Raw genomic sequence first — 72,089 nt, forward strand, 5'->3', positions numbered from 1 at the left:
ACGCGCCTGCGCGCTTTTGACTTCCGCATTTGGCTGTATTTCCAGACCATGATTCTATCGCGGTTTGCGATTCAGTCACCCTGGCGTATTGGTTCCGCTCACTCTGCCGGCGATTTTTCGTCTGGTCTACCTGGAAAGAGTTTATTGGCTCCACTTAGCGGTCGTCGTGCTACCCTGGCACGCTCACGTACTCCCGTTGGGATAACTTCAGTGTTGGACATACCGGTTGGACTTTGACCCATAATAGTCGGTAAGGGCCCCCTTTTAATTTATTATTACTTTTTATTACTCTAACGCCAATTAATAATTGAGCTAAGGCCCGCGATTAATGTCCGCTATCTTCTGGTTTGTAGATTTGGGCACAACTCTCATAAATTGTAGGCTGTCCATATGAACAGGACCCTTGACTGCACGACTGTAACGGACCTAGCATTTCGGCTAACTTGGTACGTTTGTTCATTTTAGTCTAAATTACCTCCCCCTCTGACCCGTGGTTACCTTGAATCCTAACCAGTTTCAATTTCCTCTCAGTTCCCGAACGTAGTTCTGGCATTCCAAAGCATTTCGTGATACCGTCTTACGTAGAAGTCTCTGACGATCGCCCGGGCATCAGCGCTTTGTGCGTTTTCATTAGACCAGCACTCAGGTGAATTTATACATCTGCTCACGGCACTGTGATGTACCTTTAGTCATACTTTTCCTCCCTTTGTGATAATACACCTTTCCCCCTCGTCCCCTTCCTTCGTTTCCCTCCCAATTCATCCCCTTTTCTCCCTCCCCCTCCTTCCTTTCCCCCTCTCCCCCTCCACTCCAAATCTACACGTTCTTTCTCCCAATTTCCCTCACCCCACACACCCCTTTTCCCCCCGCCCTACCCTACTTTCACTGCCCGCACCATTGACTGCTGTCTTTATTAAACCATTTTTTGCTCCTTGTTTTCCTTAGTTTAAAAGATGATCCACCCACTCTTTATTCTCTTTACCTCTCTGCAGCACTCTTTAAATTGTAGCCATTGTCCTGATGATGACCTTAAGTGCATAAGGTCGAAACGCCGTCGACATCCCAGTGTAACCCACGGCCTCCTAAGGATTTATACCTTATTGCAAATTATTTATTGTGTTTTTGTAATTTGTTCATGATTAATGTTGTCCTTTCACCTTGCACCGCCCACACTGTATATATCACTTGTGTCACTGCACTTATCACTTACACCGAGCACGGTCAGTACACAACTGGTGTATGTTTGGCTACCAGAATTTGATTTAATTGTATTATAGTGCTGTTACAATTCTTTTGCATAATAATAATAACTAAAAAACTTTTTCATACTTTGGTCTCTTGGTTTCCCTCCTTTATGACTTATGCATCTTTGTTTAAAACTGTCCCTATAATTACTGGTTGAGACATTGTTACTTCAGAAGGGACCAGCATGAAAAGTCCAACACGCACAGTCCTTGAAAGGATAGAGCCCTCCCCAATGCCAAATTAAGGGAAGAATGCTCACCATGAGCTGTCCCTTGGAGATTTTAAAATGGCCAGACTCATAGTCCCACGGCCAGTCACAGCATTCATGCTTGACAGAAGGGAATCCTTTTAGTTGCTGGATTCCAGAAGACAGGGAGGGGAGCAAGCCAACCAGCCCATGAAGAACACTGGAGGGCATAAAAGCAGGTGGGTAGGCAGGCCAGCACATGAGGCATATTGCAAGGCAGCAGTCCCTCTAGCTGCCAAACAGGCAGCAGACCAACACAACAGCAAGCAGTCCAAATGGTGGTCCCTTCTGGTTGCACAACAGTCATCTGGTAATGTGGAGTCTGTAGAGACAGCAGTACCTGGTTATAATTCCACGCAGTGTCTAAAATCATAAGGTCAGAGCCCCTTTACATGTACTCAAACTTGTCTTTGTTCAATGGGTGAGCTCTGAAGGATGCTTTTCAAGTGCACAACAATCCCTTTAAACCCAGTCGCGGCTCAAAATGTCAGCAGGTTGTAAATCAGCCCTTTGTGTGAGGGCAGGACACAACCTATACAACTGTGAAGTGTGATTGACATCTTGCTCTCCCAGCCCAGGTAGACCATCAGTATGCAGATGAATGCAGATGTAATCCCTGTCACACCCAGCCCTTCCTGTGTAGTGGCTGTCTGGAAAGTATGCACCAAGTATAGATGTCACCCAGCCCTAGCCTTGGATTGGGGTAAGGTTGCAAAGCACAAAGAGTCGTAAGCACAGACAAATGCCCACTTTCTAAACGTGGCATTTCGAAAAAAGTAATGTAAACCCAACTACTCCTGTAAGCAGGATTTTTCACTACCATTCGAAACATACCAAACACGGCAACGCTACTCGTTTCAGATCAGGAATGACCACTTACAAATATATAAGGGAATTCCCAATGCTAGCCTATAAGAGGATTAGGCCTCTCAGCAGTGAGAAACAAAATAGGCTATTTGTCACTACCAGGACATGCCACAAACAAAGGCACATATCCTGCTTTTACTTACACAGAACCCTGCCCATAGGGCTACCTAGGGCCTACCTTAGGGGTGAACTATGTGTAATAAAAGGGGAGTTTAAGTCCTGGCAAGTACTTTTAAATACGAAGTAAAAGTGGCAGTAAACTGCGCAATCAGGCCCTGCAGTGGCAGGCCTGAGAAAGGTTTGAAAGACTAAGTCTGTGGGTGGCACAAGCAGTGCCCACTAGTAGCATTTCATTTGCAGGCCTTGGGTATATGGTATACCACTGTACACGGAATATGCCAAACAGGTGTAAACCAATCATTCCATGTTTAGAGGAGAGAGCACATGCACTTTAGCACTGATTAGCAGTGGTAAAGTGCCCAGAATCCTAAATCTAACAAAAAGAAGATAAAAAGAAATAGGTGGAGGAAAGCAAAACGTTTAAGGGCAACCCTTCAGAAAGGGCCAGGTCAAACACTTAGGGTGGCCTTAACCCAAACGTTATGCCTACTTACCTCCTTTTGTTGCAGATTCTTTTTGCTCACCTTAGGACTCTGAGCACTTTACCACTGCTCACTGGCGCTAAAGTACATGTGCTTCTCCCCTAAACATGGTTACATTTGGTATATCCACAATTGTGGTATTTCATGCATCTGTAAGTCTCTAGTAGAGTGCACTATCTGTACCCAGGGCCTGTGAATTAAATGCTACTAGTGGGCCTGCAGCACTTATTGTGCAACCCACACAGGTAGCAGTTTAAACATCTCACTCAGGCCTTCCAGTGCAGAGCCTGTGTGCGGTTTACTGCCATTTTGACATGGCATTTATAACCCTTTGCCAAAGTTTAAACTCCCCTTTAATTACACGTCACCCCTAAGGTAGGCCCCAGTAATTCAAAGGTAGGGCATGTAGTTTCAAGTTTTGCATGTCCTGGCAGTGAACAATTCCTAAATTCATATTTCACTACTGTGAGACCTACTCTTCTCATAGGTTAACATTGGGAATTCCTTATTACTCTTAAGCTGTCATTTGAGAAAGAGTAGCTATGTCATGTTTTATATCATTGGATTGGTAATTATAAATCCTCTTTACTGGTAAAGCTGGATTTGATGTTACTATTTTAGAGGTACCACTTTTAGAAAGTTGTTATTTCTCAGCTCTTAAAGCTTGGTGTGTCTGCAGCCTGTCTCCAAAACACCTCTGAGATGGGTGACACCTTGAATTTGTGCATTCCCTCTAGACAGCCACACAAAAAAGAAGGTTAGGTGTATCTGAGTACCCATCTCCATCCTGATGGCTCATCCTGGGCATTGTGGGAGGGAGGAGCAGACACCTCTATAGGCAGTGTCCTGTCCCCACACAAAGGGTTGATTACCTACCGTACTGAATCTGTAGCCAGAGCTGGAAAGAAAGGACCTCTGCGCACTTCAAAGACCCTTTTTTGAAGTCACCACACTTCAGAGGCACAATTGGGTATATGTACTGGGTCTCTGACTCTACCATATCAGACACTTCTGGACCTTTAAAGTACCTCTGTTAGAAGAACTGCTGCGCTGCTACAAGGACTGTCACTTTGCTGGACTACTGCTATTGAAGAATTGCTTTTCTGCTGTGCTGCCCTGCTGCATATAGCTCTCTGATCCTGCTGATGGAGAGCTGGATTCTGCCTTGAACTCAGAGTGATATCCAAGGGCTTTTTAGCTTGCCCCCTATTTCTGACACCGAGGGATATCAAAGTTTCCCCACTTGCTCCTGTCCCTGGTCCATTCAAAGTGGACCCAGGTGCTTGCTCCAGTCATCCAACACATCTCCGGTGTGCGTGTAGTAGAACCGACGCATCGTTGCTATTGTGGAAGCAGAATTGGTACATTGCACTCGGAACCAATGCATCGTCTTATAGAACCTATGTCTTGGAAACAACGATCATCGGCACTGCAGTGTGAGATGATCGACAATGAGGTAAATAACTTCCTAGGCAATTAATGAATTTTAAAGAAATGATTCTAGAGGAGTGTCAAAATAGAGCAGTCACAACAACTTTAAAAATTATACAATGAAATTTATTAATGTTTCTTAATATCACATGTATGGTCAGTATTATCAACAATAAAATGCGATGTGAGATGATCGACGCATCCCCTCGACTATTTGGAGAAACCTGGTCTATCATCTATGGAACCAACTCCTCACAAACATTGTGTGAGAAAAATTGACACATCCCTATGACTGCAGGATCAACACTGATGTATTACTTGTCTACACCCCGCATCTCGCTGTTGCGACCAGCATCACAGGACTTTGTTCAGTGGGCCTTGCGTGGATCCTGTACCTGACCTGCGCTCAATTCCGATTGGGCTGTTCTCATGACTTTGCCCTGGTGCAGCAACACCAGATAACCCCCAAAGGCACATATTACTTCTGAGTGCTATTTTTACATGTAATCTTTCAAAACTAATATCTCAACTTCCACTCATTGGATTTTTTGTGTTCCATTTTTCTAGCCTTGAGTGGAGTCTTTTTGTGGTGGTTTTATTGTGTTACTGTGTGTTGTGTTGCACAAATACTTTACACATTGTCTCTTAAGTTTAGTCTGACTGCTCTGTGCCAAGCTACGGGAGGGTGAGCATAGGGCAACATTTAATGTGCATCGTACTTACTCTGGCTAGGATTGTGGTTTCTGCTTAGAAAGGGTGCATTCCTTTGCCAACCAGAAACCTAAATTTCTAACAATTACACTTTCAAATATGGCTGTCAGAATAAATGTGTGAGAAGCTGGCCTGGTTTATGATGCCCACTAATGTAAGTGGGCACCTTGCACCAGTCCAGACAACCCTTATGGTGATTTAAGAGTTCTCAGACAACCTTAGAAAGCTATCCAAGTGGTAGCTGTGGAGAGCAGCCTTCAGGCTTAGTCATGAAGGAGTGTAAAGCAGCTTGTTATACCAGAATGCAATCTTATAGTATAGAATAAATTAAATGGAACCACACAAGGTATGTATAAAAATATGTATTTGTTACATAATACTCGTTAGTATGTTTCAGTATCTCCTACATAGAGATATATCCAAAGCACACAATAGTATATCAAATAAATCACAGTAAATAGCACTAATACACAGTGCGCCCCAGGGGGGGGGACCAAATATTATACTAAGATAGTGGTATAAGAACCACAAGTTGCGGTTGGAGTTTTAAAGATTAAGGACCTTTCCCAGTGGACCCTGAAGAAACCCTGTAGAATACAGAAAGTTGGAAAGCCACCCCACCCGTGGATACCATGGTACCCAAGTTACCTATCACCAGGGAAGCCAGGTGCATAGGTGTGAAGTGGCGTTGGAAACCGCCGTCAAACCCTATGGAGGACTTCAGGAAAGTGGCCTTGCTGGAAGAGGAGAAAGTGTCAGTAGGAATGCAAATGTGGATTCTTGAAGAGTACCTGAAAGCAGAGGAGAAAGAGTCTGTCACTTGGGGAGTGATCAGGGGCTCGGTAAACGAATGCCCACAGATTTCAAAGGCTTCAGGATCAATGTCGAAGAACTTGACTCTGCAGCTGTGGGGACCAGGCAATGCTGAGGATGATCAGAAGCTGGATACAAGCTGTCCCACAAAGGATGTCAAGTGCTGAGAGGTCGGTATCTGGCGGGAGCACCCACAAGCCTTGGCAAAAGCAACCTACGGAAGAAGTCAAGAAGTTGCTGGAAGAGGACCAGCAAGGTCCAGGAGACTCACCTGAAACAGGGGTGTCAGGGCAAGCCCAGACCAAACAGGGGAGCACAAAGTTGATGTAGATGACCCTCCACTGGACCCACAGGCTGAAGGCACTGGAGTCGCAGGTGGACCTCGTGCAGCTTTACAAAACAGCAGGCCACGAAGCACACGGTGGTATGTGGCTGAAGATCTTTGTAGGAAAAGTTGCCAGAGGTTGGGGCTACTTGGGAGCACAATGCACTTGTCACTAAGTTGCCAACAAGCATATGCACTTTCAAAAGTACGTGGTGCACAGGGGTTCAGCTAATGCAGCCCCCAGCGGGCTTCTGACCTCAAACTTGGTGAGAGGGCAGCTCAGGCCTAAGGAGATGTAGATAGCCACCACCTGTGTTGTTGATCCCTTCAGAGTCTGCAGGAGCTCGGGATCAGCAAACTGGGTAGCAGTTTTGAGGTGCCTGTGAATTCAGGGGAGTGGTTTCTTCACTCCAAGGGAGATTATCTTCAGGTGTCTTGGATGCTCCACAGGTCCTGCACGGAATATACACCACAATACATTGACATTGCAGTCATTACAACGCAAGTTGTTACAACGACTTTAACTGGATTGCGCTATACACTAAAAGAATAGCTTGATTTACTATTCCAACACCTTCCCTACTGTTACGCAGGCTGGAGTTGGAATATTAAATCATACTATTGCTAACTCCAACACCTCTAGTGCAAGTCGTAACGACTTGCGCTTTAATAACTGCGATGTAATGTACCACAATGTAACTGATCGCATTGTAACATCACATTCGTATGGTGCACAGGCACAGACGATGCAGCAGACTGAAAGGGAGACAAAGTGAGGCTCAAACGAAGTCCAGAGTGCCCAGACGGTAGAAGTGCAGTGGTTTCACTTCTGAATCTTGTTCACAACGAATCTAGGGACCTACACCCAGGTAAGCCCTTAGGTACCCTGAGGAAAGAGTTGGGAAGACTCAGGGGATCCTCCCATAGGAGGGTCTGGACAATGGGTAGGTTAATCCCATGCCCTTTGTTCAGTTTTGCACCAGAGCAGGAGCCATTGGCTCCCAGGACTGGTTTGAACTGGACTATGCACAAGGACACCAAAATGTGCCTCTCATGCAGACTTTCAGGCACTGGCAAGTGCACCTACCCAGACCCAATACACTAAATCCTGTCTGAGACCTCCCTGTGACAGGATGCCTATTGTTCTGCCTTCCCCTGCTTGAGCTTGGCTTAGAAGCAGGAGGGCAGAAATGGGTCTCTGGTCGGCAGCAACCATTTTGTGCTGCACAGAACAAGAAGTCTGATACCGGGAACACCAGGGACAAAACAGAGCTCGCTTCTGAGGGGTGGCATCATAACTCTCAGACCGGTTACTGGAGTGTGGGTATGATTCCACGATGTTTGACACCAAACACAATAGGGTTTGTTTCAGCCGTTTTAGAGTTGGTCATCACGCGGTCGCATAATGTCACTCTATATGTCGTAAATGACTGCTTCACCAACAACTCGGGAGAATGGATTCCGTTGGCTGCAGGAGTGTCCTGCTCATGCAGTGACACCCTCACACTTAGAACCAAGCACCCTGCCTTCAGGATTGTTAAGGCCTACTATAGGGGTGACTTATAGGTTTTGAGTGTATTGACCCTTAGATATAGTAAACATATATCTTAGGTAAGTGGTGCATGCACAATCTTACACAGGCTGCAATCTCAGGCCTGTAGTTCCATTTTGCATGGCCTGTCATTGGTGGCATAATACATTCTTCAGTCAATGGGAGGCCTCTGGGGGTATATCTATGCCCTGTGGACAGGAGCACCATATACTAGGGACTGACAAGGGTACCCCAGTATCCAATCTGAGTGTACCCAAGTACATAACAGTTTAGGGAGAAAGCATATAGACGGAGGTCCTGATTAGCAGGATCCCAGTCAGACTAGTAAAAAACAGTTTCACATTTAGCAACAAGCATTGACATAGTAGATCCCAAAGGCGAGACCTATTGGCTAAGTGTTTAGTTATCCAGCACAATGTTCTTGGTGCAACAACATGAAGTGTTGCATGGCTAAACACTTATAAGGTCCCAAAGGCAAGACCTATTAGCTATGCCAATGCTTCTGTTAATTACGCCGGGATTTAAAATTCCGACCCGCAGGACTCAGAGGGCGCACGGCTCACTACAAGGAGTCATCAGTTACAAAGACCAAGAGGAGTAAGAAATGCCTTCCATTCCGTGTTATGTGCTAGTCTGTACCATTCGGGCTGTGTACGCCTCAGCTCGTTGCCACCCGCCGTCTGGATAAAGTGCGCTCCTCTATCAACAGCGATCCTAAGCACTTATCCAATGGTATCACTTAAGATCGCCTCCTCTTAGGACATACATTAAGGACAGCTCGGCAGTCCCCATTAATCACACACACGCCCCACAACACAACATTCTTTGCCTATCAATTTTCCCTTGGGTTTTAAAGCTGAAGCAGAAGAGGAAGGCAGGGACGTCACTTAGCAATGCGAGAAACACATTAAAGGGCTGTCAGAGAGCGCACACTAGGCATCATGCATTACTATTCAAGCACAAAAGCAATACGTTATCCATGCAGCCGTGGCGCTGACAAGCAGGCGGAGGGGGGTATATCTGTTGCATGGGGGGGTGGGTGGGCAGGGGGGCATGCAGGCCCAGAAGCTGAAGCTGCAGAGGAGAGTGGGGAATACCTGCACTACCGAGGACTGCAAGAAACCACACCGCAGACGACACAGGTGGTGCTAGGAAAATGTTTACTAGGGGGAGGGGGCGTTATCAGGATTCTGTAGTAATCAGGAGGAAGAGGTAGGTTCATTGGAAAATCTGTACTATGGACACAGAGGTGCACGTGTGTGTTTGGTTCTGTCTTCTTGCAGTCAGAAAGTATTCTAAAACAAGCATTGGCCGCGTGTTGATGCTCTCAACCAAGGAGACCGGGAGTGCACGAGGAAGACAGCTAAACAACGTGACGCGGCTGCGCATCTGTGAAAGCGATCACGATCACGGGGACGCGCTCTGTGGTCGGGGAGGAGCGAGGCGCGCTGCATTGGAGAGGCGGAGCGCACGCGCTTGTGTGCGTAATTGCAAGCTGGTGGCCAAGCCTTTGGTAGCACTTTTAAAACCCGCTTACAAAATGTCTCGCAGAGCAGCGCATGCGTTGACTCAGCAAGACCTAAAAAGTGGAGGTAACCATAAGAAGCAGATCCTATTTTGCTACAATATGCAACTGTGACAAAGTATAAATGCAAACTTGAATACAGAATACGTCTTCATGTTTAACTGAACCTTAGTACACACATTTATAAAGCTTCACTTTCTAAGTGGTTGCATTTCATATATGCGCTTATTTCTTCACACATGTTAATCTTATTAAGGCACACAGTAAATAGAATGTCAAATATAAATGCAAATTGGTGATGGATGGAGTCTAAAATGTGCTCCTCCGCTGCCGGACTTTCTCCCTTTACTCCATGCTTCAAGTGCCAAACCTTATGGTAAGACAAACTTTAAATCATTTCACACATTAGATGTTAGCTGTGCAGTGCAGTTCAGCACACATGCAATGTGTGCAATGTTAGGAGAAATAAATGCATTTCTCCTACTTCACACCTCTTTAAGGAGGCATTCTCCTTTTTAGAAATACCAGGTCTGAAAATCGTTTTGTAGAGCTGGCACTGCATCAGAATCCATGGGTGGTAGCATTGTAAATCCTAAGGACCATCCATTGAACAGCCTCCTGTCCCAAAGATGGGCAGAGTGCTATTTCACTGCTTAAAGACCAGCTTTTCAGCATGAAAAATGTTTGGACTGGGAAGTAAATACTTCATCAAACCTTTGAGCTGCTTTGAGTGACTATGCGACAATCTTCATGACTCTGACCCTGAAGCTTTCTAACATTATTTTACTCTCATTTCCACCTTTGTATTTTATTTCCACACTTCTACAAAATGCTCACATGATCAATGCCAAGGAGAAATCTGAAAGTATAACAAGAATGCCATGCTAATTGTTATGCAAGCAACTAGATGGTAGTCAGTCAACCAAGCAACAAATCAGCAGCACACTGTGTCAAATGCTGGTATTTTTAATGGAAAGTTTAATTATTTTTCTTCAAATCAATACATTCCAGGAGTAGAAGGTTTAGTAAATGATGCTTCCTTGTGCTGAGCAATCTCCCTGAGATGTCACAATTTAAACCCAGACTTTTTTAAGACACTCTTTACATCTATGGATGTATTCACACGGTTCTATCACTGTCTTCGTTTTTTTATGTCCAACCTTGCATATTTCCTGCACATTTGCTAGGAAATTATGTTTTTCAAACAGAAAGTGGCTGCATGGTTTGCTTCCACAGAGGCCCCTCTGGCTGCCGGCGCTGCCTTCCGGGTATACAAACGGAAGGATGAATTTTCTGATTTCCAGTCACAGGCTTCCACCGTGATTCATATCATTTTCATGTAAATTCTAATCTGTAAGATAATGATGGGCCACTCGTAGCAATATCATTCCGCTTGCCTTGATCTCCCACAGTTATGCTAAGTACATGGTAATGTAATATAGAAGTAAATCACAAGCACATTATTAGAATCGGATTTTATTATACGACTGCCTGCAGTAACACTGTGTTAGAAATGGGATCTCTGGTTGGCGAAGGCTTGCGCCAAAGCCAGGCAGAGACCACCACTCTAAGTCAGGGCTGGGGAGTTACACGCCAAAGATAACCCCAGCTCACCCCCTTGGTAGCTTGGCACGAGCAGTCAGGCTTATCCCGGAGGCAATGTGTAAAGCATTTGTGCACGCACACAGCAATACCTTAGGCCCACCACAAAAACTCCACACAAGGTTATATATAAAAAATAGCCTTTGTATTATATTAAACACATTAGATGATAATCACATAATTTACACTGTGCCAACTGGCACTGGGCAGAATTTTACAGGGGATTATTTACACAAGACAGGGCCACAGGGACCACTGTCAGAGTTAGCACAAATCACCAATTACGAAACAAAATTGTTTTGTTAATAAAATTGAGCTTGCTAAAGACTCAGCCAAAGCTCTTTTCAAAACTGTTGTGGACCTGTCCTCCCCACGTCCTGTCCGAACACAGCCAAGCTTGGAACTCTGTGAAAGGATCGCATCCTTCTTTTCGAATAAAGTTGAAGTGATCTTCTCAGCCTTGAAAGGCTCTTCGACAGGGGGGAGTGACCAGGTCGAGGGTGATCAGAGAGGGAAGCATACCCCAAACGCAGTTCTTGAGAATTTCGAGACTCTGCCTCTTGATCAAGTCCGCGTTCTCTTGGAAACGGCTAGATCTGGATCACCTTACGACCCCTGCCCAGTGTCCCTTGCTAAGTCAGTAGTTGAACCTCTGAGTAAAGCCCTTACTCCAGTGTTTAACTCTATGATTGAGACCGGATGTTTTCCCAGGCTTTGGAAAAAGGAATCAATCTTACCCCTCCTTAAAAAGCCCAATTTAGCCCCAATGGAACCCTCCAACTTTCGCCCAATATCTAGGCTCCCGTTACCAGCCAATATGGTTGAAAAGGCCCTAAATACACAACTAGGGGCCTTTCTTCTCAGATCCCAGACGCTGGATGAAACACAGTATGGTTTCCGAAGTGGCCAGAGCACAGAATCGGCACTGCTGAAGACTACGGATGAGCTCAGAAGGGCTGTAGATTCGGGAGGAAGGGCAGCCTTGATATTATTAGACTTATCCGCTGCTTTTGACACGGTTCACCATCAGCGTTTATTGGATCGGCTAAAGGCATGCGGACTCCAGGGCAAGGCATGGAATCTTATAAAATCCTTCCTTGCTGAGAGATCCCAGGTGGTTTCCATGGGTGATTTCCGTTCAATACCGTTCACCTTACCTTGCGGGGTCCCCCAGGGTTCTTCCCTGAGTCCGACCCTGTTCAATGTTTATGTGTCCTCACTGGCCCCCATTATTAAGACCTTGGGTTTTGATCTAACATCCTACGCAGATGATACCCACATTGTGGTATCCTTGCAGCCAGGACAGGAGGACGGCATGTGTTAGACCTGGCACCATTGGCGTGAGTCTCCCTTCCATTTTTTCGCTGTGTCTCCTCTGTTTTTGCTGGTTATAGATGCTCTGGGCGCTGTGCCACTGCCATACAGTGCCACAGCGCAAATGCTCCCTTTGTAAAGATGACATATGAATTGGTACATCCATGACTGGCTTATTTGGTTTACCTGTTAGTCCCTAGTAGCGTGGCCTGTGTGTGCCCAGGGCTGGTAAACCGAATGCTGCTGGTGGGCCTGCAGCACTGGTTTGTGCCACCCACAGAAGCAGCTTGTAAAGTATGTCTCAGACCTGCCACTGCAGTGTCTGCGTGCAGTCCAGAACTGCCATCTTGGCTGTGAAGTGCACCCACTTCCCAGCCCCTAAACCTTCCCTTGGCATCCAGTAAGTCCCCCTTATGATAGGGCGCATTGTATGTGTAAGGTAGGACATGCCCTGATGTATGTAGCATGTCCTAGTAGTGAATTACACCCCATTTCGTTTTTCACTACTGTAAGGCTACCTGTTCTCCATAGGCCAGAATGGGAGGTCTGGGCTATTACATTCTATAGTCCTAACTGACCCACAAAACATGGTAGAAAAACGAATCTAGTATGCCTGAGCTCAGAATATTAAAATACATCTTTTAGTACAGGTTATTTTTATATTCTGTGTTTGACACTACCACTTTTAGAGTATAGGTACTTTCTTGCCTAAGCCTTCTAGTTTGCTCTGCTATGATGTGTATTGGCTGTCTGGTTTTGGAGGGACAGGGCAGGCTGAGTCAGACCTGGGTTGAATAGAGTGACCTGCCTTGGTGTGAGGGGAGGGGTAGCTCCTGCACTTGAATAGGACTGTGCCTGGCAAGGTGAATGCTGGCTCCACCTCCCACTGTGCGTCTGAGGCAGACCCCCTCTTTCTGAAAGGAAGGATGCAGCCTGATCAACAAAGTGCTCCAGGGCTGGGCAGAAGTGGTTCTGGCTGGGTTCAGAGACTTGGGACCCCTAAGAACAAAGACTTTGGGGGTATAAATATTTGTGCACAAACCCCTACAATTTGTATTGCTCCTGGATAACAAGAAGAACCTCTGTCCGTGTGGCTACAGGAATCTGCAAGAGAAGGACTGTCCTTGTGCCTTGTGTGCTGTTTCTGGGACTGGCCTGCAGCTGTTACTACTGGACTTCAAGAAGAGGAAAGGAACTTTGATTGGACTTTTATTTCTTTTGCTACAGCAACTACCCAAGGGCTAGGAGAGAGCTAGCCTCCTGCTGGAGTCTCAGGCACATCAGACTCCACCATCAGCCTCCTGTTTCCTCCCAGCGAGGATTACTATCTGCAGGTGAGGCTCCTGTGTGTTCCAGGACCTCTATTTCTACTGTTGAGAAGAGAGCGCTGAAAATCGTCGCTAACCTCCGTTAGCGAGCCGCTGCAGCTGGTGAGCGTGAGAAAAATCGCCGCTCCGCTTTCGCCGAGCGCTCGCTAACCCCGAAGATCGTCGCAGCACCTGTCTGCGGGCCTGAAAACGCCCGCTATCCGAAGATCGTCGCAGCACCTGTCTGCGGGCCTGAAAACTACCGCTATCTGAAATCATCGCAACAGGACGCCGAGCGTTCACCATTTTCCCCGCATCGAATCCGGATCGTCGCTCCCTCGCGGAGCGCCATCTTTGTCAACGCAGCAAGATCGCACACGCAACAGGCTCGGTGCATCATCCTCCCTTCGCGGCAAGGATTTGATCGCATCACCGGCTTAGCGTGAGGAAGTTTGTCGCTTTGTCCTGCCCGCAACCCAGCGCATCATCCTCCCTTGCGGTAAGGATTCAACGCATCGCTGGTTAGCGTGAGGAAATCTATCGCTACAACGCCTTAGCGACATTTTTGTTGCTTTGCTCCAGGAACCAGATACTTTGTGAGTAAAAGGGTCGCAGAGACCCCTGCCTTGAACTAAACATCATTTTTTGCATCCTGAACTATTTATCCTCGCAGCATTTCTAAAGTAATTATATTTTTATAGTATTGTGGATTTTTACTGTTATTGGTCTTGTGATTAAGTCTATATAAAAATACCTATTTTTCATAAAATACTTGAGTGGTGTCCATTTGTAGTGTTCCTCATTATATTACTGTGTATGGTCATAAATGCTTCACACACTGCCTCTGAGATAAGCCTAGCTGCTCGTGCTACGTTACCACAGGGTTGAGCAGGGGTTCTCAAAGGGTGTAGGCTGCTTACTCTGACTTAGGAAGAAGGGTCCCTACTTGGACAGTGGCCAGCCATTGCCAACTAGAGACCCCCATTTCTAACAGCATGGAACACAAATTTCATGATTGCATGATGGAAGTGAGTCACTGGATGGTGGTAAACTGCCTAAAGCTGAACTCTGATAAAACAGAGGTTATAATGTTTGGTAATGCCCCAAACTTTTGGAATACAAAATGGTGGCAAGCTAGTATGGGAAACATCCCAGTCCCAGTTCAAAAAGTTAAACATTTGGGAGTAATTGTGGATGACAAACTGAATTTGGGGGCCCAAATTAATTCAGTCTCTTCCTCTACGATGTTTGTTTTGCGGACGGTGAAAAAGATTCTGCCTTTCCTGCCTCCAGGAAGTCAGAAAACAGTGGTCTCTGCCTTGGTGATGTCTAAACTTGACTACTGCAACAGTCTTTGTTTAGAAAACGTTCCTGAATGTTTAAATAAACTGCAAAGGCTACAAAACGCAGCTGCCAGATTGTTGACCGGGATCCCGAAATTTGCAACAATTTCCAAAGAAATTCAGAAGCTACATTGGCTTCCAGTCAGGAAGAGGATAATTTTTAAAACATTGAGTATTGTTTTTAAGGCTCTTCATGGTACCGGGCCTGACTATCTGCAAAAGCACTTAAAGTGGTATATACCTACTAGAAATCTGCGTTCATTGGGTGCAAAAATGGCATTTATCCCCCAGGATAAAAAAGCTCTTGGGGAGGCCGAAGATTTGTCTTTGGGGCAGCAAAGGCGTGGAACGATCTTCCGGCCCAGCTCAGAAATCTGCCAGACTTGCTGTCCTTTAGAAGGGCATTAAAAACCTCACAACCCGACTCCTTGGTATTTTAGCTATTAGGATTTGGTAACAGCGCCAGGACACCTCAGGGTAACCGATGCGCTCTATAAATTAATTAACATAACATAACAATTGTAAATGTAGAACATATACCAACTGTAACACAAATTATAACTGTAGAGCACAACCAGTAACTACTGGTGCAATAATGACCTCAGCATTATCACAATAGAATCAGGTATAAAACCTATCCTGTATACATCACAGGGGCATAAACACATTATGCAATCTCTCACAAGTCTAACGGATTAGACCCTACCTCCTAAGTATAATTACACTAGGGGCGTACATCACACAGGGAATTATACTCTCCCTATCATAAACCTAAACAGGTAAAACAACCTCCTATGCAGAAATCATATCTAGAGGTATAAAACACAGGGTGCGCAAAACATACTACACACGGTACATTTCCTAACACCCAACGCATTAAACAATCTCCTATGCAGAAATCATATCTTGAGGTATAAAACACAGGGTGCGCAAAACATACTACACACGGTACATTTCCTAACACCCAAAGCATTAGTATATAAATCACAATAGCACCTAAATCACATTAGGGTCCAGGTTGCACCAGAACCTAAACGTAGCAGCTGCCCACTACTTGCTGGGCAGCTGGGTACAAGAACAGGGCCTAAACGCTGCAGCTGGCACTAAGTGCTGCGCAGCTGTGGAAGTTAAATATGAGGCATGGGCTCTCAATGGCCCTTGAACAATATGCCAAAACTTTGGAGCCACCTAGGCTCTAAAAACAAACATGCCCCCAAGTACTGTGGAGCCACAGGGTGCTCTGACGCTCAACTATGCCCCAAAGGGTTGCAGCAGCCCGCAACTGCGGCGCCGGTGTCAAGATCAGCCCCACACCGGGGGCACTGAAAAATGCTCATAGGCCCCTCTGGCCCTTTAAACAAATAGGCCCACAACGTTGGAGCGGACAGGGGGCTCTGGAAACAACTATGCCCCATTCGTGATAGCCACGTAGGCTCTTAGAACAATTATGCCCCGTCGTTGGAGTGGCCGCTCCCTGGCGGGACCACTCAGCACTGTTTGTCCCACACCGCCACGGTTGGCATAAACCAAGCACCAACGGAGCCCCCCAGCCCTTCTTAACTTACCAGGCTGCTCAAGGGGGACTCCGAGCCTCTTCACTTGCAGCGGGGGCCGGCACCGGTAGTGTGCCTCGCGCCCCCTCCGCCCTTCATTCCTACCGGCTGGCGCCTGCGGGGCTCTCCCTCAGCAACGGGGAGCCCCGCACGAGCAGGCGCCAGCCTCCCTCTCCTCGCCAGCTTCTCCTGTGGTGGCAGCGGCATGCGCGGGACTTTCTTCTCCAAACCGGAAGTCCCACCCGCCGTCAGGCATATCGTTGCCTGACTTCCGCCCGGTCCGCGACTCGGGCCGCAGCAGTGATTCCAACAGCGGCAAATGAGGGGTAGGCTCCCTCGGTGGGGAAACAAAGTCAACAAGCGGGGTGGGCACCCGCAAGGGCTCACATCAGCGGGGTGGGCACCCGCTTCAATCCATCCAGTAAAACGAAGACGCGGGGTGGGCACCCGCAAGGCCGGCATCATGGGGGAATCCCTCAGCTGGGGATTCCCTCTCTCTCCCGGGAAGCAGCGCAGCGCTGCAAAGACTCAGCGCTCCTCCTAAAATAAAGGGCCAAATCAAGGCAAAAGCGCTCCCAGGCGCTAGAAGAATGCAAAAGTAAACAGAATAAGTCCTTTAGGAAGTAAGGGGCAATGCAGGGCAAGGCTTTCAGGGCAAGGACAGTCTCCCAGCTATCCTCAGGCCAGGCAGGAGGGTCCAAAAGAAGTCCTCCAGCATCCAGGGCATCCAGGGGCTGGGCAGGGCCCAGGGAGCAAGCCTTCCCCTGGGCCCCAGCAGCAGCACGTCCCTGGTAGATTCAAGTCAGAACAAGAAAAAGAACATTTTCATGGGGTCACAGCCCCTCTTTTATACATCAAATCCTTTGTCTCCAAAGGTGCAGGGAAGGGGCGAACCAGATGCAACTGGTTCCTGAGCACTTTGTTTCGCTCAGCCCCTCTCCCTATTCACAGGACAAGCCAGGGGCATCAGACGCACAACAGGGGATGGAGCCAGCATTGTGGAGGGAAAGCCCATCCCTATTCAGGTCCCAGGTGCACTCCTCCCTGCCATCAACATGCAGATCTCTCCATTCATCACCGGGGCAGACCCATCCTGACTCCTTGAGCCAGGCACACCAGCCAATCACAAGCCAGACAGTCACTTCACATTTATTACACAGACATGCCAGCTTCTAGAAGTGGCACTTCTACACTAGACACAGTAACGCCGCACACATCATCGCGCAGCATTCAATCTCACAAGTTCACACATACCAAACTCGACCCTGCACTCCTCTCACATCAGGACTTAACACGGTCACTCAGATCCCCCATGCATTCCTATGGGAGGGCAGGTCAGTCTCACTGAAACATACACAGAGCGCACGCACTTTCCACTGGGACACAGTGTAAAAGCGCCTAGAGGCCTAAAACCACTAATACAACATAGGAAAAGGCTAGGATAAATGCAAAAAGTTTTAGGGGTGAACTTGCCAGAAGGGCCAAGTCCAACACACTGTGAGCAATATTATCTTTCAATCCCACTTAAATCGTCCAATTTAATTGAAACAAAAACACCGCATTTTAATACCATATAAACAGAGTACGGGTCATTTTTGTAGCCACTATTTTCCTTACTAAGAAAACCGCAATGCCTCATTTTCATTGTATTACTTTTGTTCAAATCAAAGTTCGCCACTTTATGGCCCTGAAGACTGGCCTTTACTCCCTGCTGTGGAAATAGTTTAGGTTGCTGGCATTTCATATCAATTTCATTCCATCAAACTGGTACCTAGTCAAACGTGGCATGTGGTCATAGAAAATATAATGCAGACTTCCTAATGTGTCTAACAGACGAGAGGTCAAATAGGTAGATTTGGCAAGAAGCATGGCACTTTTTAAAATCCGTTGGTTATCCATAGGACTTCTGTCTGATACTGAGGACTATTCTTGTGACTAAACCGGTAGGCCATCAATCGCTCAATGCAACATCACTAATATGGAAAGCTTGAATAATATATAGAAAGATCCGCAGAGTGTCCCATTCTGTTTATTACCGTTGTTGACTATCGGGAGGGGCTACAACTCATAAAAGGCAAAGCCTTGGGTGGGTCAGGATTAGGCCCAGACAAAACATCTATTGTACAGGCTTAATCCTGCATCATTTTGTTAATTTTGTGTTCAACTTGTTACTCGAAATTCACGAAATTATGCCATGACCCAACGTGGTGTAATTTTGCGCAATTGTTGCGAAATTTTACTGCGGGAAGAGAAGGAACACGGACGACCAAAACATGAGGACTTGTGTTTTTTGTGCTATTTATTTGGATCAAAACGCATCCTCGTCTACATCATTTCGTACTAAAATATAGCGCTATATGTCGCTTAAGCATTTTGTATTACGCATACTTTTGAGACGTTTCGCATCATTATTTGCAAGCAAATTACTAGAATTACGCACACTCCTGGCCCAAATGGCCACTTCCACCATCAAGAAAGGTAATAAATAGCATATTCTGTGAGACAGCAACCAGTGTTTTGTCTTGTCAATATAATGGAGTGATGAAATGGAATTTGACCTTTACACTATAGTAATACATTTATGAATTTGCGTCTGATACACTTGCTCTTATAACATGTATTATCGGGCAACATTAATTTTCACTGACATTTAATTATTAATATGGATATCTAACTAATAAGAAAAAGCAACCTATTTATACAGAAACCGAAAAAGAATCTTGAGTGTTTTTTTGAATGGTAACGCCATTGTTATTCATCCATTCGGAAACAGTTCTGTATGTCACATCTGAATTTTAGGTCGAGCATTCAAGACCTCTTGTATATACTTTAGTATATACGTATATACTTTAGTTTATATATGTGTATGTACTTTGTTGGCTCTGGAGAACAGCCCTAGTACTGGTCTCCTTCCGCTTAGGGACTTTTTTTTTCTGTTCAACTGCCTCTATTTACCGGTCTTGATAGAAAACGACCAGCAGAGGTCAGTAAAATACCAGAATTGCTTTCTGCTGAGGGTCTTTCTTTTATCTATTTTTCTGGCTACTGCCTCTATTTAACTTTCTTGATAGAAAACAGCCAGCAGAGGTCAGTAAAATACCAGAATCACTTTAGCATTCTCTAGACTCCAGTCCATAGAAATGGTCTTCCATGATCACCCGTAGACAATAATATTTTTTTCAAATCTTCTATTTTCAGTGATACGATCAACGAAGGCCCTGATTTTATATTAAAAAACAGAGCTGTGGACTATACCATTTCCCGCTGAAAGGCAACATTTCTCTCCATGTGTTCCCATACCTGGCGCGTTACACAGTTTGGTGCTTACTTTCCCTCCATGTTAAAGAGCAGTAGATGTTTCAGCACCCAGGCTAATGTGCTGCATAGCTAAATACATATACGGTCACAAAGGCGAGACCGATTGCATTGCAAATGTTTGTTTTTAAAGGGTTCAATGTCTAAGCTGCCACTTCGTTCATTCTCTGGCCACAGGCAACTGAAGTCTCTCATTTCAAGCTAAGGAGAAAGAAAATAGATAATAATAAATCAAGGAAGAATGGTTTGAAATCCCTCTTTGCAAGTGATCATGTGATACTCTGCAGCAAGGAAACCATAGGGTAATTTTTTATTATCATCCAATTGTTAGTTTTGCAACTGTCTCCATAACAATCTTAGGGCCAGATGTACGTCCAAGAAAATTGTGCATCGCAAATTGCGACTCTTGCGAGGCGCAATTTCCGATGTACAACAGTGTATTACACACTGTTTGCGATGCCCAATGGTGTTGCAAATTGCGAGGCTCATTAATATTAATGAGCCTCTCGCAAATTGCGAGCCCATTGGGAATGACAGCCCTCATGGGCTCAGCAAACCACCATGTTTGGGAATGCTCTTTAACAATTTTTTTTTTTTTTTTTTTTAAATGCAGCCCGTTTTCCGTAAAGGAAAACAGAATGCATTTAAAAAAGAAAAATGAAACTTTTCTGCTTCATTTTTTTAAGGGCAGGCAGTGGTCTCTGGTCTCTATTTTTTAACATACTCACAAAGGGGAACATACTCACAAAGGGGAAGGGGACCCCTTCCTCTTTGTGAGTGGTTTACCACCTACTTGAAGTAGGTGGTAAACTGCGAGTGTTTTGCAGCCGCAAATGCGGTCTCAAAACACTAGTACATAGCATGTTGACTCGCTATTAGGAAGGTGGGTACAGGGAGATTAATGGATTTGCCCAGAATCACAGGATGTGGAGTGACCCCGAGGCTCGAACCTTGATTTCCCAGCACCAAAGTCGGCAGTCTACCGTGAGAAAACATCCTCTCCCCTTGTTGTACTGACCTCAAGATTAAAATTGCATGCCCCCAGTAAGATCGGTCACATAAGTCTCTTAATAGAGCACGCTTCCCAGGATGCAATATGTTAATAAATCATTTTCTAAATCTTATATTGGGGTTACTATTGTCTGAAATTACGAAAAAACTTTGCATGATGAAAATGCATTTTTACTGAGAAATAAATTAACCAGTGCTCTGACTTTTTATTCGAAGAGGTCCGTGTTTTAACGTTTTTCATGAAGACTACAAATTTTAGATATTTGGTGTAAAAGCTAATTGCCATCAGCTAATTAAGTTTTGGGTAATGGCAGAAAATGTTCACTGGCCAGTTGTATGAAAGTAGGATCTGCTTCTTATGGTTACTCCGACTTTTTGACTTGATGTTACACTGTTCTTGACTAGTCTGACTGGGATCCTGCTAATCAGGACCCCATTCTATCTGTATTCTCCCTAAAATGTTATGCCATGTACTTAGGTACACTCTAGATTGGATACTGGGGTACCCTTGCCAGTCCCTAGTATATGGTACCCATGTACCCAGTGCAGAGGTACCCCAGAGGCCTCCCATGGGCTGAAGCATGTATTATGCCACCCATGAGAGGCCATACAAAATGGAACCATAGGCCTGCAATTGCACCACTTACTTTAGATATTGGTTTACTATATTTATAGGTCACTGCATTTAAAACCTGTCAGTCACTACTCTAGCAGTCCTTGACAATCCTGAAGTCAGGGTGCTGGGTTTTACATGAGAGGGTACCCCTGCACGAGCAGAGCACCCCTGCAGCCTTCGGGGACCATTCTCCCAGGTTGTCGGTGAGCAGCCAGACATATAGGTAGAGGTGCATTATATGCTCGCGTAAAATGCTATCTCGAAAATGATACCAAACACTACATTTTTTGTTGCAGTCAAACACCTTGGAATCCTTTATCCACACGAGTAACCGGTGTGGGAGGTATGAGTTCACCCGTGTGAAGTGAGCTTTGTGTGGTCCCTGGTCTTCCCGGTACCAGCCTTCTGGACCCGGACAGCACACAAAATGGTTGCTGCTGACCAGAGACACATTTCTGCCCTCCTGCTGCTGAGCCAAGCTCGAGCAGGGCAAGGCAGCACAATTGGCATCCTGTCACAGGGAGGTGGGATCACCTCCCAGAACGGATTTAGTGTATTGGTGCTAGGTGGGTGCACTTCAAAAGTGCCTGAAAGTCTGCACGAGGGGCACATTTGGTGTCCCTGTGCATAGTCCAGTTCAAACCAGTCCTGGGAGCTGTTGGCTCCTGCTCTAACATGAAACTGGACAAAGGACATGGGAGTAACCTCCCCACTGTCCAGACCTCCTCTGGGATGCTCCCCTGAATCTGTCCAACCCTCTCCCGTGGGTACAAAAGGGCTTACCTGGCTGTAGGTCCCTAGATGCGACGTGGACAAGATTCTGATCAAGAAACCACTGACCTTCGACCGTCTGGACACTCTGGACTTTGACTGGGTCGGACTTCGTCTCCCTCTCTGTCCAAAGCATCATCTGTGTCCATGCACCATACAGGCTCCGTGCAGGACCTGTGGAGCATCAAGGAGAGCTGAAGTTGTCTCCCGTGGGGTGAAGAAGTCACTCCCATGCATTCGCAGGCAACTGACCGGTCTGCTGATCCTGAGCTTCTGCAGATTCCGAAGACTCCAGCAATACAGGAGGTGGTTTCCTAAGTTTCTTGAGGCTGAGCTGCCCTCTCACAAAGTCTGAGGCCAGTATTCCTCATTGGGACCTCATAACCCGAACCCCTGTGCACCATGTACCTTTGCAAGTGCATATGCTTGTTGGAGTTTCCCAACTAACTGCATTGGGCTATCAATAGCCCCAAACTCTGCACACATTTCTTACAAAGCACTTTGGCGTCCTCACACTCTGTGCCCTGCAAGCTGTTTTGGGAAACTGCTAGAGGTCCCCATGCGACTCCTGTGCCTTCAGCTTGTGGGTCCTTTTGAGGGACAACACTGCTTTACGCGGGCTCCCCAGGTTGCGCCAGGCCTGCCGTTACTCCCCTTACTGTGGTGAGTCACCTGGTCCTTGCTGGGTCAGACCGTAACCCTACCTGACCTTATTCATGGGTTGCCACTGCCCAAGCTTGTTGGTGCTCCCGCCGGACACCGCCTCCTCAGCACTCGACATCCTTTGTGGGACAACCCTCATCCGGCTCCTGGTCATCCTTGATGTCTCCTGGTACCTGAAGCTGTAGAGTAAACGACTCCATCTTCACACCTGAAGCACCCAACATCAGTGGGCAATCGTCTACCGAGCCCCTGGTCACTCCTGAGTGACCCAGACTCTGTCCCCTCTGCTTTCAGGTACTCTTCAACACAAGACCACCTTTGGATTCCGACGGCCACTTTTCTTTTTTCCCGCAGTGGCATTTCATTGAAGTCGACCATTTAGATAGACGGCGGTTTCCGACACCACTTCAGCCATATGCATCCGGCTTCCCTGGGATAGGTAACTCTGGTACTATGGTATCCACAGTTGGTGTGGCTCTCGCATCTCCTATGATCCAAAGAGTTTCTTCATAATCCACTGGGAAGGGTCCTTAAACTCTAAAACTGCACAAACCACTCTCCCTTGAAATTGTACCTAACATGTGGTTCCAATGTCATTCTTTGCTTGCATCAGTCTTCATTGTCATTCCGTTTAGAGTTCCTTTGTTATGTATATAAAGAAAGGAGATGTGTTATACCTGCTTCTCAGCCAGTGTGACTTTGGTGACAGAATGTTGGTGTGTGGAATGTTGATGAGTGTGAGTCAGTTGGAGGATGGGCTGAACAGCAGGAGGCTGCTCTTGGTGGGGCTCTACCTGGTAACATCTTACTTTAATAAAACTACCTGCTAAATTCTTGTACTACGTGACGTCTTCATTACCACACTCTCACACTGTGGATCTTACAAAACACAGGTAAGTACTTCAGTTTTGGGTTGAAAGCAAAGTTACTTTGGTTTCCATGCAAAAGTCAATTCAACACTTAAAAGCTTTTTAGGAGAAAAATCACAACACAGGTTCCTATGGAAGAAAAGAATGTTATCGGTTTGCTGGTATGTAAATGGAAATGACCTACAAGAATAGCTATTTAGGGTTAGAGCCAAGGTTTCCCATGGCTCAAAGAGGCACTCGTGTTGCACCACCATCGACACTAGGGCGTCCAGATGCAGAATGCAGGGGCCCAATGTTAGCCAATGGGACTAGGGGGCCCTTCGGTCAGGGGCTGCTCACTAGCAGGCCATTCGGTTGTGGGTGCAAAGCTCCTGGGCATAATATCAGCACTGCAGGGGCCAACAATCAGCACAAGAGCTGCACCACCAGCGGCATGGTGGCGGCCAGACGTAGAGTGCCAAGGCTACGTCAGGGGCCCTGTGGATTCCAATAGAGATCTCCAGTTCTAAATAGATGCTGCAGGCTCGGTCAAGGAATTTTCCTGTGGGTGACCACCAGCAAGATAGGTAAGTTGGATTGTTAAGGCATGCCTGAACACCATCATTTGGGCCACCCAAGTCCAGGGGGCATTGGTTCCAAGGGTGTCTTTAGGCATCGGATGTTCTTACCAGCTCTGGTCGCGGTCGGGGGGGCATCCCAGGTTGAGGTTGCAGGCGTCGGGTAGAAGGTCGAGTCAGGTCAGGGATCACCAGATCCCAGGTCAGGATCATTGGAGAGACTGCCTTGTGGTGTTGGGCCACTTGAACTTGGGCTGTGGGCATCAGGTTCAGAGTGATGCAGAACCACAGAGCTGGATGGATCCAGGGTCTGTGATTGGAGTGTTTGGGTTGAGTTAATCTGGTGCTCCTGGGAGACAGTCCGTTTAGGAAAAGCAGGGCAGGTCCTCTGGGTTCTGGATGGCTGCTGGACATTCCGAGGTTTTGCTGGGTTTCAAAGCAGTTGGCATCCTCGTCTTCCTCATACAGCATGGCTCTTCGGTCCTTCTTTCTTCTTCTCAATCTCAGGAGACAACTTTCAGGGTCACCCTTAAATACTAAATCTAGGGGTGGTGTTACAGGGGTGTGCAGGTTGGGACCAATAAATCACTTCCTTGGGGTAAATACACTCCCTATTAAGCCACCCTCCAATGGGAGGGGGGCATGAGCCTCTCTTGGATTGGCTGGGTCCCCTCATCTTCAAGATGGAGGGGACTGAGATGTGTGCCTAACCGTTTCTCCCCCACCTGAGGTGGGGGGGTTGGCTAAGGTGGGCACACCTCTCTCTTGAACTCAGTGTTCCTGCTGCTGCTGAGGTGGGGGTCAGAACCAGTGGGAACCAGTTGCTGGGGGCAGCAATAGGCAGGTTCAGCTAACAAAAGGCAGCAGGCCTTTGAAGCTTCTACATCGTGGACCCAGCCCATCCTGGGGGAGGAGGCTTAACTCCTCTGCCCAGGATGGGCTTTGTTTCTGGACTCAGAGAGCAGAGGTCCTCTACCCAAGGGTTCAGAAAACTGTCTGGTGGTGGCAAATGGCGGGTAGCCATTCAGGAATCACACCAGAGCTGGTCATTTTTCAGGGGGTATCCCTAAGATGCCCTCTGAGAGCATTTTACATTAATTCCCACACTGGCATCAGTGTGGGTTTAATGTGCTGAAAAGTTTGCTACTAAACTTCCCAGGTTTCAGTAAAGCCATTATGAAGCGGTGGAGTTTGTGGGGACCAGCTCCCATACCATATACTATTTATGGCTTTACTGCACGTACACTGTCTAAGAATGGAATTAGACACTCTAGGGGAACAGTGTTCATGCAACCTAGTTCTTACACAAGGTAGTGGTGGATAATGAGTCGCACAATCACTTCGACTATTTGATTCAGCTAATGGGGCAGCTCAATACAATAAATATACCCAATTTGAGACAAAATATGGGGAAGGTGCCAATCGAGGTCAGATATCCCACTACCAAGGATATCAGTTAAACAGGCCACACATGGTCTGTAATAGAAGCAAAAGGGGAAGACCCCGGCACTCAGCTGATTTATACACAATACACATTCGATTAGAAATTAATCATACGTACTACAAGTACCAAATCGTAGAGAGAAGAACCAATTCCCATGGGGAATTTCACAAGACCAACAAGTATAAGCTGTGAATTTAGTTTAATAATTTTAAAGCACAGAGCATTTCATCTTAACATATTGCATCAAAACTTAAACAGATCAGACAGAGAAGAATGTATCCCTCGTTAACATGTATGTCCCGAGTCTTGCAGTTCTTATGAATGCTACGTTTTGACACAGAGTGTTCTCTCTGAAACAGCCAACGCGCTTTTCGTCACCACCGTGACTTCCTCAAGGCTGTAAGATAATATTAAAGCAAATATTGTAGTGCCCAGAAATTAATGGCCAAAGTGCTGTAACAATCCTTCGTAGAGAAAAGATCCTTCCTAAGATAAGTTTAGTTTAAAATTCAAATTTCATAAAAGACACTGAACACAATTGACAAGAAAACTAGTTAAGAACAAGTCCTATATACAGTTTCACCCTCCGTGTATAAACCAAAAAGTGAGTGATGAAGACATGCACAGAAAAGAAAAGGAGCAGTGTGTTGAGCATAGAACAAACTCCAAAACAGAGAAAATAGTCATTCCAAATAGTAATATAGTCAGGCTGACCCAAGAAGTGATCATATTTCCACAACAAAAGATAGGTTAGTCAGTCTAAGAAAAGGTAGAATCTGTGAATCCATGTTCACTTCCTGAGTAAGTTACAGAGAGACAGCTCCCTTGTTGAGAAGCCGACCCAGAAAAAGAGAATCGTAGTAAATAGAATTCTTATATGTTGTTGTATCACCTTTAAATATGATGTTCGTATAAGTATTGGCGATGGCTATGGTAGGCCCGATTCCCTATTTATCACCGAGGTCCCCAGGGAGTAATTCGATGAGTCCAAACCTCACTGGCTCCTGTGATTGCAAAAAACGTGGCTGGAAAAAGAAAGAGCGCAGCAGTCCTCACAATAAATCATGAAGTCTATTTAGCAATAAGAGAGCTTGGGTATTGCCCTGCCTCTTCCAATGTTTAAACAAGCCAAACATTTACCTATATTTGTCTTCGAGTCTGTAGTGAAGCATATTATGCTGTGATGGGGCAGTCTACAACCTCCAAGGTTCTGTCAATTGTACAGATCCCATAAGTCAGACGTGGTATTACACAGTTTGGCAGAGACTGCATATAAAACAGATAGAAAAAGTAAATATAAAGTAGAGATTCAGAAAGAAAATTACCAAGCCTAGTAAGACGTAAGCGCATCATATATGTGTGACTTACATGCACTTAAGAATTTTAGAAACACTGGTTTTTAAGATCCAGAAGTACTGAATGTCTCTTGTCGTTTGAGCCAAATAAAAGAGCGTCTATGGACAACAAAAAAAAGTGTGCTCATTAGAATGCATACTGCAAACATAGACCTACTTAGATCAGGAGAAAAATATCCCCATGTTGAAAATCCAATACGAAATGGTTAGAGGAGTGGTTAAAAACTGTAAAAGAGCACTTACACAGTCACCAGCAAGCTAAGTCTGCTCTGCTGTTCTTCAAATATCCCGTGGATACTGCTTTAAGGAGCCATGATAAGTTCCTAGGATATGTAAGGAAAGTGTTATTCGAAAATTGAATGTCGAAGTAATTTGGGTTGCTAATCCAAAGTTAGGCTTGTTGTGAACAGATTTGAATCCATGTGAAAAATGGAGAGAGAGTTGTTAGATATTTGACCAGCCTTGGTGCTGCACTTTCTAACAGCGAAGTATGGAGCAAAAGGACCTCCTGTCAGTTACCACGCTATCCACCCCACTTGCCCTTAGTCACTATAGTATTAGAATATTCACATTAGTGTTTGGGGCTATTCAGTATTCAAGAATAGAGGAATAGTGCATCTGGCTCACATAATATTATTGTCCAAACCATTAAAAACATGTCAAACAGGAAAAGTACGCTCACGGTAATTACAGCCGATAACCATTAATGCACAGAACTAAATTAAAAACTATCAGGCAGAACGAGACCGTAACCGGCAGTGGCCGCCGATAGTGCGTTAGTGCAGACCTCCCGCTATGCGTCACATTACCTAATGTAAATACCTTCAGTATTACGGAGTGTCGTCCTTAGAGTCCCATCGTCCTGCAACAGGCAGTGCCGCTCGAAGTTGGGTTTATAAACATGTTTCGTACCGGAAGTGAAAATAACACTGGGCCGAAGTGCGCGAACACGTACCGATATTCAAAAACGGACTAATGTTCATCGGTGCGAGCACCATATTAGAATATGTAAAGGTTGCTTAATAATATTCGTTAATTTATGTAACTACCGACCCATTGTTTTAAAGAGTTGAAATGTACCTAAAGGAAGGTAATACACATAGGTGAGGTGCTCCTTATATTTCGAGCGAGTTAAAAACACTTGCATTTAGATTGGGTAATGGTTTTGCAGTACGAGCGCCATATTGGAGTGTTTAAATATATACTTAGACTCCATTCAGTTCGTATATTGGGGTCGCTATTAACCCAATGTATAGAGGGTTAGGACCCCAAAAAGTGTGGTGCATGAGATTCGTAGTACAAGTAATATATATGCTTCAGATGTCAGGACATAAGTTAGTTTAGAAAAGAAGGAGAGAAAAGTGCACAAAGTTTGGAGGGAGAGTGCAAAGAGACCCCCATCCGCCTTAATTCAAGAATTCGAAAGTCTAGTCTGTCATTTGGGTGTCTATAAATTCCCCGACATAACCATTAGAGGAGTACTCTAAACAGAGAACAAAATATTCGTTGCAAATGATTTCATTGTGGTTTTCAATGATTACAATTGTCATCCAATACAACATGGCATTAAACACAGATGAGCGAAGTCAAACCCCAGTATGTTTTGGTTTCAGGATTCAATAAGACATTCTATTGATAAACATCTATACAGTTTTAGTGGGGCCATTTGTGAAATACTGTAATTAAAGAACAAGGCCAATCTCATAGTACATATGTTAACTATTTTGATTCCTTCAAGGCAGTTTCTCCAATACTTATACAGTTTTCTTTTGGAACCCTCTACGGACAAATGCCAGTGGAGAACAATACAGTGGTCAACATTCATGTATTCACAATATCGGCTTTTTACGGGTAATCCTCCAATGCATCACAGTACATGACTGTGAGTGGAAAACTCGATGAATTGGTCAAACTCATCCACAACATGCGAGTTCCCAACAGTATGCGTGTTACTCATTTTAGGTGCATATTGCATGAAACATAATTATACATCATGAAATCACATTGCACATTGCAGTACCTATTTGGTTGTGAGCCCCCAGTACAAAGACATATTCTAGTATGTTTTCTTATGCAACGAGTCCATCTCTAACCCTGGCTGGCACTACCTACTAGTTACTCAGACAGGAAAACATGTAGTTCCTTATCAAAATTTAGGCCATGTTCTACCGCCCTTAGTTTGATGATCTATTGTGTCTCTGTTCTCCGAAGTCTCAGGACTCGGTCACCCCCTCTTTGTTGTGTTTTAATGTGGGCGATGCCATGAAACCGGATATCTTTCATATTTTCTTGCGAGTGTGAATCATTAAAGTGAACCGCAAATGGATACTCTCTTTTGTTGTTCCTTACTGCTCTGATATGTTCTTGTATCCGCTCTTTCAGTGGACGAAGGGTGCTGCCCACATAAATACGGCCACAGATGCAAACTAGGCAATATACCACAAAACAGGTATTGCAGTTAATGAATTCACGTATTGTGTATTTGACTTGGGTGTTATATTTGAAGTCCATTAGTTTGTTCAGGGCAAATGGACAGACATTGCATTGTGAGCATTTATAAGAACCCTTCGGTTTGTTTGAGAGCCAAGTCATAATTTGACCTTTGGGGGGCAAGTAGCTGGGACATAAGATGTTACGTAAAGTAGTACCCCTCCTGTGGGCAACCATAGGTTTTTTGGTGATGTGTTTGGTCAAGGATTTATCCAGGTGTAATAGATGCCAATGCTTTAATAGAATTTTATACACAGCATTGCTATGTGTGTGAAAATTAGTCACAAGTGCAAGCTTTTCGTTTCTTTGCCCTTTCTTTCTATGTGTGTTATGTAACAGGGATTCTCTCGAGGTCTTAAGTATTTTCGTTTTGGCCTTCTTCAGAACAGTTTGTGAATATCCTCTCTGTACAAAGCGTTCCTCTAAGAGGTTCAATTCCGAAGCAAATACTAGAGGGTCTGAACAGTTCCTTCTGATCCTAGTCATTTCTCCCAGAGGGATTGCGTTGATCTGAGAGCTAGGGTGTGCACTACTCGCGTGGAGAACTGAATTGCAAGACGTTTCCTTCCTATAGAGTTTGGACAGAATCTTGTTGTCCTCTACATACAAAACTACATCCAGGAAGTCTATTCTGGTTCGATGGGCCTTATGTGTGAAGTTCAGATTGTACGAATTCACATTGAGATTATTCACCAAATCCAGAAGATCTCTTTCATTTCCTGACCAGATCATAAAGATGTCGTCTATATACCTAGACCAATAGATGATGTGTTCAGTCACATCTGGGGGGCCTTCGCACCAAAGATGTCTCTGCTCGAAATTCCCCATGTACAGGTTGGCATATGATGGCGAAAATTTTGACCCGATTGCGACTCCCACAGCTTGTCTATACCAGCTGCCTAGGTGGAGGAACACATTATTTTCTAGTACTAGACGAGTTAAATCTAGGCGCATCTCTGTATGCTCATATAGTGTTGCATCCCTTTGTCCTAGACATTCATTTAGGACACTGAGTCCCTTTTCCAGTGGTATACTGGTGTAGAGAGAGCGGACGTCTAGTGTCACGAAAGTATACTCACTAGACCATTCAAAGTCTTCTAACTTGTTTAATAGATCTCCTGTGTCCCTGAGATATGACGGTAAGTTATGCACTAGAGGTTGTAGGTAAACATCAATGAATTCTGATATTCGTTCAGTTGGTGAACCCAACCCAGAGATAATAGGTCTACCCTGTGGGAACCCCCCTGGTTTATGAATTTTCGGTAAGACATAGATACATGGTGCCCTAGGTGAACTATTAAAGAGGTATTTGTGTTCGATGTCTGAAATGAGACCCTGTTCCTGTAAATGGGTGAGCTTCTTCTTGATTAGTGTGGTAATCTCACCTAGTAGGTTGTGTGTTAAGCCTATGTATGCTAGTCCTTCCGCAAGTTGTCTTTCAATCTCCCCAATGTATTCTACTTCCCGCATGATTACTATATTTCCGCCCTTGTCAGCTTCTTTTATGACAATATCGGTCTTATTTGCCAGGGATTTCAGTGCTTCACTTTCTCTTCTACTTAAATTAGATTTGCGAAACGCATCAGTTGGAACAAACGAGTCCTCAAGTTTAAACAAATTACAGGTCACAGCTTTATAAAAGGTGTCAACCAGGTTGTCTGATGGTAGGGGTGGTATAAACTTGGATTTCGGTTTAAGACCACTGTTTAAGTCCAAGTTAGGAGCAATGTCTAAATCTGTAAGGATATCTGACATGGTTGGCGGTGTCCCAGTACAGTCGTCAAGTGATAACAGAAGATGCAAGTCTTGTATTTCCTTGATTGTTTTATTACTGGGAGTAACAGTTGTTTTAATTCATTGTACGTCTGTGCATTTATTTTCAAAAACAAATTTCAGTTTGAGACGACGCACAAACTTAAAAAGATCAATATGAATACGTGTGAAGTCTGGGACTGAGGTAGGGCAGAAGTTAAGGCCTCTACTTAGTACACTTATGTCACATTCGGAGAGTGCACAGTCAGAAAGATTGACAATTGTTACATTTTGTTGTACAACATTACCCCTTACGGCGCTGTCTGGCAATAAGTGTGTTGCGTTATTCAATTCTTCAGATTGCGTGAGGCTGATCTGGTCGTTGCCCCTTCTCTCATATTTGGTCCGTTTTCTTCCCCTCCTTGTTTTTTTGGGATTGGTCTGTTGTACCCTTGTCTGGTGTCCTTCCTGTACCTGGTCATTTCTTCTAAAAAAGAGGAAGATGTATTATCTTGTGCAAGGCTCCTGAGTCTAGTCTCCACATCCCCACTCATACTGGCCTCACTGGTAATGCTTGAGATATCAGAACCACTGTTAGAGACCACCACACTTGGTACATTCCGTGTGGTATTTCTGTCAGTGGGTGGTTGCTTTACTTCGTCAAATTTCTTTGCGAAAGTGAACACTCTGTTGTTTCTATAATCATTCTCATCTCGCTTGAGCTTCCTCATTTTCTTGTCCTTTATGTACAACTGATGTGCACTCAACACCTCCTTCAAAATTTTGAAGTTTTTTTCTGTTGCTTCTTGCTTATTGAGATTTTTAATCTCTGTCTCTAGTTTCTCTATCTCCTCCAGCAGCTTGCTCCTTTTTCGTTCCGCATGCCTGATTAGAATGTCCATCATATTGTATGATGATGAGCATACAAGTTCTTCCCATTCCTTTAGTAGGTCTGGGTCAAGATGTTCGAAGGTGGTGAAAATTATAATTGAGCCCACGTGGTACCTGCTTAATCTCAATGTATCTTTTTAATATCGTTAAGTCCCACCACCTGGAAAGTTCTTGCTTCCTTAGTCTTTCTAGTCTAATGAATTTGAGTTTCAACCCCTCTTGTTCTGGGAGTTTCGCGTTGTTTGGTGTATGTTCCACAGTCCCTGTGAACAATTCCCTAATCAGTTGGTCTCTCTCATCATTGAAATTAGCCATTCCAAAAACTATTTTTAACCAAGTAGAACCAATAGATGTGATAATGTTCTATTGGTCGTATCCCCCTGCAATCTGAAGAATTGAGTGCAGACTCCCACACTATGAGTCTAGTTCATACACAAGGTAGTGGTGGATAATGAGTCGCACAATCACTTAGACTATTTGATTCAGCTAATGGGGCAGTTCAATACAATAAATATATCCAATTTGAGACAAAATATGGGGAAGGTGCCAATCGAGGTCAGATATCCCACTACCAAGGATATCAGTTAAACAGGCCACACATGGTCTGTAATAGAAGCAAAAGGGGAAGACCCCGGCACTCAGCTGATTTATACACAATACACATTCGATTAGAAATTAATCATACGTACTACAAGTACCAAATCGTAGAAAGAAGAACCAATTCCCATGGGGAATTTCACAAGACCAACAAGTATAAGCTGTGAATTTAGTTTAATAATTTTAAAGCACAGAGCATTTCATCTTAACATATTGCATCAAAACTTAAACAGAACATCAGACAGAGAAGAATGTATCCCTCGTTAACATGTATGTCCCGAGTCTTGCAGTTCTTATGAATGCTAAGTTTTGACACGTAGAGTGTTCTCTCTGAAACAGCCAACGCGCGTTTCGTCACCACCGTGACTTCCTCAAGGCTGTAAGATAATATTAAAGCAAATATTGTAGTGCCCAGAAATTAATGGCCAAAGTGCTGTAACAATCCTTCGTAGAGAAAAGATCCTTCCTAAGATAAGTTTAGTTTAAAATTCAAATATCATAAAAGACACTGAACACAATTGACAAGAAAACTAGTTAAGAACAAGTCCTATATACAGTTTCACCCTCAGTGTATAAACCAAAAAGTGAGTGATGAAGACATGCACAGAAAAGGAGCAGTGTGTTGAGCATAGAACAAACTCCAAAACAGAGAAAATAGTAATTCCAAATAGTAATATAGTCAGGCTGGCCCAAGAAGTGATCATATTTCCACAACAAAAGATAGGTTAGTCAGTCTAAGAAAAGGTAGAATCTGTGAATCCATGTTCACTTCCTGAGTAAGTTACAGAGAGACAGCTCCCTTGTTGAGAAGCCGACCCAGAAAAAGAGAATTGTAAATAGAATTCTTATATGTTGTTGTATCACCTTTAAATATGATGTTCGTATAAGTATTGGCGATGGCTATGGTAGGCCCGATTCCCTATGTATCACCGAGGTCCCCAGGGAGTAAGCAGTGTTCATGCAACCGTACCCTCACCTGTGGGCTAGTGCACCCTGCTTGAGGGGTGACTTACCTAGGCCACAGGCAGTGGGTTGCAGGCATGGCACACAGGGATGTGTGCCATGTTGACTCTTCACTTTTCTCTGTACCAAAGCACACAGCCTACAATGGCAGTGTGTAGGGGTTGAGGTGCAGGGTCTCTAAGGGTGGCACAATAGGTGTTGCAGCCCTTAGAGGCTTTCCCTGGTCACAGGGCCCTTTGTACCCAGGTGGGTACCTTTTACAAGGGACTTACCTGTGGCCGGAGATGTGACAATTGTTGGTACAAAGGTACAGTTTTGGGAAGGAACACAGATGATGGGGCCTGGTTAGTAGGATCTCAGCACATAGTCAAGTTAGCATCAGGTATCTGGCAAAATGTTAAGCAGTGACCATGCAAAAAGGGTCAATTCCCTACACCCCTTCAGGGTCTTTCTGCCCTTGCCCCTACTCTTGCATCACACCAAACTCCTCCCACTTCCCTCCAGTCTTTTCAAGTCCTCCACAGTGGACCCTGGCTGCCCCTATGCCTACCACCCCCTAACCTCTCTGCACCTTTTACTGCCCTCGTTTTGAGGGTTTTGGCACCCGGCGGTTAGAGCGTCAAAGCCCCACCCCCTTGCGCTGAGCCCTCATGTCCGTGACCTTGCCTCCTTAATTATCACTTGTAGGAAAGTAGGATCTGCTTCTTATGGTAACCCCCACTTTTTTGCTTGCTTGATGTTAAACTGTTTTTGAGTAGTCTGACAAGGGATCCTGCTAATCAGGACCCCAGTCTGTTTTCTCCCTAAAATGTTATGCCATGTACTTGGGTACACTCCAGATTGGATACTGGGGTACCCTTGTCAGTCCCTAGTATATGGTACACATGTACCCAGGGCATAGGTACCCAAGAGGCCTCCGCTGGGATGAAGCATGTATTATGCCACCCATGGGAGGTCATGCAAAATGGAACTATATGCCTGCCATTGCAGCCTGTGTAAGATGGTGCATGCACCACTTACTTTAGATTTGGTTTACTATATCTATAGGTCACTACACTTAAAAACTATCAGTCACCCCTCCAACAGGCCTTGACAATCCTTAATGCAGGGAGCTGGGTTTTATGTGGGAGGGTGCCTCTGCATGAGCAGAGCACCCCTGCAGCCTTCAGAGACCATTCACCTGGGTTGGCGTTGACGCAGCCAGACATATAGGTAGAGGTACATTATATGCTCGCGTAAAATGCTATATCGAAAACGGCTGCAACAAAACATGTCGTGTTTGGTATCAAACACCTTGGAATCATACCTCCACACTGGTGACCAATGTGGGAGGTATGATTCCACCCTTCTGAAGTGAGCTTTGTGGGGTCCCTGGTCTTCCCGGTATTAGCCTTCTTGACCCGGGCAGCACAAAATGGTTGCTACCAACCAGAGACACAATTTTGCCCTCCTGCTGCTGAGCTAAGCACGAGCAGAGGAAGGCAGCACAATAGGCATCCTGTCCCAGGGAGTTGTGACCACCTCCCAGACAGGATTTAGTGTATTGGGGCTGGGTGGGTGCACTTCCAAAGTGCCTGAAAGTCTGCATCTGGGGCACACTTGGTGTCCCTGTGCATGGTCCAGTTCAAACCAGTCCTGGGAGCTGTTGGCTTCGGCTCTGGAACGAAACTGGACAACAGACATGGGAGTAACCTCCCCACTGTCCAGACCCTCTCCTGGGAGGGTCCCCTGAATTTGTCCAACCCTCTCCTGTGGGTACAAAAGGGCTTACCTAGCTGTAGGGCCCTAGATTCAATGTGGACAACGTTCTAAACAAGAAACCACTGACCTTCAACCGCCTGGACACTCTGGACTTCGCTGGACTTTGACTGGGCCAGACTTCCTCTCCCTCTCCGTCCAAGCATCGTCTGTGCCCGTGCACCCTATAGGCTCTGTGCAGGACCTGTGGAGCATCAAGGACAACTGAAATTATCTCCCTTGGGGTGAAGGAGTCACTCCCCTGCATTTGCAGGCACCATAATGCAACTGACCAGTCTGCTGACCCTGAGCTCCTACGGACTCTGAAGGGTCCAGCAACTCAACAGGTGGGTTCCTATGTTTCCTGAGGTTGAGCTACCCTCTCACTAAGTCTCAGGCCTGTATCCCTCGTGGGGACCGCATAAGCCAAACCCCTATGCACTGCATACTTTTGCAAGTGCATATGCTTGTTGGTGTTTCTCGAACAAGTGCATGGGCTATGAATGGCCCCAATCTCTGTTCACATTTTGTACAAAGGACTTTGGCCCCCTTGAACTCTGTGTCCTGCAAGCTGTTACTTTGTGAAAGGGCTAGAGCCCACTCCCGACTCTGGTGCCTCCGGCTTGTGGGTCCATTTGAGGGACAACACTACTTTTCTTGGGCTCCCCTGGTTGCTCCAGGCCAGCCCTGACTCCCCTTGCTGTGTTGAGTCCCCTGGTCCTTGCTGGACCAGACCATAACCTTCCTTGACCTTCTGCGTGGGTTGCCGCTGCCTAGGCTTGTTGGTGCTCCCACCGGACACCGATCACTCAGCACTCGACATCCTTTGTGGGACAGCTCGTATCTGGCTTCTAGTTGTCCTCTGCATCTCCTGGTCCCAGCAGCTGTAGAGTCAAGGTCTCCATCATGATACCTGAAGCATGTGACATCAGTGGGCATTCATCTACTGGGCCCCTGGTCACCCCTGAGTGACCCAGACTCTGTCCCCTCTGCTTTCAGCTTCCTTCCATCAAGAATCCACTTGTGGGTTCCATCGGACACTGTTCTCCTTTCCAGCAGTGGCACTTCTTTGAAGACTCCCATTGAGATTGACAATGGTTTCTGACGCCAATTCAGCCCTGTGCACTCGGCTTCCCTGGGATAGGTAACTGTGGTACTTCGATATCCATGGTTGGGGTGGCTCTGCAATCTTCTAGGTTCCAAAGGGTTCCTTCATAATCCACTGGGAAGGGTCCTTAAACTTTAAAACTGTAACCACGACTCTCCAATTGAATTGTACGTAACACGCAGTCGTGTTCCCACACTGCACCCATCCTCCGTGGGGTCCCTCCTTACTCACCTGGGGTGGTTCCTTAGGGTCCCAGCGATTCTACAACCTCTAGATACTGTCTTGACTCGAGTCGTGGTTCTTATACAACTAGTTTAGTATATGGTTTGGTGTCCCCCTGCAGCCAACTGTGTATTAGTGCTACTTACAATTGTTTCTGTGCTATTGATCCTGCAGCTGACTATGTTTAAGCACTTCAATCTTAATGTCCTGTGCCAATCGCCTCAGAGACCTGCTGCAGTTAGGTCCCACTGGAATTCCAGAGACAAGATTGAGAAAAGTTGGAGGGAGCACCAGGGATGAGGTCACAAATCAGCCAGTACGGTCATTTCAAATTCCTTTATTCTTCTTTGTATAAAAACACAGTACAACAGCCAACGCGTTTCGTCCACTTTATAGGAACTTCATCAGGGCCGAAGGAAAGTCCACTCATATGAAAATATTGTTACGCGTCTGTATTCGCAATGGTGATATAGTAACTGGAAGGAGGAATCCAACTTTAATAGAATTGGTCATCCGTATAAGAAGCCCATCCTTCGATATAACAGAGGTTATGGTAAACCACAAATGTTTGAATTCGAGTTGGTCTTTAAATTAACGGCGATATGTGCACCCAAACCCACGATACGGGAAAGCAGCAGCCAGTCTCATGGATTAGTGGACATCATATACCAGAACAACTTCTCACATTGGTGTGCAGCGGTTGGGATTCAAGCCTGCATTGTTTTACCAGATAAATATTTATATTGATTAACTGAAAACCACCAAGTACTAGGTACATATAACACTAGCTTAGAATAATTAAGTTCTACTTAACTTCGGGTTGGGTAAATCAAGGGTCTAGCACACCCTTTTCTCCAACCTCAGAGAGTTCACTTCCCACTAGCTTAGGTAGGTGCAACACCTCACCACACTTAGTATGTCTTCCAAAGGAGATGCCAGAGGCTCTCTGCCCTCTAGATACATTGAGCTTCCCTTCCAAGAATTGAAAGCCCTGTGTGCCTCAAGAAAGCTGAAGATAGGGAGAAGTGCCAGCACTCATCATCTCAGAGACCTTACTTCTTGATGACCTTAGGAAGACCCCTGGGTCAGATGAACAGGAGAGAGTGGGTGGGGAAGGGAATGAGGACAGGTCAGGAGGCAAAACCTTCTATGACTTAGACTCAAACCCTGGCCAGGAGTAACAACATGGTTCCCACCTGGACAACTCAGATCTTCAGGGAGATGATGGAGAAAGCCAAGAAGGCCCCCTCTTCACCCATCCTGGAAGAACGCAGAGTTTACCAAGGAGATCTAGATCTCCCTCTGCAGAGTCTAATCTCTCAGGACAGTCTGGAGGGACCTCTGTATCTAGCAAAATGGACCACTCTTATGACCGGGAGTATCAATTTCTGGAACTTGAGAAAGCTACGCTTAGGATCAGGCATCATCAATTGGCCCTGGACAAAGAGTCCCTAGACATCCAGAGAGCTAGAATAAAGTTGGGACTAGTTTCCCATGGTGGCAGCAACAGTGACCCAAAAATTAAGGAACATTCCTTTGATAATAGGAACCTGAGCAAGATTGTCCCTCCCTACCATGTTGGGGTTGACATCCATAAATGGATAACTGCTTTAGAGAGGGCCTGTAAAGTACAGAAGGTCGCTCAAAAGCAGTGGGCAGCTTTCTTGTGGCTCTCCTTTGCTGACAAAGGTAGAGATAAGCTCCTCACTGTTAGAGAAGAGGATGCTGAGAATTATACAGTCCTGAAGAGTGCTCTCATAGTTGGGTTTGGCTTAACCACTGAACAGTACAGAATTAAGTTCAGACACCCCCAGAAGGCACAGAATCAGGACTGGGTAGACTGTGTGCTAGTGCCATTAAGGTTCTGGAAGGCTGGTTGCTTGGCAGCAAAGTTAATGATTTCAAGGGATTGTACACTTTGATTATGAGGGAGCAGATCCTTAGTGTTGGACAGGCCACACGAAGGGCTTGCTCCCTCCCCGCACGACAGGGCCCGAGCTCCGGCCCACCAGGCATAATCCACGAAAAGCACCTGTACCCCGTCTCCCGACGGATCTTCTGCCCTCGGACCTCTACTCATCACGGGGCCCAGCCCCACCGGCTCCCCCGGCCGGTTCAAGCCGCCATCTTGGGCCCTGCACCACGAGGCCGCGTGGCCTCGCCCCGACCCTAACCCCGGGCCTGGCCGGCCCCGACATCCCGGCACCACCATCCACCCGGGAGGTGAGCGGACCACTTGGCAGGTCAATGGGAGGACGAAGTGTCAAGAGCTCTTCCCCCGCCAGGTGCCGATCGCCTCCAGCTCCCCCAGGCGCTGGCTCCACCCCCTGCTGGGTGTCTGGACACCTTCATCCCGGGACCTCCGACCTCCAAGTGCGAGGGTCCGGACATCAAAGGGCGCCTGCCCTATAACTGGGGCAACTCCGGAGCAGGAAGGAGTTGTATCCTGGAGTCGAGAGACACCGAGAGAACTCAGCCTTGACGGACTACTGGCGCTGCCGTAGCCCGCTCTTGTGAACCATCGTCCTGCCGGCTGGCGCTGCCGCGGACCGTACATCGACCATCTTTCCGGGACCTGCTGGCGCTGCCGCGGCCCGTTGTAACGACCATCCTCACCGGGACCTGCTGGCGCTGCCGCGGACCGTACATCGACCATCTTTCCGGGACCTGCTGGCGCTGCCGCGGCCCGTACCAACTAAGCTCGAGGATTGTGAGCTAATCATCATCTCATCCAAACTACCTGACTGGTAGACAGACTGTCCCGCTACCCCTTACCCTGCTTTGAGAGACTTGAATCGAGGGGACCCCTGAGTCCAGACCTCCTTGTACCATTCAACCGTACTTTAAGAAGAGCTTATAAAGAACACTGAACCTTATCCGTGTGTGGTATCTGTCTGTGGGGGGGAAGTTACTTGTCTGTACGATCGCTGGAGACGGCTCTCCCCGGAGACCTCTCCTCCTGACCCCGGCCGACCCTCCCGGTCCGTCCATCCTTTCTAACATTGGTGGCCAGCGGCGCGATCCGAATCAACGCGTAATCGTACAGAGAGTAGCTCACCCCACGACAACAACACTATGTCAGCCAAAGATAGCAACTCCACCGAGAAATTCCAAATGGATAAATTAGAAGAATACAACCACCGCGAACTGAGACAATTCTGCATAGAACTTGGCATTGCTACCACCGGCCTGAGTACCAAAGATGATCTAAAGCACGCCCTAGAGTCGTGGACAGAAACTGGGGTCGCCGGACCCTCCGACCAAAGCAGCATCACACCAGAGGGGAACGCCACGGCTCCCGAGGAGCGGGGAACGGGCCTCTCGCAGGAGGAGATCCGAGAAAGAGAAAGAACCAGATTGCACGAGTTGGAAATGGCACGACTCAAGATGGATGGGGAACTCAAGTTAGCTGAACAGAAACTCAACCTCGAGCACATGCGGCTCCGAGATGAACGAGAAGAGAAGCAGAGACAGAGAGAGCTGGAGGAGAAAAAAATAACGCTCGAGCACGAGCGCAAACTGGCGGAAATAGAACTTCGGAAACAGAATAAAGAACTGGGGGTGCCTGAGCGACCACACACCCCGGGGCCAATCGAGAAAAAAGTCCACATCCCCAAGGATGTTGTCCGCGAGTATGTCCGAGAAGACGACATACAACAGTGGTTTAAAGCCTACGAGATCGCCATGACCTCCCACCGGATCGACCGGAGTGATTGGGGAGCCGGACTCTGGGGGAGGTTTATCAACGAGGGGCGCGATGCCCTACTGCAGCTCCCAGACCACCAAATGTCGTCCTACGACCACATGAAGGCTGCCCTCCTCACCCGCTACGGCCTCACACCCGAGATGTACCGCCAGAGGTTCAGAGATTGCACCCGGATCCCAGGTACAACTTGGGTAGAATACGTGAACTATTTCAGCCGTGCCTTCGAGGGTTGGATAAAGGAAAGCCAGGTCACCACCTACGAACAACTCTTTAACCTGATGGTATGGGAGCACCTGTCGAACAACTGCTTCGTCGAGCTCAGGCAGCATCTCCTCGACAGTAAGCTGACTGACCCCCGGCAGCTCGCCGCCGAAGCTGACCGATGGGAAAGCACCCGAGTGGGCCGGAGGGGGCCACACGAACAGAACAGAAACAACCAAGGCCAGCACCGTCCTCGGGGAGGAGGAGGGGGCCAGGGGCGAGGGAGAGACGCCTTGCCCGCAACACCCGTGGCCAGCACCCCGGCTCCGGCCGGTCGGGGCAACCCCCCGTGGCGTCCTGGGGTCCGAGCCAACGTCACGTGCCACCGATGCCAGCGAGTCGGCCACTACGCCAATGACCCGAGCTGCCCGCAGAACCAAACACCCAAGCCCCGCCAGGTAGCTGCCGCCGCCCTGGGGGAAGAGCGATCATTGGAGGAACCAGAGGAGTATGAGCCGGCCCAGCAAGAGTGGGAACCGGCCGCCATGGTCCTGGCGTGCTTAGGGGGAAGAGACATGGTCCCGCGGGCTCCCCTACCCGCTAACACCAGGAAATATGGTCAGTGGGTGACCATTAATGGACAGCGAGCCGAGGCCTTGCGTGACACAGGCGCCAGTGTGACGGCCGTCCGCTGTCACCTGGTGAAGCCCGAGCAGATCCTGCTGAACATTCTCTGCCCCGTCCGCTCGGCAGACAACTCTGAAAGTATGTGTCAAATGGCCTGCGTTCCATTCGAATGGGGAGGGGTCTCCGGCCTGTTGAAGGTGACGGTCCGGGACGATGCCCCCGTGGACTGCCTCCTGGGGAATGACCTCGAGAGTTCCCCGTGGGCCACCGTTGAGAGAAGAGAGCACCTGGGGATGCTGGGCCTCCCGGACTGGGCCTGCATAACCACCCGGTCCATGGCCGCCCGTGCCGTCCCTCGATCAGAAGAACCAGAATGGCCAGCACCTCCGCCCCCAGTCGCCCCAGTAGAAGACAACGACGAGGCCAGCCTCCCAGACCCGACGGCCGAAGGGGACGCGCAACCCCAGGACCTTCCTGACCTGGCTCAGTGGCGTCAAGAGGGGGGGCCCACCCAAGCACAGTTCCGCCAGGAACAAAAGACCTGTCCCTCCCTCGAGGGACTCCGCCAACAAGCCAGCGCCCAGAACGCAGGGGACTCCACCGGAACTCACTGGGTCTACTGGGATAACGACCTGCTATACAGCGAGCAAAGAATCGCCGAGCTGGGGGCCGGTCGAGTACTGGTGGTACCTCTCCGCTTCAGAGACTTTCTGCTCAACCTGGCCCACGATGTCCCCCTGGCTGGACACCTGGGCCAAGATAAAACGTACAACCGCCTAGTGACCCACTTTTTCTGGCCGAAGATGAGGAACGACGTCCTGAACCACTGCCGATCTTGCCCCACATGCCAAGCCAGCGGGAAGAGTGGTCGGAAGCTGAAAGCCCCTCTGCAACCCTTCCCTGTGGTCACCACCCCGTTCGAGAGGGTGGGGATAGACATCGTGGGGCCTCTGGACCCCCGCACGGCACAAGGACACAGGTTCATCTTAGTACTGGTGGACCATGCCACCCGCTACCCCGAGGCGGTGCCCCTACGGACCGTGACAGCTCCGGTGGTTGGCCGGGCCCTAATGGGGATCTTCTCCCGGGTAGGCTTCCCCCGAGAAGTCGTCAGCGACCGAGGCACGAACTTTATATCCAAATACATGAAGTCCCTCTGGCAACAATGCGGGGTCACCTACAGATTCACGACCCCCTATCACCCCCAAGGGAACGGACTAGTGGAGCGTTTTAACCGCACCCTCAAGGGGATGATTGGGGGATTGGAAGAGCCCCTCCGTCGCCAGTGGGATGTACTACTCCCGTGCCTCCTCTTCGCCTACCGCGAAGTTCCCCAGAAGTCCCTCGGTTTTAGCCCTTTCGAACTCCTGTACGGGCACCCTGTGCGAGGGCCCCTCAGCCTAGTAAAAGAAGGTTGGGAGATGGCCCCACTAAAGACCCCTCCAGACGTCTTCAAATACCTCCTGGCCCTACGCAATCAGACCCGGCGCTTCAGAGAGATGGCCAAGGCGAACCTCGAGGCCAGCCAGGAGGACATGAAGAAGTGGTATGATCACAATGCCTCCTCCGTTGAGTTCGAGCCTGGACAACAAGTATGGGTGATGTCCCCCACCGAACCATGTGCCTTGCAAGATAAGTGGACGGGGCCCTTCAAAGTGGTCGAGCGCAAAAGCCCCGTCACTTACCTCATCGACCTGGGGACCTCCCGGAACCCCCTTCGGGTCCTCCACACCAACCGACTCAAACCACACTTTGTGCGCTCAGAACTCAGCCTCCTGATGGCTACGGACAGTGGGGCAGAGGAAGACTCCGAACCCCTCCCGGATCTTCTGAAGACTCAGGAGAATGACGGCTCCGTGGACGGGGTCCGGCTCTCTGACGCCCTCACTTCGGAGCAACGCCAGGGCTGCCGGAACCTCCTGCTGCAGTTCGCTACCCTGTTCTCCCTCACCCCCGGGGTCACCCCTTGGTGTTTGCACGACGTGGACACCGGGGACAGTCCCCCTGTCCGACACCGGGCCTACCGCGTACCAGATCGGGTACGGGCCTGCATACAGGAGGAGGTGGCCAAGATGCTCACAATCGGGGTCATCGAGCCCTCGGACAGTCCCTGGGCCAGTCCGGTTGTATTGGTCCCCAAAGCCGCTGCCCCCGGCACCGCACCTGAACTGAGATTCTGCGTCGACTACCGGGGCTTGAACGCTGTCACCCGGACCGACGCTCATCCGATCCCCCGAGCAGACGAGCTGATCGACCGGCTGGGGGCCGCCCGCTACCTCAGTATCTTCGACCTAACAGCGGGCTACTGGCAGATCGGCCTCACACCCAGGGCTCAGGAACGGTCAGCCTTCTCTACCCCCGATGGCCACTACCAATTCAAGGTCATGCCCTTCGGCATGAAGAATGCCCCCGCCACGTTTCAACGCCTCGTGAACCAGGTCTTGGCGGGGCTCGAAGAGTTCAGCGCTGCCTACCTGGACGATATCGCTGTATACAGCCGCCACTGGCCCGACCACCTCCGTCACCTCCAAGAGGTCCTACAGGCCCTCCAGCGGGCCGGCCTCACAATTAAGGCCGGCAAGTGCCAAATTGGCCAAGGGTCTGTGACCTACCTTGGGCACCAAGTGGGAAGCGGGCTGGTGGCCCCGCTACAACTTAAGATTGCTGCCATCCAGTCCTGGCAGCCCCCCGTCACCCAGATCGAGGTCCGAGCCTTCTTGGGGCTCACCGGCTACTACCGGCGGTTCGTGAAGGACTACGGCAGCATCGTGGGGCCCCTCACGGGTCTCACGTCCAAGAACCAACCGAAGCGAATTAACTGGACCCCCGATTGTCAAGCGGCCTTCGAGAAGCTGAAGGCCGCCCTGTGCACCGCCCCTGTGCTCCAGGCCCCCGATTACGGTCGGGAATTCGTGGTACAGACCGACGCCTCCGACCACGGCATCGGAGCCGTCCTTTCTCAGATAAACCCCGAAGGTCATGACCAGCCTGTGGCCTTCATCAGTCGACGTCTCCTGGCCCGAGAACAGCGCTGGAGCACCATCGAGAGGGAGGCCTTCGCAGTGGTGTGGGCCCTCAAAAAGCTCCGGCCCTATCTCTTCGGTACCCACTTCCGGGTACAAACCGACCATCGACCCCTGCAGTGGCTGATGCAGATGCGGGGGGAGAACCCAAAACTCTTGCGCTGGTCCATTTCCCTGCAGGGGATGGACTTCACTGTGGAGCACCGACCAGGCCAAGACCACGCCAACGCGGATGGCCTGTCCCGCTTTTTCCGCCTCGACGAAGAGAGTCCCCAAGGAGATGGGTGACTCTCCCCGCCTTCAGCTGGGGGGGACGCATGTTGGACAGGCCACACGAAGGGCTTGCTCCCTCCCCGCACGACAGGGCCCGAGCTCCGGCCCACCAGGCATAATCCACGAAAAGCACCTGTACCCCGTCTCCCGACGGATCTTCTGCCCTCGGACCTCTACTCATCACGGGGCCCAGCCCCACCGGCTCCCCCGGCCGGTTCAAGCCGCCATCTTGGGCCCTGCACCACGAGGCCGCGTGGCCTCGCCCCGACCCTAACCCCGGGCCTGGCCGGCCCCGACATCCCGGCACCACCATCCACCCGGGAGGTGAGCGGACCACTTGGCAGGTCAATGGGAGGACGAAGTGTCAAGAGCTCTTCCCCCGCCAGGTGCCGATCGCCTCCAGCTCCCCCAGGCGCTGGCTCCACCCCCTGCTGGGTGTCTGGACACCTTCATCCCGGGACCTCCGACCTCCAAGTGCGAGGGTCCGGACATCAAAGGGCGCCTGCCCTATAACTGGGGCAACTCCGGAGCAGGAAGGAGTTGTATCCTGGAGTCGAGAGACACCGAGAGAACTCAGCCTTGACGGACTACTGGCGCTGCCGTAGCCCGCTCTTGTGAACCATCGTCCTGCCGGCTGGCGCTGCCGCGGACCGTACATCGACCATCTTTCCGGGACCTGCTGGCGCTGCCGCGGCCCGTTGTAACGACCATCCTCACCGGGACCTGCTGGCGCTGCCGCGGACCGTACATCGACCATCTTTCCGGGACCTGCTGGCGCTGCCGCGGCCCGTACCAACTAAGCTCGAGGATTGTGAGCTAATCATCATCTCATCCAAACTACCTGACTGGTAGACAGACTGTCCCGCTACCCCTTACCCTGCTTTGAGAGACTTGAATCGAGGGGACCCCTGAGTCCAGACCTCCTTGTACCATTCAACCGTACTTTAAGAAGAGCTTATAAAGAACACTGAACCTTATCCGTGTGTGGTATCTGTCTGTGGGGGGGAAGTTACTTGTCTGTACGATCGCTGGAGACGGCTCTCCCCGGAGACCTCTCCTCCTGACCCCGGCCGACCCTCCCGGTCCGTCCATCCTTTCTAACACTTAGTAATTGCCAAAATCAGTTGTTCCATCAATACCTGGATGACTTTGATCGGACTTCTCCCCAAGAATTGGGCAAGAAGGCAGATAGGTGGATCAGAACCAGGGTGAAGTAGAAAACCAAGAACCAAGGTGGTGACCAAAAGAAGCAAGATGCTAAAACTTTATCCAACAAGGGAAAAGGCAAAAAGAAACATTGGCGGTACTTATGTAAAGAAAAGACCCATTAGACAAAAGATGCCAATTGTCCAAAGGCCAAGGGTTCAACTCCAACCACAACTGCACCTAAGGCAACTGCTCCCCCTAGTACAGTTTCAAGTGGTGGTAAAGGGAACAAGGGATTAATAGGGTTTACCTTGGGCCCTGAGATAGTTCTGGCTTAGTCAGCACTCCAGCTCAGACTGCACTTGTCTGTGACGGTGGCATGGATATTGCCGCACTATTTGTCAGTCCCAGTAACTTGGGCAAATTCAGGCAGCAGCCTTTGATTATTGGTAAGGAGGCCATGGCATGCCGGGACACAGGTTCAAGTGTCACTATGGTGACAAAAGATCTTGTGGGCCCTGACCAAATCATACTTGGTGAGATGTACCAAGTTACCAATGCTAATAATGTCAGGACTGATCATTCCTTGGCAGTTGTTAATTTCAGCTGGGGAGGGGTAACTGGGCCTAAGATAGTTGTGGTTGGCTCAGACCTTCCAGTGGAATGCTTGTTGGGCAATGATTTGGAGACCAAAGCCTGGGCTGCGGTGGAACTTAGGACTCATGAAGCAATGCTGGGCATCTCTGTAGATGTGTTTGCTGACCAGGTCACAGGCCAAACTGACTTCTACTGAACAGGCCCTGGTTTCTGAAGAGATGGACCAGGTGCTCTCCAAGAGAAGAAGCGGGGGGGCGGTTGTATCTTCCCCCCCAGGCTCAGAGAGAGGATCAGTCTCTTGACATGTCAGAAGACACAAAGGAGTTTTGTCGCACCTGTACCACCTGTCTAGCCAGTGGTAAGTCAGGTGGTACCACAAAGGCCCCCCTCAAACCATTACCTGAGGTGTGGGTTCCCTTTGAGAGGGTTGGGATTGATATAATTGGTCCCATGAACCCTCCTACTATATCTGGGCACAGTTACATGCTAGTGGTGGAGGACTGTGCCACTAGGTATCCAGAAGCAATACCCTTGAGAACCACCACTGCTCCTGTGGTGGTCAGGGCCCACCTGAGAATTTTTTCCACAGTGAGTTCCCCCTAATGAGGTCTTATTTGACAGAGGTACAGACTTCATGTCAAGGTATATTACTGCTATGTGGAAGGAGTGTGGAGTGAAATACAAATTCACTACACCCTATCACCCACAATTTAATAGGTTAGTTGAGATGTTCAACAAAACTCTCAAGGGCATGATCATGGGCCTCCCAGAAAAGCCTTGGCGGAAATGGAATGTCTTGTTGCCTGCCTTCTCTTTGCCTACAGAGAGGTCCCACAGAAGGGGGTCGGCTACAGCCCTTTTGAACTACTGTTTGGGTATCCAGTTAGGGGTCCCCTGTGTTTAGTGATGGAGGGATGGGAGTTACCTCTCAAATCACCTAAGCAAGACATTGTGGATTATGTACTTGGTCTCCGCTTCAGGAGTACACGAAGAAGGCCAGCAAAAACCTTGAGGCAAGTCAACAATTGCAACAAGCTTGTCATGACCAAAAGGCTGTACTGACTGACTATCAGCCAGGACAGAAAGTATGGGTGTTTGGGCCTGTGGCCCCAGCAGCCCTCCAAGATAAGTGGAGTGGACCCCATTCTTTTCTTGAGAAGAAAGGATAAGTCTCCTACTTGGTTGCCCTCGGAACTCCCAGGAGTCCCAATAGGGTGCTCCATTTAAACAGGCTCAAACCCTATGTGGACAGGGCAGACATGGGCTTGCTCATGGCTACTGATGAGGGACAGGAGGAAGAGAGTGACCTACTACCTGACCTCTTCTCACAGAACCCCGATGATGGCTCAGTTGATGGTATGGCCTTGGCAGACAGCCTCTCTGAGCAACACATTGATTGCAGGAAGGTCCTCAATCAATACAGACATATGTTTTATTTGACTCCTACTCAGACCACCTGGTGTACCCATGAAGTGGACTCAGGTGAGAGTCTACCTGTTAAAATAAGATTTACAGGCAGCCTGACCATGTCAGAGATTGCATCAGAACTGAGGTCCAACAAGTGCTGGAATTGGGAGTGAATGAACACTCAGATAGCCATTGGGTGAGTCCAGTGGTCCTGGTACCCAAACTTCATACCCAGGGTGGTAAGAGAGGAATTGGGTTTTGTGTGGACTACATGGGGCTCAAAGCAGTCACTAGGACTGATGCTCACCCTATTCCTAGGGCAGATGAACTCATTGACACTTTGGCCTCAGCCAAGTTCTTAAGCACATTTGACCTCAGTGCTGGATATTGGCAAATCAGACTAGCTGAGGATGCAAAACTCAAAACAGCATTTTCAACCCCTAGTGGGCATTATCAATTAATTGTCATGCCCTTTGGTTTGAAGAATGCACCTGACACATTCCAAAGGCTGGTGAATAAAGTCCTTACAGGCATGGAAGCCTACAGTGCAGCATATCTTGATTATATAGCTGTCTTTAGCTTCACCTGGGAAGATCACCTGGTCCACCTGAAGAATGTTTTGGATGCTCTGCAGAAAGCAGGTCTCACAATCAAGGCCACCAAGTGCCAGATAGGGCAGAGTAAGGTTGTGTACCAGGGCCACCTTGTGGGTGGAGGTCAGGTACAACCATTGCAGGGCAAGATCCAGACCATCATGGACTGGCTTGCTCCCACTACCCAAACTCAGGTCAGAGCTTTCTTGGGCCTGACTGGGTACTACAGAAGATTTGTGAAAGGATATGGGTCTATAGTGACTCCCTTGAATGACCTTCCTTCAAAAAGAATGCCCAAGAAAGTTCAGTGGACAGTTAGCTGTCAGAAGGCATTTGATGATCTCAAGCAGGCCAGGTGCACTGCACCTATGCTGCAAAGTCCTGACTATTCTGAACAATTCATTGTCCAAATAGATACATCTGAGTTGGGGGTAGGGCCTGTGTTGTCACAACTTAGTGCAGAGGGTCAGGATCTACCAGTAGATTTTATTAGCAGAAGGTTGACCCCCAGAGGAAAATGGTGGTCAGCCATTGAGAGGGAAGCCTTTGCTGTGGTTTGGGCTCTGAAGAAGCTGAGGCCATACTTGTTTTGCACTCACTTCATTGTATAAACAAACCATAGGCCCCTCTCATGGCTAAAACGGATGAAGGGTGAAAACCCCAACCTTTTGAGCTGGTCCATTTCCCTACTGGGGTTGGACTATTCAGTGGAACATAGACCTGAGAGTAACCATGCCAATGCAGATTGACTCTCCAGATATTTCCACTTAGAAAATGAAGACTCAACTGGGCAAGGTTAGTCTCATCTCCTTACGTTTGGGGGGGTTGTGTAGGATAGTAGGATCTGCTTATTATAGTTACCCCCACTTTTTGCTTGATGTTACACTGTTTTTGACTAGTCTGACTGGGAGCCTGTTAATCAGGACCCCAGTCTATCTGCTTACTCCCTAAAATATTATGTCATGTACTTAGGTACACTCCAAATTAGATACTGGGGTACTCTTGTCAGTCCCTAGTATATGGTACCCATGTACCCATGGCATAGGTACTGCAGAGTCCCCTCATGGGCTGAAGCATGTATTGTGGTGAAGCATGTATTGTGCCACCCATGAGTGGCCATGCAAAAAGGAACTACATGCCTGCCATTGCAGTCTGTGTAAGATGGTGCATGTACCACTTACTTTAGATATAGTTTTAATACATCTATAGGTCACTGCACTTAAAACCTGTCAGTCACCCCTCTAGCAGGCATTGACAATCCTCAAGGCAGGGTGCTGGGTTTTACATGAGGGTGCCCCTGCATGAGCAGAGCAGCCCTGCTGCCTTCGGAGACCATTCTCCCGGGTTGTTGGTGAAGCAGCCAGACATATAGGTAGAGGTGCATTATATGCTTGAGTAAAATGCTATCTCGAAAACAGCTGCAACAAAACTGGTCGTGTTTGGCATCAAACACCTTGGAATCATACTTCCACACTGGTAACCAGTGTGGGAGGTATGATTCCACCCTTCTGAAGTGAGCTTTGTGGGGTCCCTTGTTTTGCCGGTACCAGCCTTCTCGACCCAGACAGCACAAAATGGTTGCTGTCAACCAGAGACACATTTCTTTCCTCCTGCTGCTGAGCTAAGCTTGAGCAGGGGAAGGCAGCACAACATGCATCTTGTTACAGGGAGGTGTGACCACTACCCAGACAGGATTTAGTGTATTGGGGCTAGGTGGGTGCACTTTCAAAGTGCCTGAAAGTCTGCCCATTTGGTGTCCCAGTGCATAGTCCAGTTCAAACCAGACCTGGGAGCAGTTGGCTCCTGCTCGAAACTAGACAAAGGACATCGGAGTAACCTCCCCACTGTCCTGACCCTCCCCTTGGAGGATCCCCTGAATCTGTCCAACCCTCTCCCGTGGGTACAAAAGGGCTTACCTGGCTGTAGGTCCATAGATTCGACGTGGACAAGATTCTGATCATGAAACCACTGAACGACTGTCTGGACACACTTAACTTCGACTAGGCCAGATGTTGTCTCCCTCTTGGTTCAAAGCACTGTCTGTGCGCATGTGCCAAACAGGCTCTGTGCAGGACCTGTGGAGCATCAAGGGAAACTGAAGGTATCTCCCTTTGAGGAAGGAGTCACTCCCCTGCAGTCGCAGGCACATTGATGCAATTGACCGGTCTGCTGATCCTGAGCTCCTGTAGACTCTGAAGACTCGAGCAACAGAGGAGGTGGGTTCGTAAGTTCTTTGAGTTCAAGCTGTCCTCTCACCAAGTCTGAGGCCAGCAACCCTCGTGGGGATTGCATAACTGGAACCCCTGTGCACAGCATACTTTTGCAAGTGCATGTCCTTGTTGGCATTCCTTAACTAAGTGTATTGGGCTATTGATAGCCCCTGTCTCTGTGCACATTTTGTACAAAGGACTATGGCCTCCTCACTGTCTGTACCCTGCAAGCTGTTGCTCGGTGAAACTGCTAGGAGGTCCCCTTGCGACTCCTGTGCCTTCTGCCTGTGGGACCATTTGAGGGACAATACTGCTTTACTTGGGCTCCCCTGATTGCTCCAAGCCTACCCTGACCCTCCTTGCTGTGGTGAGTCCCCTGGTCGTTGCTGGGCCAGACCGTAAGCTTCCTTGACCTTCTTGAGTTGCCACTGCCAAGGCTTGTTGGTGCTCCTGCCGGACACCGACCCATCAGCACTCATCATCATTAGTTGGACAGCTTATATCCAGCTTCTAGTCATCCTCGACGCCTCCTGGTCCCTGCAGCTGTAGAGTAAAGGACTACATCTTCACACCTGAAGCACCAGACATCGGTGGGCATTCATCTACAGAGGCCCTAGTCACTCTTGAGTGTCCCAGACTCTGTCCCCTCTGCTTTCAGGTACTCTTCAACAAGACTCCACCTTTAGATTCTGACGGACATTTTTCTTCTTTCCCTCATTGGCATTTCCTTGAAGTCCTCCTTTGAGATTGGCGGCAGTTTCCGACACCACTTCAGCCCTATGCACCCGGCTTCCCTGGGATAGGAAACTCTGGGTATCCACGGGTGAGGTGGCTCTTGAACCTCCCATGATCCAAAGGGTTTCTTCGTAATCCACTGGGAAGGGTCCTTAAACTTTAAAACTGCAACCGGGACGCTCCCATTAAATTGTATGTAGCACTCGGTTGTGTTCTCACACTGCAACCGTCCTCCGTGGGGTCCCTCCCTACTCACCTGGGGTGGTTCCTTGGCGTCCCAGCGATTCTACAACATCCTGACACTGTCTTGACTCGAGTCGTGGTTCTTATACCACTATTTTAGGATATGGTTTGGTCTCCCCCTGGAGCAAACTGTGTATTAGTGCTACTTACGATTGTTTGTGCTAAAGTATTGTGTGCTTTGTGTTTATCTGCGTGTGGCAGATATTGTGATGTATTTAAGGTGTGTTATAATAATAAACATATTTTTATAACTACTGTGTGGTTTTCCTTTCAGTTCACCAATACATAAAGGTTGCATTCTGTTAAAACAAGCTGTTTAACATTCCTTCAAGACTAAGCACGAAGGCTGCTCTCCACAGCTACCACTTGGGTAGCTTTCAAAGGTTATCATTGACCTCTTAAATCACCATAAGGCTTGTTTGCACTGGTGCAAGGTGCTCACTTTTACTAGTGGACATCATATACCAGGCCCACTCCTCACACCCATCCTCCGCTAGAGAAGACTTAAAGATATACAAGCTAGTGGAGACTTTAGGTAAACCGCAATAATAAAGAAAGTTAACAAAATCATTGGATGCTTCTAGGTCGAATATTCACATGATCAACCTTAGGACCATCTAGTGGTAAAGCCATGTACCGTAAGTGTTTGATCCTAAGATGTTTTGTATTTTGGACTTATAGGATTTTGACCTTTGCTGTTGTCTGAGGCCTGTTGACCAGGCAACAACCACTACAAGTCTTGCAAAATTGTGTGTACCTTCACTGCCAGAGGAGCTTATGTGAAAATTGAACTGGCTTGACATTGTGTGAGGTGACTAGGGGACAATGGGAGGTTTCAAATATTAATAACCTTGACATTGTACGCAGGCTATGGTACACAATCCCCAACCTCTTTTTAGTCACATGCTCACCTTGCAGGATTGGCTTTGTGAAACATATGCACACATAAGAAAAGTTTCATAGTGCTTGTTGAAAATCACACTATTGACAAAGGGGAACTTAGATGCATTAATTTTGGTTTAACGGTACCTTCCAATGACATGAAAGACTGTCTTCTTCAGAACAGTATGCTGTATTTATTGCTCATCAGCAAGAGCCTGGAAAAGGGAGGAGAATGAATTTCTTAACTAACTCTTAATCACCCTTGCGACAGCATTCTACAGAAGCTTTTTTCTAGCATTCTTACATCGGCAAGGATGTCACAATGGCAGGGCTTCGCTCGCGACTCCATATGACATCACCGGAGCCACAAGAAGACCTAGTCGGTGTGCTGACGTCAGTTCCAACACATAATTGGAGTATACAATCTATATATACAAATATGCACATTATATAGAAAAATAGGAAAAGCTATAGAAATAAAGCCTTTTCTAATCACCAACAGCAAAGCAATCAAAAGACATAGGAAAACAACCACGTCAAACAATGAAAAACTATTTTGGTATACGAAGGTGGACAATAGGGAGGAGGGTGGGTTCAGTGAGGAATCCACAAGCAGATACTGTATCCACCCGAAAAAGCATTACCGAAGGTAAGTAACTTGTTCTTCTGATGGATACATCTGCCTGTGGATTCCTCAACGTTTGAATCAAATCCCACAGCAGTACTACTCCCATAGGAGGGTGTCCACCTACTCATACCAAAAAGACCTACAGCACAGAACGTGCAAAATGGCCATCCCTGCTAACCTCCGAATCCAAGCAGTAATGCTTCGCAAAGGTGTGGAGGGAGATCCAAGTCGCCACCTTGTGGATATCTACAAGAGGAACACCTCTAGCCAAAGCAGAAGACTTAGCTCTAGTGGAATGAGCTCTTATACCTTCAGGCAGCTCTTTTTTGGCCAGGGCGTAGCATATCTTGATACACAAGATGATCCACTTGGAGAGCGTATGCTTGTGGAGAGCTTTGCCTTTCATTAATCCAATGTAGCCCACGAAGAGCTGGTAATCAAGTCACAGGTCCCTAGTTCTTTCCAGATAGAAGCTGACAGCCCTCTTTGGATCCGGGCGGTGAGGTCTCTCCTCCTCCTTGGAAGGGTGAGGGGGAGGATAGAAGGTAGGTACGGTAATAGACTGCCCTAGATGGAAAGGAGTGACCACCTTCGGTAGGAAAGCAGCCCTGGCCCGGAGAACCATCTTTTCTGCATGAATGGTTAAAACCGGAGGTTTAGAACTAGGAGCCTGCAGCTCACTTACCCTCCTGGCTGAGGTAATAGCAACCAGAAAGACAGTCTTGAAAGAAAGAAGCCTCAATAGGCAACTATGAAGAGGCTTAAAAGTAGAACCCATCAGGAAAGTGAGTAGAAGATTTAAATCCCACTGAGGCATAACGAAGGGAGTGGGAGAAAACCTATCCGTGAGGCCCTTAATGAACCTCATAACAATTGGAGACCTAGATAAAGACGGCTGATCCGGCAAACAGAGAAAAGCTGACAAGGCAGATAAGTAACCCTTTACCATGGCCACAGCACAACTCTGCTGAGCCAAGGAAAGAGAAAAACCAAACACATCAGACAAATGGGCTTTCGAGGGATCAATGGACCTCTCTCCACACCATTTTACAAATTTGGACCACCTGGAGGAAAAAATAGATTTGATGGTGTGTCTCCTGGATGATAAAATAACATCCTTCACATCTGATAGGAGAGAGAAAGAACTCAGATTGCCCCGTTCAATCTCCAGGCATGAAGGTGCAGGCTCTGGAGGTGAGGGTGTAGAACCTGCCCCGGCGACTGTGAGAGGAGATCTGCCCTTAGAAGGAGTCTGAGTGGACGGTGCGATGAGAGGTGAAGTAGATCTATGTACCACACCCTTCTTGGCCAATCAGGGGCGATAAATATGACTTGGGCCCCATCTGGCAAACCTTCCTCAGAACCCGAGAAATCAAGGGTATGGGGGAAATGCGTAAAGGAGCTGCGAACTCCATTCCAACTGAAACGCGCCCCCAATGATCAACGCATCGGAAACTGGAGACTGCAGAACAACAGGCAGTGTTTGTTCTCTTGAGTGGCAAAATGGTCCAACTGAGGCAATCCCCACTTCATGAAGATATGATGGACTATCTCTGGATGAAGCCTCCATACGTGCTCGGCCGAGAAATGTCAACTGAGACTGTCCACACGCACATTTAGAACTCCGGCAAAATGATTTGCAAACACACAAATCCGATGGTCCTGAGCCCAAGACCAGAGTTGCAGAGCATCTCTGCAGAGACGATACAACCCTACTCCTCCCTGTTTGTTTATATACCACATCATGGTAGTGTAGACCTGAACCAACAGACCGCGAAGTGAGGGAAGAAAGGCCTTGATAGCCAAACGTATCGCCCACAATTCCAGAGGGTTGATGTGAAGCAACCTTTCTTTCAGAGACTAAAGACCTTTGATCTCCAGATCCCCCAGATGAGCACCTCACCCCAGAGTGGAAGCGTCCGTGATCAAAGTGGCCACCGGTGGAGGAAATTGAAAGGGCTTTCCTTGCGACAGGTTGCCCGCCACACTCCACCAAAACAGATCCGCTGCAGTGTCTCTGGAGATCCTGACTATCTCCCTGAGATCTCAATTGTGATGATACCACTGTCTGCGGAGGCACCACTGGCCTGCCCTCATGTGCCAGTGTGCATGATTGATCAACAGACTGCAGGAAGCGAACAGATGGAGTGGTTGTTCCAAGGCTGAAGGTCCTACGTCTGCTCCATCGTGAAACAAAGGAATCGTCTCCTGAATGTCGAGAATCCTCTGTGAAGGAAGGAAAGCGTGACACAGTAGTGTCCAGTACTGCCCCTATGAACAGATTGCACTGTGAGGGCAAAAGTTAAGATTTGGGTACATTTGTTGGGAAACCCAAGTCGAACAATAGTCGTGCTGTTACTTGCAGATGATGAAGCACCATCTCTGGCGACCTTGGTTTGAGCAGCCAGTTGTCCAGATAGGGAAAAACCGGAATCCCCGAATTTCGGAGATGAGCTGCCACCACTGCCATCACCTTTGTCAAGAGTCGAGGTCCAGAAGTAAGACCAAATGGAAGGACCGCAAACTGGTAGTGCTGAGACCCTACAGTGAAACAGAGATACTTCCGGTGTGACCTCAAGATGGGAATGTGGAAATGCGCATCCAGCAAGTCAATTGACACCAACCAGTCTTCTTGCTGTGGTGCCTGAAGAACTTGAGCTAGGGTCAACATCTTGAATTTTTCCGGCCTGAGGTAAAAATTCAAGACCCGGAGGTATAGGATAAGCCTTAATCTGTTTAATAATCTTTTATTCGGTTTAAAACAAAACCTTTAAAGATACATATTTAAAACTTAATAGGCATACAAAATGAAAGATGTCGATGTATTACAAATCATTCTTCTATTCGCAATCATTTTATGTTCATACCAAGACATTTCTATATAAGGATCAACCTCTCAAACAATTAAAAAAATTAAATTATTAAACACAGATAAATCATTAGCGAATTCGACTATTAAAAGATTAAAAAAATAATTTTATTTTTTTAAGAGCTGGATTCAGAGCTACAAATACGAGCAAGGAAATAGTAATACAAGAAAACATCATATTAAAATCTCATCCCAAATAAAGTGCCAGTGCTATAAAGTGGCAAAATGATTAATGTTACAAACCTCTGCACATAGTATACAATGCAACCATTTATAGTGCAGACATTCATAATAAGCCATAGAATAAGCTACTGTGTACGTGCTAAGGACTTGTTGCATGACACTATAATATAACTTTAATCCTTTCTTTATCCTTATTGCATTAACAGAGAATAAAAATCTACTAACACTAAAAACAATTATCTGTGTGGTTTAATCCATTTGTTCCTAGGGACACTATACGCTGGGCAGAAAAGCAATATATGGTGATCGATTTCTAATGTATCAGGTTCGCACAGCAAACAGCTCTCTTCATTTGGTACACCTTTTGTACACTCCCATCTTACATTATTAGTATGAATTTGCAGGATCACATACAGAAATAGGCCTTAATCTGCCGTCCTTCTTGGGGATCAGGAAATACCGGGAGTAGCATCCCTGACCCCCTTCCTGCCCAGAACCACCTCTATTGCACCTTTCTGTAGTAAGGCAAGAACCTCCTGCTGCAGAAGCAGAAAATGGTCCTCTGAGCACTAGCCCTGGCAAGGAGGGTAAGGAGGCGGAAAATCCCGGAAATGAAGGGCGTACCCATTTTCCGCAAGATTCAAAACCCAAAGGTCTGATGTGACAGATTTCAAATCTTGTAGAAAATGGGACACCCGACCCCTACAGGACCAGCATACTCCAAGATAAGGGATCTAGAGCTGCTTTCCTGTGGTACCAGTGGTGGGGACAGGGGAGGAAGAAGAGGAGGAGAGTTGCCAGGATGCACCCCGCAGATGACCTCTGCCCTTTCCTCTGTGCGGCTTGTATAGACGGTTCTGCTGCTGCTGAAGCTGTTGATTGCCTCGAAAGGAAGCCGCCTTACCAAAACCACAGTACCTCCTGGATCCAAAACCTCTAGTTTGGGACTGAAGACCCAAGGACTTTGCAGTGGCTCTACTGGCTTTGAATCTCTGCAACTCAGAATCTGCCTTTTCACCAAAAGCTTGGATCCATCGAAAGGAAGATCAAGAAGAGTAGCCTGCACAAATGGAGAGAAACCCAAAGACCGGAGCCAGGCATGCCTTCTGGTAGCAATAGAGGAACCAATCACCCAGGCCACCGAATGAGTAGTATCCAGGCCAGACTGAATAACCAGACAGGCTGCAGCCTGAGTATCCGCTAAAACCTCCAAAAAGCACGCAGCATTGGTGGACTTCAAATCCATGCTTGAAGAAGAGAAAACCTTCTTGGCAGATTGCTCCAATTTCTTAGAGTCTCTGTCTCCCGGAGTTTGAGGGAAAGACCCAGCCGACTGTTTAGAACAAGAAGCCTTCACTACTAAACTTTCTGGTGAAGGACGAGCAGAAAGAAAAGAAGGATCATTAGGAGCAGGTCTGTACCCCTTTGTCACAGTCCGTGAAACAGCAGGGGCAGATAAAGGCTTCCACCACACCTCCAGAATTGGCTCTGTCAAAGCCTCATTAAAAGGCAAAAGAGGCTCAACCACAGACGATGGGGAATGTAACACTTGTTAGAATGTTTGCCATGAAGTCAGCTATGGGTAACTGCAGGTCTAAAGGTTCAGCAGCCTTACTGATAACAGCATGGTATGGTACAACATACTGAGAAGGCAAGGCCTTTGGTGATGTAAGCTCCCACTCTGGAGGAGTACCTAGACCACTTGCCTCACGAAGGCCTTCAAATTCAACAACAGAATCCTCAATCTCACCTTCTTCAGCCTCCTGCAGATATTCCTCTTCATCCAGCAGTCTTTGGGCCTCCCTCCTTAACCGCAACTTCGGAACTGGCGTCGGCGGTGCCAAGTGCAGGACCAGAGACACTGGCGCCGGCATTGATGGAATGCCTTCTGAAACAGGCAATGGCACCGATCGAAGCAGGGAGGAAGAAGGACCACCAGATGGCACCGGAGACTGATATCAGTGCCGAAAACCTCAGAACCGGAAACTGCCAAGAAGGCACTGTCGGCATAAAGGGTGCCTGGGCATATTGCTGAGGAACGCCCACATTGAAAGCAAGCGGACCCACGGGGACCGACGGTGCACCAGTAGGGTAGGCTGCCCAGGCAAACATACCGTACAGCTCATTAAGAAAATGCGAAGGATACGACCCAGGCCCAGGAAAGGGTGGATAAGGAGCAGAGTCTGAATCAACTCGAGGCAAAGTAGGCTTAAGCCCTGGATTCCAGTGACGCGGATCCAGAACAGGTGAGGCGGCAGGCACAGGAGAAGACTTTGAAGCATGCGAGGTTGACGACTTCTATTTTGATCTCTTAAGGCCCCTCTTTTCCTTCCTTGCTTTAGCCAGAAAAAGCATAGCCTCACACTTCTTCCGATTCATCTTCCGACAACTGGGACAGCCTCCATCATCATGATCAGAGACAGTCCTCATGGGGATCAGTGATGGATATATGTCCCCCACACACCCTGCAAGGCTTAAATTCAGAAATCTTCAAAGTAGCCATCGCACTGTACCTCCAAGAATGAGGAAGAAACAAAGTAATAATACCAAATGGAGAGTCCCAGAAAACCGTTACGCGTCGACAGCGCGGAAAAAAGGGAACGGACGTCAGCACACCAACAAGGTCTTCTTGTGGCTCCGATGAAGTCATACGGAGTCGCGAGCAGAGCTGTGCCATTGTGACGTCCTCGTTGATGTGGAAGAGCTAGAAAAAAGTTTCTGTGGAATGCTGTCACGAGGGTGATTCAGAAGGTGAGGAATCAACAGGCAGATGTATCCATCAGACTTCGAATTCATTGAAGTAAAACACTGATGTCATATGAGGACAGTGTTTATTTATTATCTCCTGAACCTCTTAGTTCTTCCTTGTTTTTTAAACATTGTAATCATTGTGTCCTTATGTTTTGTAATACAGATGGATTTTGATATTTAAGTTTTTTTGTTTAACTACATACCAAAATGCACTAAATTTAAAATGTAGATGCAACGGGAGCGATATGTGCTCCCACACCATTGTGAACTTCTGTAAACCATACACTGACAATTTATTGGTCAGAAGTACACAGTGGATTTTATCACACTGTTTGGCTGCACAGCTGGGCTTGATCTGCACTACAGGAACATAACTATTGAAAGATAAGAAAACACATTTAGTACTGTTATTATGATGGCTTTGGAATCTAACTTCTGATACTGGATATGACATACCTTTTGATAATCAGTGTTTCCAAATGCCTATAGCTTAATGAAACTTGGTGTTTTCCTAATGCTGAAACATAACAAGAATCGGCAATGTAATATATTAATACTCTAAGCACTTATTTGCTGCAATAAAGAGAACTACCTTCAAAGTTATGTAATAATATTCTGTACTTTGAATTACTTTCAGCGTAACTGGTTCATGAAAAGTGTTTAATAATATGATGTAGTTGCCTATTCAATCAACAATCAGTTGCTCATCTAAGCAATACCTTAATACTGTCCGTCCAGGAAGAATATCAAAGTCTGTGTAATATAAGGTCCGGTTAGCTTCATCTTGTATATTAGACTTATGCAAGCAAAAGTTTGCAACTACTTATGTAAAGAATCAAATGCAAAATAAGAGTTCACAATCCTAATGGATGAATCTCTGTGAACACAAACAAGTGCATAATGAGAGTTCGCAATGATAATAAGTGACGGAAATAAAAATCAAGATTGCCAAACACGGTCATATTGGACCATGGGGAAAATGTATACTTTATGCATTGATAATGGTCTCCACCCTTTGTAAGTCTCATGAGAGACATGTGGCTCCAGTGGACATGCAGACCTTTTTGTTTTCATTCGTTTGTTTATTCTAATGTGTCCATAGCAGATGCAAAGCCTTTTTCAAACCACACACAGACTCTGTGCACACTGTTGTTCTCTTCTACTCCTGAAGGTGTGTTTGTTCATTTGGTTCAGTGTACTGTGTCCCTGAGCAATATTGCATACTTCTGGAGAACAACTTGTAGCCTGTGCTTTGCACCATCCAAAACTAACGCCCGGCATGGTGAGCACTTGGTCCCTGCATGTGGTGTGCATGCTGTGTTCTGATTGGCTGAGTGATCTTAACTACATGTGGTATCGGACTTTGTGGTATTTTGGGAACGGCACCTTTGGCCAAAAGTGTTTTATTGGGGCCAATCTCCTCAGACCGGTTTGTGATGTAACTACCCATCTGTGGGATCGATCAGGGTTCTCCCTGTTTGCACATTTGTCTTCAGGCCAAGTCTAACCCCCCCTATGACCTATCAATCGGTAGGCTTGGGTTGCAGAGCCTGACTGATCACATGTCTGACGCATGGTTGATGGGGCGGTCATCCCGGGTACAGCAATGATACAAGTTTGTTACTATTTGTACATACAACATGTTGGTCATTGATATCATATTTACCAACATTCTCATTATTATGTGTACATTTGTCATAGCATACATAGACATCGTTTTTACTGGTATTGACTTTGCTATGCATGCATATATCATGGTGTAGATTGGCATCGCATTCACCAATATTAACATAGAACCCACCCAAGAGCACTAATGTCTGCTACCCAGATCTTAAAGGCAGATGCTAGAAGATAAACTAAATTTCAGTTTCGCAGTGTAAAAATCAAATTATAATGAAACCTTATTAATGAGGTCTATGGCCAACCTTCACGACAGGGAGGCCGGTAGGTTCAGTGATTAATCTGCAGGCATATAGAATTCCCACCTGAAGTATTGTTACCAAATGTAAGTAACCTTTTCCTCTGATGTAAAATTCTTCCTGTACAAACCTCAACTGTTGAATAGGTGTCAAAGCAGCATTCTCCCCAGATTGTTTGTATGAAGGATGGTCAGATGGTGATATTCTGTAGCACCAAGGGTGTGAAATGATGATCCTTCCTACTCACCTTCGAATTTGGACAGTAATGTTTGGTGAAGTTATGAAGAGGAGCCCATATCGCCTTCCTACACATCAGCCAAGGAAACACCCATGGTCAATTCTGAGGTGGAGGACTTTGCTTTTGCATTATGGACCCAGATTCTCACTGGCAGTTCTTCTTTGCAAGGGCATAACACCTTTTGATGAAACTGAATTATCCATTAGGAAAAAGTCCCCTTCATGAATGCTTTGCAGTTCTTGCTGCTGTATTCCCCACAAAGAGTTGGTCATCAGACCTGAGCTCCTTAATGCGTTCACTGTAATTGCCAACCACTCCTCTTGGGCCCAGCAGGTCTAGTCTCTGCTCCTCCTTGGTGGGGTGAGGTGGGCGGTTACAGGTAGGAAGGCTAATAGATTGCCCCAGATGGAAAGGGGTTACAACCTTGGAAAGGAAGGCTGATTTAGTACTAAAGTTCAGCCTCTCCAGAAAGAAGCAGGGTACTGTGGGGGGGGGGGACACTCAGTGCCTGCAAGTCACAGACATGCCTCGCTGATGTGATGGCAACAAAAATTTACTTTCGAATGGCAGTAAACATAATTGACAACCGTGGAGGGACTCAAATTAAGCCCTTAACACAAATATCAAACCCAAGTTGTGGCGGGGTTACAATAATTGGTCTGAGGCCAGGTCTGCTAATATAGTGTTTTATTTTTCCCAAAACACATCTTTACCGAATGGACAGTCTAAGTGGGTCCGTCTTTCCACTGCTTCTTTGGTTCTTTGGTTCCTGCTCTCCGGGTCGGGACTGGCGGGTAGGGCGGTCCTCCCCTTCCAAGGCATATAGGGAAAAGGAAAGAAGAATACTGTCAGGACTATGTCCTCTCTTTTTGGCATTTAAGTCAGGGGCTGGGGAGTGAAAGGACACCACACACTCAAGTGCTCTTTAAACTAAAAAGGTTCACTTTGTCTAATAGAGCGGCGTGATAGGTGCACAAAAATCAGGAAGAAAATTAAAAAAAATAAAGCGGCAGGTTCCAGGCAGGGTCCGTGGGTGTTTGGTCTAGGAGTTGGGAGCTTCCTTCCTCTCCACCCACCCGAGACCCGTTTTCATACCTGCGAAAGCCACGCTCCTCCTGGAGTGTGGGTCGGCGAATCGCGGGGACGTTGGCCTCCTGGCACGGCTCCGGTTCCCTCGGGTCTCGTACCGGGTCTTGCTTCTCGGTCTTCATTTCTTCCAACCACTGCAAGGCTCGCTTCCGTCTTCTCCAGGCCGGTGTTGACGCACACGATCTTCCGTGTTTCGTTCGTCCTTATTGCTGGAAAGGCGTGGATGTTGGGAGAGGGCGTGGCTTCATCTTCTTCATACCCCCAGTTAAAGGAACCGGCGTCCTCTTCCTCATTTGACTGTATCCAAGGGGAAGGCAGGTGTGATCTCCAATCGTCCTGCTGCGGGGAGACAAGTGGGGGAGAGAGACGCTCTGGAGACCACCAGTTTGTATACAGTTCAGCTCTCTCATGGTCCGCTCCCACCCCGCCACACAAGTTAAGATCACATTGGTACTATTTGCCCGTACCTTCAAAAACCTCATCACTATTGGTGATTTGAAGAGGGATGGCGGATCTGGAAGACAGAGAAAAGTCAACAAGGCTGTAATTTGCCCCTTGACAGAGCCAAAGTGCAGTCTTGCTGGCCATAGAAAACAAAAAAAAGGAGTACTTCAGAAAGGGGAGCCCACAAGTGGTCCACATCATGCTCTGCACAGCTAGCAATCTATTCAACCTTCATGAATAGACCTTTTTGGTAGAGGAGCGACAAGCAGATAGGATCATACAAACCGCCTCCAGCAGCAGTGGCAAGAATCTCAGGATTGAGAACTTGCCCACCCTAGACTGGGAGAGGAGGCCTGCCCTGAGAGGAAAGCAGATTGTGGGAGACACAGGCTGTGGTGCAGGAAGTCTGTGTCCCTCTCCCTTTTAAGCCTGTCTGGGGTAATAAAAATTACTTGAGCGTCGTCTGGACAAACCTTCCTCCAAAACCAAGTAATGAAATGTATTGGAGGAAGCATTTAATCATGTTAAAAGTTCTACCTAAATCAAAACACATCAAGGCTCCTTGCTGCAGATCTTCAAACAATGGGCATTGCTGTGAGTGGCAAAGAGGTCTACCTGAGTGGTTAGATGATCTGTATCACATAGGATTGAGAAACCACTTGTAGAATCCACATTATGCTGACTGATTCTATAGCAGAATTGTTCAAAATGCTGCTCAGATGGGGGGCAATTAGCCGAATCCCCATGCTGGTACGCCCAAGTTCAGAGTCACAGTGCCTCTCCAAAGAGGTGGGACTCCATTCCTACCAGTTTGTTGATGTACCACATCACAGATGGACAGTCCGTCAGGACCGGGATAACCTGAAAGCGAAGGGAGGAGAAGAAGGTATTGCATGTTAGCAGATTAGCACCTAGTTCAAGCAGGTTGATCTAAAGAACTTGCTCTGTCAGACAAGAGACCTCTGATCTCCAGTTCCTCCAGATGAGCACCCCACCTGAGGGTAAACACATCCATCACAACCATAGCCATGGTAGTTGGAAGGAAAAAATACATCCCTTGAGACAGGGAATCCTTGAATGACCACAGTCATATCTGCCACAATCTCCCAAGAGATCATGATGGTGTCTACCAGGTCTCTGCCATAAAGGAATCACTGCACTGGAAGCACCAATGGATAGTTGTCATCTGCCAGTGTGCGTACTTTATTAGCAGAATGCAGGAAGCCAGTATACCCACCAGGCAAAGGACCATCAAGAGCAGAGCACAAGCACCATTTTGAACCATCAAATCATATCCTGAATGTCCCTGATCATATGGGGAGGAGAGAAGGCTTGGAGAGGTATTGTATTCAATGCAGCCCCTATGAACAGGAAGCACTGAGAGAGTTCTAAATGAGACTTTGTCACGTTGGTGGAAAATACCTAATTGAACAGCATGGCTGATGATGGCTGCAGGTGTTGAGACACCACCTGCAGTGTACAGGATTTGAGCAGCTAGTTGTCCAGGTGCAGGTACAGAAATACACTATCTCCTGAGATGGGACGCAACCATTCCCAATACCTCTGTCAAGACCCACGGTGCCCATGTTAGATCAACCAGGAGAGATGACCAGGAACTGGTAGTGAGTGGACCCTATTATGAAATGCAGGCACCTGCTGTGGAACTGCATGTTTGGTATATTGAACTGAACATCCTGTAACTTGAGGGACGCTGTTCAGCCTTCTAATTCCACTGCTAGAAGAACTTGAGCCACAGACAGCATTATGAACTTTTCCTTGTGAAGTAAAAAAGTTCAAAAGAATGAGGTCTAGTGTCCTTCATGGGTACCAGGAAGCACTCCACAACTCTACAGCTCCTTTTGACCACAGGGCTGACAACTCTTGCTTCCTAATCCTAAGATGTTCCTCTGACTTAGAGAATGAGAGGGGCTGGATGTGAGAAGTAGCCTGCTGAAGGGGGACGCTATAACCGCTTTCACAAATTTGTAAGGCCCTTTGGTCAGATGTAATGGACTTCCAGAGCTGTAGAATGGAGTATACCTGCCCTCCAATTGGCCACACATGCATATTGAGAGTCCTGCTAAAGCAGCTTTTCAAGTGGTATTGGGGAAGAGCAGGAGGGCTTATACAGGCCTGGAAACCTTATGCTATGACCTTCCTCTCTATTGAAGTAGCAGCTGGTGGGATGTTAAACTAGCTGGGTGGGCTGGGACTGCCAAAAGGAGAAGTCCTTGAAAAAACTATGAAATGTCCACAACTGCCTATTAACCCAGCCCTAATCTAAAGGCCAAGAGTGGGGGTGGAAGCCCTACTCTCCTTAAATATTTCCAATGTCCAGTTTACCTTTTCTTCAACCAAGTGAGTCCCACTGAACGCAAGTCCACGAGATTCACATGCAGATCTTCAGAATATCCAGGAATGTCTTCTTGGCACTACAAATCACCCTATATGTCATGCAACCCAGCCTGCTAATTTGCCTTGAGGGATCCTGGCCATCCTTCGCAACCTTTACAAACTGATCTTTGAGGGGATCTGGCAAAAATTGCACTACTAGGCTAGCCATCTTCCAAGGGCCATGCGTGTACCTTTCTAATTGACAGGTCACACTATTTGACATCAGCGCCAAGCTCCAGGCTGAGAAGACTTTCTTGCTTACCCTCAGACTTTTAGGGTTTTCAGTAGGAGGTCTGTATAGAAGGCTCCTAGAATCTGTGTACAACAGGTGGATGTACCACTACATTTTCTTAAGAGGCGTTAGAGAAACTTAATGCTGGATCTCCTGGTGCCAGCCTGTATCTTCTTGCTATTAGTCTGTTGAGTGCCAGAGCCAAGGTGGACTTGTCCCCAGTAGGCTTGATTGGCTTCAGCAGGGCATCCTCGAAAGGATCTTGCTCCAATGATTAGGATGCAGGTTTAAACGCCCAAGACAAAATATTGGCCTTGGTCGCCAATGTTGGTCGAGGAAGCTCATTACTTCTGCCACCTTCCTAATTACTGCATGAAAGGAAGCAGGGGCCAAGGGTGCAGGGGGGTAGAGGGAGGAGCTGGGACACTTCATTTCTGTTGGTATATCCACTGGTATTCTGTAGCCCCATATAATTCTTAGTTTCTAGGTAGAAGCAAATGAATTGCTGCATGCTTCAGTACCTTGCATCATCGTCATGTTCAATGGGGGTCAGGCATCTGAATAGTATCGGAGTTAGACCCAAACAATTCCTGCATAGTCTACCAGTAGCACTGATTTGGTGCAGACTAGGGGCAAGAGGATTCTCTCTTCCTTCCCTACTCCAGCCTCTTTTGAGCCTTCCTGCTGGACCTAAAATAGATGGTCCTTGTCTTTGGGAGATCTTGTGAAGGCCTGACACTGAATCTGACATTGCTGTCAGCACTCGATGCAGAGCCAGAAGAGGCACCAGGGCAGGCATCAGCATCAAACAAGATCCTGGAACTGACATGAAGCCAAGCCGGCACTGGAGGCATCCCTTGTGTAGAGTCCTGGAGTTGTATGGCGCTGAGGGCCTATCAGCCAGCAGGAGTCCCTTACAGAGCTCCAAGCAGACACATGGAGCCCAAGGGCACACCGGAGAAGAGAGCACCCTGCCAGTTAAATGAAATTCAGTCATTAAAGAATTATGAAACTGAGCTCTTTTGGGCTCCAGTGGTGGAAGCTTAGGGTACAAAGGCATTGGAGTAGGTGCTTTGAATGGAGACACAATGAGATGGACGGAGCGCTGAAACGTTTCAGATACTCACCCCAGTCACATATCTGGGTTGAATACATCATCATTCTTTAGCTCACTTCAAACCCAGCTATATGCAAAGCAGTCTTGACCCTGTGCCTCATGGGAACAGTCCAGCCTGAACTGCTAAGCCAAGTCTTCCTGAACCGGAAACAAGCATCCTGGGACCAGTTTCTGGGTAACACCCTTCATCAGCCTGGCTAGCTTGAATCCAGTGGCAAAGTAAGCAATGGACCCATGACTGGGCATTGGGCTAGCTTGAATCCAGTCCCGGGCTCACTGTGCCTCTGGACTCTAAGCTGGATTCAAGCTATCCTGGCTGACGAGGGGTGAAATCCCGAAACTGGTCCTAGGACACTTGTTTCCAGTCCAGGGAGTTCTGGCCAGGCAGTTTGGGCTGGACTATTCCCATTGGGCACAGGGTCGAGACTGATTTGCATATGGCTGGGTTCAACCTGAAATGTCATGGGGAGCAAAAAAACGATGGATTGAGGCCCAGATCTCCATACTGAGGTGAATGTATGATATTGTTCTGCATTCTGTCCATCAATTTTTGTTTTTGCATTTGTCATCCCTAGTGGGACGGGTATGCCCAGACGTGGGTCCTGTGCTCTCCATGCCACTGGAGTCAAGCTATCCTGGCTGATGAGGGGTGAAACCCTGAAACCGATCCTAGGATGCTTGTTTCCAATCCAGGGAGATCTGGCCTAGCAGTTCCGGCTGGACTGTTCCCATTGGGCACAGGGTCAAGACTGATTTGCATATGGCTGGCTTTAAACTGGAATGGCATGGTGAGAAAAAAAACGATGGTATTTAGGCCCAGATCTCTGTACTGGGGTGAATGTATGACATTGTTCTGCATTCTGTCCATCGATTGTTGTTTTTGCATTTGCCACCCCGAGTGGGATGGGTATGCCCAGACCTGGGTCCCTTGCTCTCCATGTCACTGGAGTCAAGCTATGCTGGCTGATCAGGGTTGAAACCCCAAAACCAGTTCTAGGATGCTTGTTTCCAGTCCAGAGAGATCTGCCCTGGCAGTTCGGGCTGGACTGTTCCCATTGTAATGAAATGAATGAAATTAAATTAAATTTTAATTTATAACGCGAGCTAATACCCTAAGGTGTCTAGGCGCCGCGGCTCATCCTGATGAGTGAGCCTGCATGGGGTGTACGAGGAGATGGGACAGCAAGTTATTAAACGGCAGAGTTTTTAAGGTTTTACAGAAGGCCAGGTTGCTTTCTGTCTTCAGTCCGATTGGGAGTGAATTCCACAAGCAGGCTGTGCCTGCAACCAAGCTTCTTCCCCTCCAAGTTGCCATTTTGGTCCTGGGGACTACAAAATTTGCAGATGTTGCAGAGTTAAGTTCCCTCTCTGCAAGATACCACTTGAACCCGTTTGCCAGGAAGTCAGGGCAGATTCCATGAAGTGCCCTAAATCTGATGCAGAGGGCCTTGAATATGATCGTTCTTTTAACCTGGAGCCAATGTAAGGTTGGTACGGCATGTGCTACTGATTGATGTTTCGAAATGTCAAGCGGCAGGCGGGCCGCTATATTCTGCAGGACCTGCATTTTACTGAGAAAGCGTGCACGTATGTTAAAAAACAGCCATTGCAATAATCCAGTCTGAACAAAATAAGCTCTGTTACCATCACTTTCTGGAGCTCTAGTGGGATGAAAGGAATGATCTTTCTGATGGTTTTGATCATGAAAAAACAGGAAGAGGTGATTGTTTGATTTGCTCCTCGAAGGATAGCTTGGAATCAAAAACTGAGGTTTTTAACCTTGGAGACAGAAGTGAGAATTTTGCCCATTTACTGAGGCCACCAGCTTGGCTGCCAAAAAGTGTCACGCCCAAATAGGAGCACCTCCATTTTCCCTGTGTTTAGCTTGAGGCAGTTTTGGGATATCCAGTGTCCGACTTTGCGCACAGTCTTGGAATCTTAGGGCAGTGTTCGTGGGATCTCCCGAAAAGGACGCCACGATCTGCGTGTCATGGGCATACAACACTGTCTTGAATCCAAAGGACACTATGAGCGAACTGAGGGAGGTAACATACAGGTTGAAGAGTGTTGGGCTAAGTGAAGAGCCCTGTGGTACCCCACAGGACATGGTAAACCAGGCTGAGCTACGCCCGTCAAGCTCCACTCGTTCTCTGTCCGAGAGAAAGGACTTCAGAAGGGCCAGAGCCTTGCCCCTGCACAGGGGCACAGGGTCAAGACTGATTTGCATATGGCTGGGTTCAAACTTGAATGGCATGGTGAGCAAAAAAACAATGGATTTAGGCCCAGATCTCTGTACTGGGGTGAATGTATGACATTGCTCTGCATCCTGTCCATCAATTGTTTTTGCATTTGACTGGAGTAGGGCACAGGATTTGGACCTGGCCCGGGGCAGGCACCCCAGTGGGTGACTCCACCAGACTGGGCTCCTCGGGTGGAGTAGTGTCCAGCTCCGAGGAGGACTCCCCTGGTAGGTGGAGTCTGTCGATGTCACCTACCTCTCTCCCCAGACTGGAGTGGCCATGCTACCTTCTCTTCTTGTATTTCTTCTTTTACTCCTAGAAGGACTTGGTTGAAGGAGAGATCCGAGACATCGAAAAAGATCTCAACCTTGAACATGAACAGCATTAAACCCAACGCTTGGCATGGGCACAAGTAATGAAAAGTGTGCCCTTACATTCTTTGATTACACTTAAAAACCTTTGTTTTGAAGAAAATCTGTGGAAAAAATACATCAAAATTAATGGAGACCAAGCCTGGATCAACAACAAAGAGCTTGGAAAAAAGAATGCATGTAAATGCACTGTGCTAGGCTGCCTAAAGCTCCAGTTATGTCACTGTGGTGGCGCTTCAGGCCTTGAGATGAAGCCAGCACACCACCCCCCCACACACACAAGCATGGGAGAGCTATGGAAAAGTTTCTAGATCCATTCTAGCATCCGTGCATATTCAGCAGATGAGGAATCTGCTTTAGAAGTCCCCATCAGAAAGAATTGTGACTTACCTGTAATAGAATTTCTATATCATGTTCATCTTCCCATATTTTCTTTTTGTTTAAATCTTTATTGACATTTTCTCATTTTAATCAAACATGAACAAGGCATAGATACCATGTATACATACTTTCAAGTGCCGCAATATCCAGTACAGTATAAACAAGTGAGTTATTCAACAGGATACTGAGAGAAGACTCATAACAGTGTCAGTATAGAGAGCGTAACAATGCCGGAGAGTCTTACCATTGGCCAGTCTTTAGGTATTTCAGATATGGTATAGCCTAGGCCAAACTGTAGACATAGGGTACAACAAAATGAGGACAACTTAATCGAAGGAGGGGTAAGGGAGTCGCATGAGACCTGCTGCCACATGTGGTATAACAGAGTGGACCAATCCTATCAGAGCTTAATGACAGCGACATAATGAAGTGGGGCCATACCTCTCCGGGAGGCAGCACTACTCTACCCATGTGGCCCTGGAGGGTGAGCGTCTAGTGTCAGGGCTGGATACTATCCGGAGGCTCCCCTATGTTAGTGACTATGTCCGGCAACTTCGAAACCATAGTATCCCATTGAGACACCAGGGGGAACTTAAGGATACCAAGTAAGTCCTCTCTTTGCAGAGCCAATCTCTTCGCCCTAGCCCAGATAAGCAGGGACCGGTGTCAGGCCAATGTGTGAGGTATCAGAGAGGACTTCCAACGCTTGGTGATCAGGCTTTTTGCCCCTAGTAGTCCCAGATCGAGAAAACGGGCAGTAGCCCTGTGCTTCTTATTCCTGCTGAATAGGATGCACTTCTCATCTGGTCGGGATAGCGCGAGATGTGCAAGCGGCCATGGTGGTTGCCACGATGCTCCAGTATTCTTCTAAGACAGGGCAATGCCACAACATGTGGAGTATGTCCGCATCTAGCCGGCGGCGGCAAGGGCAGGACGCGTCTGTGCTGAGGAAGTACTTTTTTTTTTTTTTTCAAACAAACTTTATTGCCTTTTACATGTTATTCAGCTATTCCGCTGATTGTGATATAAGTAAACGCAAAACATGCTCATGTTCAGTGAATCACATTGCATACAATACATACTCCTACATTTATGAGTCCAAGTTCCATCTGACATTCTGTGCTGTGTTGAGGAAGTACTTATTGATTTGAGTTCGGGTGAGATAAGCCCGATCCAACACAAAGAATTGGATTTGCTTAAACAGTTGATTACGCGGGATGTATGTCGGACTGCAATCCATTCCTTGTCTGAGAATGCCCTCCCCAGGTCCCCCTCCCAGTGATGTCTCAGAGGAGTCAGGTCGGCCTCCGTGTGTTGTCGAAGAGAGGATGCAAACCATTGAGTCAAGTGTCTCCCGGTTCCCATTACATGAAGATATTGCAGTGTGTGGTGGGTAGGCGGTTCCTGAGCAAGTGCACCCCACTTAGAAGACAGCAAAGCTATAAGTGCTTGGTGTAATAAAAATTGTCCCGGGAGCAAGTCTCCCTCCACTAGGAGTTCCTGATATGGGATGAGAGAACCATCTAGATAAAGATCTCCCAGGTCTAGGATGCCCTGTGCCTACCAGTAATGTAGCTCGGCTGAGGTGGTGTGAATGTTCCCTCGTGGTGTACCTAATAATGGGATAGCGGGTGCATAAGGGGTGGTAGTTCTGGTGAGGAAAAGGCTCCTACGAAAGCATTTATAAGCTACAGTGAGTAAGAGCATGTCAGGGAGCCTGGGCTCCACACATGGATTAAAAACATACATTAAGACATGAAGCGCTATTGAGGGTTGTAATGAAGCTGTATCTGCCAGATACGGAGATGAAAGCCAGCTAGCAACCCATTGCAGCTGAGAGGCTAAGTAATAGTGCTCAAAATTAGACACAGCCAGCCACCCCCAGCAGATATAATTTCCCTATAGATACCATATGCCTCGATGTCCCGATACAAAGCCCCTCACAGTCTTTTCCCATTGGCAGAAGAACGTAGGGGCAATGATTATAGGCAGAGTGGTAAAGGAGGCGGGGAGGGCTACCATTTTAATGAGAGCAATCCTCCCCAAGATTGCCAGAGGGAGGGTTTTCAAGAAGTTCATTTGTGACTGAATGGCTGTGGTGGCTCCAAGTATGTTCCCTTCAAATAAGTCTGCCCTGGTACAGTAGACACGCACCCCCAAATATCTAAAAGGGTCAGTACACCATGCTACTGGAGTTTCCCCAAAGGAATATCCCGAGTCGAGAGTCTCCTGTAGGAACGGTGAGAGAATAGATTTCGCTGCGTTAACCCACAATCTGGAGGCTCGCGCGAAATGTGTTAGGACCTGATCTAGGGAGGGCGGAATGTTATGAAGGCCCCGGCCATACAACAGGTTGTCCGCGTATAATGCGTTAACGCGCGTGCCATCCCCCAAAGTAATACACATGGCAACGTGGGCGCAGATATGGGCCGCCAGCGGCTCCTCTGCCAACGCGAATAGGCGAGACAGCGGGCAACCCTGCCGGTCCCTCGTCGCACCTGAATGGGATCTAGGGTCCCGTTTCAACCCGGACCGTCGGTCGATGGTGTAGCAGTTGTATAATGCCAATAAAATATGGTTCCAATCCAACCAGGCCAGGCCACCAGTCTTTCCGCATGGGTCTTAAAGAATTCCGTCGGGAGTTCATCTGGTCCCGGCGTCTTGCCGTAGGCCAGCGACAGCAGTGCTTCCCTTATTTCATCCTCCATTAATGGGGATTCCAGGTCAAGGACCTGATCTACCGTTAGCATGGACAGCTCTGTGTCAAGGAATGATGCCACACTTCAACCGTT

Source organism: Triturus cristatus, chromosome 12 (genome assembly GCF_964204655.1).
Source record: "Triturus cristatus chromosome 12, aTriCri1.1, whole genome shotgun sequence".
Classification (NCBI taxonomy): Eukaryota; Metazoa; Chordata; class Amphibia; order Caudata; family Salamandridae; genus Triturus; species Triturus cristatus.